The 72,089-nt window shown below is 35.1% G+C and overlaps 1 protein-coding gene and 3 long non-coding RNA genes across 5 annotated transcripts in view; 2 read left to right on the top strand and 2 right to left on the bottom strand.

Moving 5' to 3' along the window:
* The window catches only part of LOC127838950 (uncharacterized), a 4,275-nt gene extending 1,914 nt beyond the window's left edge, over positions 1-2,361 (top strand). For both annotated transcript variants that reach the window (XR_008030084.1, XR_008030083.1), the window contains exon 3: positions 2,073-2,361. This is a non-coding gene — a long non-coding RNA (uncharacterized LOC127838950). The remainder of the gene's footprint in view (positions 1-2,072) is intronic.
* A 15,159-nt stretch (positions 2,362-17,520) lies between these two features.
* On the top strand, positions 17,521-36,227 carry LOC127838775 (uncharacterized). Its single transcript, XR_008029951.1, has 2 exons — positions 17,521-18,827; positions 35,392-36,227. It is a non-coding gene; the product is annotated as an uncharacterized LOC127838775 (long non-coding RNA).
* Positions 36,228-38,653: 2,426 nt separating this feature from the next.
* On the bottom strand, positions 38,654-40,576 carry LOC127839247 (uncharacterized). The gene is made up of 3 exons (XR_008030247.1): positions 40,125-40,576; positions 39,664-39,826; positions 38,654-39,155 (listed from the first exon to the last, which is right to left on the bottom strand). It is a non-coding gene; the product is annotated as an uncharacterized LOC127839247 (long non-coding RNA).
* Positions 40,577-53,596: 13,020 nt separating this feature from the next.
* LOC127838662 (probable 28S ribosomal protein S26, mitochondrial) lies at positions 53,597-71,437 on the bottom strand. Its single transcript, XM_052366528.1, has 4 exons — positions 71,113-71,437; positions 60,822-60,956; positions 60,176-60,299; positions 53,597-54,344 (listed from the first exon to the last, which is right to left on the bottom strand). The coding sequence occupies exons 1-4, from the start codon at positions 71,337-71,339 to the stop codon at positions 54,183-54,185; spliced, it is 648 nt and encodes a 215-aa protein (XP_052222488.1). The 5' UTR covers positions 71,340-71,437; the 3' UTR covers positions 53,597-54,182.
* Positions 71,438-72,089: the final 652 nt, after the last annotated feature.

Below are 72,089 nucleotides of genomic sequence, written 5' to 3' on the forward strand. Positions count from 1 at the left end.
GCGGATGAGATGTGATGAATGTATGGGATAGGAGGATGGGATGAGAGGAATGTATGGAATATGAGGATGGGATGAGAGGAATATATGGGATAGGATGATGGGATGACAGGAATCTATGGAATATGAGGATGGGATGAGAGGAAAGTATGGGATATGAGGACGGGATGAGAGGAATGTATGGGATAGGCGGATGGGCTGAGAGGCATATATGGGATAGGAGGATGGGATGAGAGGAATGTATAGGATAGGAGGATGGGATGAGAGAAATGTATGGGATAGGAGGATGGGATGAGAGGAATGTATGGGATAGGAGGATGGAACGGGAGGAATGTATGTGATAGGAGGATGGGATGAGAGGAATGTATGGGATAGGAGGATGGGATGAGAGTAATGTTTGGACTAGGAGGATAGGATGGGAGGAATGTATGGGATATGATGATAGGATGAGAGGAATGTATGGAATATGAGGATGGGATGAGAGGAATGTATCAGATATGAGGATGAGATGAGAGGAATGTATGGGATAGGCGAATGGGATGAGAGAAATATATATGAGATAGGAGGATGAGATGAGAGAAATGTATAGAATAGGAGGATGGGGTGAGAGGAATGTATGTGATAGGAGGCTGGGATGAGAGGAATGTATGGGATAGGAGGATGCGATGAGAGGAATATACATGGAATAGGCGGATGGGATGAGAGGAATGTATGGGATAGGAGGATGGGATGAGAGGAATGTATGGAATATGAGGATGGGATGAGAGGAATGTATGAGATAGAATGATGGGATTATGGAAATGTATGGAATATGAGGATGGGATGAGAAGAATTTATGGGATATGAGGATGGGATGAAAGGAATGTATGGGATAGGCAGATGGGATGAGAGGAATATATGGGATAGGAGGATGGAATGAGAGGAGTGTATAGGATAGGAGGATGGGATGAAAGGAATGTATGGGATAGGAGGATGGGATGAGAGGAATGTATGGGATAGGAGGATGGGATGGGAGGAATGTATGAGATAGGAGGATGGGATGAGAGGAGTGTATGGGATAAGAGGATGGGATGAGAGGAATGTATGGAATAGGAGGATGGCATGGGAGAAATGTATGGGATAGAAGGATGGGATGAGAGGAATACATGGGATAGGAGGATGGGATTAGAGGAATGTATGGAATAGGAGGATGGGATGGGAGGAATGTATGGAATAAGAGGATGGGTTGAGAGGAATGTACAGGATAGGAGGATGGGATGAGAGGAATATATGGGATAGGAGGATTGGATTAGAGGAATGTTTGAGAAAGGAGGAGGGGATGAGAGGAATGTAAATGGGATAGGAGGATGGGATGAGAGGAATGTATGGAATAGGAGGATGGGATGAGAGGAATATATGGAATAGGAGGAGGGGAGGAGAGGAATATATGGGATAGGAGGGTTGGATGAGATGAATATATGGGATAGGAGGGTGGGATGAGAGGAATGTATGAGATAGGAGGAGGGGATGAGAGTAATGTATGGGATAGGAGGATGCGATGAGAGGGTAGAATGGGATAGGAGAAATGGGATTAGAGTATGACATGGGAGCATAGGATGGCCGGATGGCATGGGATCAGGGGATGTGATTGGAAGATGGGAGCGTGTGATAGCATTGGATGGGATGGGATCAGTTGATGTCTGAACACATTGATTTATGAGAAAATATTTATACCATATGGTTACAAAAAAACTTTTATACATGCACTTATGAGAATGAACAAGTCACAAGCCTACAAATTGGCAACTCTAAGATATTTTAATGAGAACAAGTCATTATGTCATTTACACAAAAACTTATGTTTTGCAACAAAAACAAGTTATGTTTCAAGTCTTAAGGGAACATTTTCACAATTTGATAAATTGACAAAATTAAATAAAAATGTTTAAGATTTTCAAATTTGAAAATGACAAACTTCAAACATTCTAAAATCTGTGAAAGGCCCTTTCAAAGCTATGTGTTAAAGTATATTCTTCGTCAATTCTTTGATGATATGTTTTTGTTGATTTTTTTAAATTTTCTTTTCCTTTTTTCAGACATTGCAAACCACAGATGATGAAAATCAAAATTGATACCTGAAATGTGTGCTGTAGTAAAACATGTGCATAAACTTTATTATTTGTTAATGTCTTCATCAAACAATAACATATTACAAGAGGGCCAAGTTTGTCATAGTTCGATCATCTGAGAGGAGTTGGTTCATTCAATCTTTGTCAAAAATATGACCTAGTGATCAAGTGTTTGAGCTAGATGAGTCAGATACGATTATTACTTCGATTTGCATCAAGAAATTCATTCTCTTAAAATAATCAAGTATTAGGTGAACAGGCTGTGTTTGTGAACCACTATGTACCCCATATATTTTACCTTTGACCTTGAAGGATGACCTGGACCTTTTACCTGTCAAAATGTGCAGCTCCGTGAGATACACATGCATGCCAAATATCAAGTTGCTATCTTCAATATTGCAAAAACGATGGTCAACGTTAACGTTTGACGCAAACCAACCAACAAATTTGACCGTGAAGGATGACCTTAATCTTTCAATACTCAAAATTTACAGCTCAATGAGATACACATGCATGCACAATATCAAGTTGCTATCTTCAATATTGCGAAATTTATGGCCAGTTTTAAAGTTTGACGCAAACGCACAATTGTATATTACCAACCAGCAAACAAACAGACAGGGACAGATGGAAAAAAGAAAGTGAAAGGCATCAATCTCGTAATGTCTCTATCTACATGCTGCCTTTTGACAGGCTTATTAAATGTAACACACCAAGAAAGGGTTTGTACACATCTTATGTAATCACAAAAAGGAGATAAGTTAAGAACACAACATGAAAACCGATCAAATTACACATTTTTATTGAAGAAAATTGACAACTTTTAAATAACAAACTTATTGAATTAAACATTATGGGCACTTGAGTGTTTACAAGTTTTTTTTAATAAGATTTGGACCTCGTGACCAAGAGTTTGGCCCCACATGACCCAATGTCAAACTTTGCCTAGAATTAATCAAGAAAAACATCCTGGTCAAGTATCATCATTATTGGACCAAAATTATGGCCTCTAGTGTGTTTACAAGGTTTTTGTAAAATTAGACCCCATGACCTAGATTTTTTTGTCCCCACATTACCAAACGTCAAACTCGACCTAGAGATATTGTCCAGACAAACATCCTGGTCAAGTTTCATCATTATTGAACCAAAACTCTGGCGTATGGAGTGTTTATGAGGTTCTTGTTAGATTTGACCTGGTGACCTTATTTTGACCCCTCATGACCAAACATCAAACTTTGCTTACAAAATTTAATATTATGACCAAGATTCATAAAATCTGAACGAAAATTGTGACCTCTAAATTGTTTACAACAATTTTGTATAATATAATGAAAATTTTGACAATCTAAGGGCAATAATTGTGGCATTTATTATGCGATTTTGCTCATTATCAAACTTGACTAAGATCTCGTGACAATATTTCTTCTCAGCAACTTTAATAACGAATGCTTGAGAGATGTGAATGCTAGAGTTTTTACAAACCCAATGTGGACGGACGGACAAAGACGGATCATAAAACCTCACCTGAGCAATCAGGTGAGCTTAAAAGTGTGGTGTTTTAACCGATCTGAGCCATTTTCCAACTTGTCCAAGATATCAATAAATGAATGTCTTAACTAAGTTTCAGCATGATTAGGCAAAAAGGTGACTTCTAGAGTGTTTACAAGGTTTCTTTATAGTCATCTAAGGAAAACTGCCCTCCCCCTTGCGGCCATGTGTTTTGACCGATCGGGGACCATTTTCGAACTCATCTGAGATATAAATAAAACCAATGTTTTCACAAAGTTTCATGATGATTGGGCAAAACAAATGTGACTTCTAGAGTGTTCACAAGCCTGTTTTACTATTTAAATATAAATGTCACCCCCCTGGCAGGTATGTTTTTCAACGGACCTAAACTATTTTCGAACCAAACTCTTGTAGCTATGAAACAAATGTTCTGACCAAATTTCATGAAAATTTGGCCAAAAATGTGACTTCTATAGTGTTCACATGTTTTCACTATATGCATATAGAGAAAACTGCCCCGCCCACTGGCGGCCATGTTTTTTTCACCGATCTGGGCCATTTTTAAACTAGTCTGCGATATCAATAAAACCAATGTTTTGATCAAGTTTCGTGATGATTTGGCAAAAAATGAGACTTCTTGACTGTTCACAAGCCTTTTTTACTATATAAATACAAGGAAAACTGCCCCGCCCCCCCCCCCCCCCGCCCTTGCAGCTATGTTTTTCAACGGACCGGAATCATTTTCGAACTTAACTCACGTATCTAAAAACAACAAATGTTCTGACCAAATTTCATGAATTTTGGACCAAACATGTGGCTTCTAGAGCGTTTACATGTTTTCACTATATTCATATAGAGAGAACTGCCCTGCTTCCTTGTGGCCACGTTTTTCACCGTTCTGGACCATTTTCAAACACGTCTGAGATATCAATAAAACCAATGTTTTCACCAAGTTTCATGAGGATTGGGCAAACATTGTGACTTCTAGAGTGTTCATAAGGTTTCTCTTTAGCCAAATGAGGAAAACTGCCCCGCCCACTGGAGGCAATGTTTTTCAATGGACAGGAACCACTTAAGAACTCAATCAACATATCATTAAGACAAACATTTTGACAAAGTTACGTGAAGATTGGGCATGAAATGTGACTTCTTCAGTGTTTACAAGGTTTTTCTTTTTTTTAGTGACCTAGTTTTGACCCAGCATGACCCAGTTTCGAACTCCATTGAGGTATAATTGGGACAATGCTTCTGACCAAGTTTTATGAAGACCGGGCAAGAAATGTGGCCTCTAGAGTGTTTACACACCCAAAGTCGATGGATGGACGACGGACGGAAGACGGACAAAGACCACACCTATAAGCTCACCTGAGCAATCAGGTGAGCTAAATAAAAGTGTACCAATCAAACTCATGTGACTCCTACATACTCCTGCTTTAAATTAACCCTTTACCACCTAGAGACGTATTTTTATGCATGTGTAGTCCCTCAGCAAATTAAATTTATTTAAAGACCTTCATAACTAGTTTCAAGTTTTAAAAGCTTCATTCTCAACTCGCAGGCTGTTCAGGTTTTATGCTGTTTGCACATAGCCATTTTCACTTTGCTTCTTAGTGGGAAAGGGTTAACAAAGAATAAGTTACTTATTCATCCAAAATAACACAAAATATGTTAATTCCAAAATGTTGATAACATGCCATCAAAACATATTCTGGTATTTTAATTAAAAAGATACAGCTTTGTAGCAAATATGACTCATCATACCGAACACTTAGTTGTCAAGGGAACAGCATCCATGTCCATTATGAATTTCAAGGGCAAATAACTCAGCAAGATGTGAATCACTGCACATGAATGTAAAGTCTTTCACATCACACCTAATGGTAAACACATTTTTTTTTTTTTTATTGCTTAAAATATGTGGACTTAGTTTTCTCCATAAACTTCAAATATGTAATGCTTCTGTCATAAAAATGGCTAAGTATAAGGACACACAACTCGGGGAACATGTGGATCACTGGGCACATAAAAAAAGTATTGCACAAACACTTCATGGTGATGACATATTTCTTGTTTAAATTTTTCAGATTGAGAAATGTTTAAGTAGTGGTGATGACATTGTTAAGTATCAAATCAAACACTTCAGGAATGTGGAAGTAGTTTGGTCCACTAAGATATAACATTTTAAAGCTTACTGACATACAAACTGACAAACCAAGCAAATCCTATCAAACTTTATGGGGTTCAATTAAATTAACATTATTTTTAACAAAAAACGTTTTAATATTTATTGGAAAATTTACAACAAAAGTCAATTTTATTTATATTTTCTCTCTGATAGGCGTTTCTTTTTTTATTTAATTATTATTAATTTAATTTTTAGCAGTCACATAAACAAAAAAGCAATGTAATACGGAATTTTAACACCCATTATTGCTGCTTCTTCCTGTATTTGCGCGATGATTATCTGAAATATTAACTTAATGACGCTATATTCTTAAATCTTTTTCTATAAAGAAGGAATGTAGATGACACTTGTTTGTAGTTTCATTTTATCGTTCGTCAAAAAGTTGTAACTCTGTTGCACTGGTATCTTCAATACCATTGAGTAATTAAATTGAATGCGTTTTAATTCCCCTTTATTATTGTTTGATTTGAGTTACAATGCTATGACGTTAAATTTTATTTACACTTAAATGTATTATGAATATTGCTGGGCCAAGTGTGAGGTTGAATGCTCTATAACCGGTTTAAACCCCAAATGCTTTGCATCGACCGTTCCAAAGCGGTGACCCCAGCTTTATTCATATTTTGTGTTTATGTTGGTTTGTATTGTGCTGTATTGTGCTGTTTTATACTGTTTGGGCAATCGGTCACTTGCCTTAAATAAAGGACCAACTAATTGTTTTTAATGAGTATTCAATACTGCTCCAGCAGCAGGAGTTTCACTTCTTTATATTATCATCCTGAAACCATTTTTCTAAGTTGATTCACCGTGACCTTGACAGCCATTGTATGAATACGTTTTTTGGCACTGTGACCTTGACCTTTGACCTAGTGACCTGATAATCAATAGGGGTCATCTGCGAGTCATGATCAATATACATATGAAGTTTCATGAACCTAGGCATACGCGTTCTTGAGTAATCATCCGGAAACCATTTTACTATTTCAGGTCATCATGACCTTGACCTTTGACCTAGTGACCTGAAATTCAATAGGGGACATCTGCAAGTCATGATCATTGTACCTATGTTGTTTCATGATCCTTAGCATAAGTGTTCTTGAGTTATCATCCAGAAACCATTTTACTATTTCGGGTCACAGTGACCTTGACCTTTGACTTAATGACCTGAAAATCAATAGGGGTCATCTTCGAGTCATGATCAATGTACCTATGAAGTTTCATGATCCTAGCCATAAGCTTTCTTGAGTTATCATCTGGAAACCATTATACTATTTCGGGTCACCATGACCTTGACCTTTGACCTAGTGACCTGAAAATCAATAAGGGTCATCTACGAGTCATGATCAATGTACCTATGAAGTTTCATGATCCTAGACCTAAGCGTTCTTGAGTTATCATCCGGAAATCATTTTTCCGGTCATCGTGACCTTGACCTTTGACCTGGTGACCTGAAAATCAATAGGGTTTATCTGCAAGTCATGATCAATGTTTCTATGAAATTTCATGATCATAGGCAAAAGCGTTTTTGAGTTATCATCCGGAAACCATTTTACTGCTTTGGGTCACCGTGACCTTGACCTTTGACCTAGTGACCTGAAACTCAATAGGGGTCATTTGCAAGTCATGATCAATGTATCTATGAAGTTTCCTGATCCTAGGCATAAGCGTTCTAGAGTTATCATCCGGAAACCATTTTACTTTTTCGGGTCATCGTGACCTTGACCTTTGACCTAGTGACCTGAAAATCAATAGGGTCATCTGCAGTGATCAATGTACCTATGAAGTTTCATGATCCTTGGCATAAGCGCTCTTGAGTCATCATCTGGTGGACGGACGGACCGACATGAGCAAAACAATATACCCCCTCTTCTTCGAAAGGGGGGGGGGAATAATGAGAAAACTGCCCCACTCCCAGCAGCCATGTTTTTCAACTGACCGGAACCATTTTTGAACTCAACTCTCGTATCAAGGAAACAAATGTTATGAGCAAATATAAATGAAAAGTGGGCTAAAAATGTGACCTCTACTGTGTTCACATGTTTTCACTATATGCATAAAGAGAAAATTGCCCCGCCCACTGGCGGCCATGATTTTTCACCGATCCCGACCATTTTCAAACTCATGGGAGATATCAATAAAACCAATATATTGACCAACTTTCATGATGATTGGGCAAAAATTGTGACTTCTAGAGTGTTTACAAGGTTTCTCTATAACCAAATAGGGAAAACTGCCACTATATACATATAGAGAAAAATGCCCCGCCCACTGGCAGCCATGTTTTTTCACCGATCTCGATCATTTTCGAACTCGTCCGAGACATCAATTGAACCAATGTTTTTACCAACATTCATGATGATTGGGCAAAAATTGTGAATTTAAAGTGTTCACAAGGTTTCTCTATAGCGAAATAAGGAAAACTGCCCTGCCCACTGGCGGCCATGTTTTTCAACGGATCGGAACCCTTTTTGAACTCAACCAAGATATCATTGAGACAAACATTTTGACAAAGTAACATGAAGATTGGGAATGAAATGTGACTTCTTCAGTGTTTACAAGGTTTTTCTTTTTTTTACCTAGTGACCTAGTTTTTGACCCGGCATAGCCCAGTTTCGAACTCGGGCGAGAATTCATTGGGACAAAGCTTCTGACCAAGTTTCATGAAGATGGGACAAGAAATGTGGCCTCTAGAGTGTTTACGAGCAAATGTTGCTATGTGTTGCTAAAACTACCCAATTTGATTCAATTTTTAAAAAAATCATTCAAACATGTGCATCCTCAACGACACCTTTTCAAGTCCTAAAAAATAACTGCTTCTGTATAAAACAATGTTATGCCCAGAGGCATAATTAATCTTTGTAAAAGACTACTACAAAATACAATATACTCAATATAAAACCTGTGACCGGAGACTTGTGCGGTCTCAGAGAAGATATATTGCTAATAGTTGGTCTTCAGAAAATTAATCACAATCTCATTGAATGTTTATGTTGAAAAAGTGACATTACTTTTATTATTTTTAATGTAAGGTGATAAATATTACACATGAACAACTTGACAGTTTCAAAAACAAGTTTGAATGTTATATGATTATGTTATATGACACATTTGACACATTTGTGTGTACCAATGGACAGACAGCCATGGTGATTACCAACTGACTACCTAACGGGGGAGGCGGGGGAATAGCTAGCATAGGACTGGGCTATAAGCAAACAAATACAAATTATAACTCAACAGATCATCTCAAGACCTGACCAGTGTCTGCGACACACCATGGAAACTGTTTTGGTATATCTGTCTAACCCTGCCTTTCACCTTAGCTGACCTTTGTAAGCGACCAATCAATATAAAATTTTCCCCCGGAAGCCCTGAAGTTTTTCGAAGTAGAAAACGTGCAATCTACAAATCGTTTTCACATTTAAATTAATACGTTATTACATCCACTGTCTATTTTTTTGGGAGTATATGGTATGAAAAGGGAAACTACTGTTCGTTAAGCAACGATTTTAACTGCGTAATCAGTAGAGCTGTAACGATTCACTATCATTCGATTCGATTTCGATACCAAATGGTCCGATTCAATTATTTTTTATTCGATTCAAATTAAACTATTTGCAGCTTATTTTGCAAACTATTTTATGTTTGGTTTGTCCAGGGAATGAATTACTATGTTTGGTATTTGTTAGTAACTTATTAATTAATTATAATAATTTAATTATAATTGTTTTATTAATAAAATTTAAAAACGCACATTGTTTTATAAGAAACAAATTTATTGAACAAAACTCCTTGTTGAGTTATTCTTAAATAACATAAAATGCACATTCTATCACATGCGTTTAACAGAAAAACAAAACAAAAACAAACATGTAAGTATATAAACAACTTCCAGTTGACTTCTACATCTACATCGTACGTCGCTGCCGTCAAACTTGACAATTATGCGAAGGGTGGTGAGGAGATAAAGTAAGAATGGGAAAATAGTAAAGTGAGACGTGTTTGATAGTTAAAAGTCAGAAGGACAGTACAGATGCGTCCTCAGCTACGTTTCAACCCTCTGCCTCATGCCTCTCCGGCTACGGTGGCCGCGGAGAGGATTGAACCTCAACCGGCACCGCCATGGGGGGTCATTGGGGTTTACTTTGTAGCTGGCGCTGACGACTTGATTAGAAACTTAAGTTTGCTAGTCCCTGCTTGAAGGATACCAAGTCAGGGGATTCTGCAACAGCGGCTGAAAGGCTGTTCCAGGTCGGTTTAATACCGGGCAAAAAGCTATGCCTGTATGATATGTCGATGTGGAGATAGGCAGGAACTTGATGTAATGGCTTGATCGGGTTCTGCTTGAGTCTGGGGAGAGGTATTTTGCTGCTGGGATGTCTAAGAGATTGTTTGATATCTTGTAGATCATCGTCAGCTGGGCCTCTGTCCTCCGTGACTCCAGGGTTTTCCAATGCAGGTGATCAAGCATGGATGTGACGCTGCTGGTGTTATGGTAGCGGTTCGTCACATACCTGGCTGCCCTACTCTGGACCATCTCCAGATCTAGAATCTGGTCCTTTTGGTATGGGTTCCAGACCGTGCTGCAGTATTCCAGGTGTGGACGAACGAGTGAAAAGAAGGCAGCACATTTTACATTCTCGTTGCCAATCCTTAGATTTTTGCGGAGGAATCCCAGCGTGCTGTTTCCTTTCCGTGTAACGTTCTGGATGTGAGGCTTCCAGGACATATCTTTCGTCAGTTCCACCCCGAGGTACTTTGATGTCTCTTCACTGGCAATTATATGGCCTTTGAGGGTGTAGTTGTGCAGTATTGGAGATCGTTTTCTGTGGCCTCGCAGGATGCTGCACTTCTCTGGGTGGAATGACATTCCCCAGAGTTTCTCCCATTGCCACAACCGATGGAGGTCTTCCTGCAGATGGTCGCAGTCGCTATCTGAGCCTATTTGTCTGTAGACTACGCAGTCGTCCGCAAAGAGTTTTGTCTTGGATGAAACTCTAAGGGGGAGGTCGTTTATAAATACCAGGAAGAGGATCGGTCCAAGCACACTCCCCTGAGGCACTCCGCTGACTACTGGGGCAGGATCTGAGGTAGCACCATCTACAACAACTCGCTGCGTTTTGTCGGTCAGGAAGGCTTTAATCCATTCCAACGTCTGGCCGCGTATACCATAGTGGAGCAGTTTTGTCAGCAGACGCTTGTGGGGGACCTTGTCGAACGCTTTACTGAAGTTCAGGATGGCTAGGTCGTGTTTTTTACCTTTGTTCAAGGACTTCAGCAGTTCATCTGACAAGGTTAGGAGTTGTGTTTCGCCGCCTTCTGAAACCATGTTGGCAGTCGGTAAGGATGTTGTTACTGTCCAGGTGTTCCATGACATGGCTGACAATGATGTGCTCCAACATCTTGCAGCATATACAAGTGAGTGACACAGGGCGGTAGTTGCTCGCTTTATACCTGTCCCCCTTCTTGAATATGGCTGAAACTGTTGCTGTCTTCCATATGTCTTGAATTGAGCCTGTTGTTAGGCATTTCTGGTATATGTAGCCCAGGTACGGAGCACATTCATTTGCCAGTTTCTTGAGGATCCTTGCTGGTAGCATGTCTGGGCCGGTTGCCTTTTGGGGGTTTAGCTTCTGTAGTAGCTTCAGCACTCCATGGGATGTGATTTCGATATTGAGCATGGTTGGTGCTGGTTCCCCGTCTGGCGTAGGGTTTGTGTCGCTCCCCTTGTCGTGGGTGAATACTGACTGGTATTGTTGGTTCAGGATGTTCGCCTTGTCTTGTGGGTCACTATAAAGCCTTCCATTTTCTTTCAAGGGGGCCACCCCGGAGTTGTCCTTCCTGACAGACTTGATAAAGTTCCAGAACCTTTTCTGTTTTGGTTGCTGGGCTTGGTTTGGTTTACCGACTTCAATCAGGTCTTCGACGTAGTGCCAGTAGGCCTGCCTCTCAAGTCGTTGGGTGGTGGCTTTGGCCTGTCGGTAGCGATGTCTGTCTTTCGGTCGCCCTGTTTCCTTTTGGCGGTTGAAGAGTTTATTCCTCCTTCTCTGGTGGGCCTTGATTTCTTTGGTTATCCAAGGTTTATTCACCTTATTCCCGGACAGCATTTTGGATGGAGTGTGCTGGTTCATCAGCTATTTGAGGAGCTGTTCAAATGTGGACCATGTATCATTAACTGACATGTCCTTGGTCTTCTCCAGGAATTCGGTATGCTGTGCTGTCAGCTTAGCGCCCATAGACTGGTAGTCTGCTTTCCTATATTGGTAGACCTTGCGTGGCGGTTTCTTCACTTTCCTAGGTCGTAGGCTGGAATCCACGAAAATGGCTTCATGGTCACCTATTCCATGAATGGTCTCACATTTGTTGATGAGAGTACTGTTGTTTGTGAAGAAAAGGTCCAGCACGCTACTAGTGTGATACGTGTAGATGACTGCACTACTTGGTCAAGGGATGCGTCCTTTATTATTAATAGGAGCTGTCTGCACTGTGTGGCATGAGTGGCTTGAGATGTCGGGCATTCATTCTCCCAGTCTATGTCGGGTAGGTTAAAATCCCCTCCCAGCCATAGGTGGGCGTTTCTCGGGATTTTAGTGAGGCAGGCGTTGAGCTGTTCCAGATAGTCCGGGTCAGTGGAGGAAGGCGTTTTGTAGCAAGAGCCAATGTAGAGGTCCTGTGCACCTTGTATTTGGACCTTGGTCCAAACTGACTGTGCGTTTTCTGACTTCAGCTCTTCTGGTTCGTCACTCTTGTATCTTTCTGAAACCAGAATGAATACTCCTCCTCCACGGGTATTGCTGCTCCGATCTTTCCGTTAGGCATTGATGTTGGCTGGGAACACCTCTGCTGATCTCACGGAGTTATCTTGCCATGATTTGGTGCCGATGACTATGTCAGCCTGTGTAGCCTCTATCATATTCTGCAGGATTGCCTTCTTGCCTGGGCTTTTGATGGACTGGCAATTAACGACCAGAGTCCTTAGTCCAGTGTCAACCGTGGTGGAAGTGGGGCTTTCACTTGCACTTTGCTGACGTCGATGGGGTGACAATGTAGCATTCAGTTGGCTGAAGCTGATTTCACTATTTGTACCAGTGATATCGCTAAGGACAGAGTAGCTATTGGTGGACTCAAACAACGTTGTGTCGAATATACCTGTTAAGAAGTTTGGCACGCCACACTGTACGCATTTCCATGTTATGTTGGGCAGTGCCTTGAAGACCGCGTCCGGCATCCCCATGCACTCTTGATAGTACCACACTTCGTATTGAACAGTATCCAGATTAAGTTTGCAAATCCAGATTATTTGCAAACTTATTTTTTTTATTTATTGAACAATTGTTATGAAATTTTGCATATTTGTAGGGGGCATTGAGTACATACATATAATTGAAAAAAAAGAGTAAAAATGTTTTTGGAAAGTAGAGTTATTTGATGATAAAGTTGCCATCCCCCGTTGGATCCCAACGGAGTTTTGGCTCCCCCGTTAAGAATTGCAATTTTCCAACGGGAGATTTTTCCAGACGGGAGAATTTTACCTATATTTTACAAAAAATGTAATTTTAATATTATGCTTTGTTTTTTGTTTCAATGTTTACAAATACACATGTTTAAGTTATAATTGTAAGAAATATGTACTTTAATAAGAAAATAAAGTGTTTGTAGATTTTCTTCTCCCGTGGGGTTTTGACGGGGGATCCCGTGAAACTCCATATCCATTAAACTCCAACGGGGTTTTCACGGGGGACCCCGGCAAACTCCAATTTAAATTAAACCCCAATGGGAGTTTGACGGGGGATCCCCGTCTAACTCCAATTTATAAAGAACTCCAATGGGAGTTTGACCAGAGAAGGGAGGGGGGATCAGACTTCAATAAACAGTTTATACCCATTGCAATATATCTATTGTATAAAGAGTAAAAGACACCAAACTTTATTAAATAATTGATGTTTTCTTTTTAAGGTGTCAAAATCAATTTATAATTTTTGAATTTTCTTAAATCGGTACGTTACGTTGAATAAAATGTCTTTTTGAAAGAGATTAGACCCACATATTGCTATTTCTGGAAAGATGAATTTAAAACGTTCCATAATTTTGAAAGACTGTATAAATAATAAAGTGACTTATCTCGAAAATATATTACATTTACCTTTTGATAATCCAAACGTTGCTTTTATCCATTTTTGTGATGATAAATACAATCCAGAAAGACAATAACATTGGAAACATACTTATTGTCATTCGGAATTGTATTATTGTGTTGTTTATTCCCGTTTAACAGTTTTTGAAGTTTTTTGCTCGAAATTTTGGGTCCGTCTATAATGCGTATATGACTCATTTTCGCGAATATGAACGAAACGAGCGAATATGATCGAATATTTGCAATATTGATGCCTTTTCTGCAATGTTTTTATCAACAAATTACAGTTTAATGTAAAATATAATTAAGACTGTTAACATAAATAGATCAATTCTCTAGCCATTATCATGTTTCGAACTCTAAAGTCATGTTCGCGAATATGAACATTGTTTTTAGGCTACACACAACCAACAATAACCACGACGACTCCACAATACAAGGTTTACAGTCAACTCGAACCTTAGTCAACTCGCACGGTAGTCAACTCGCACGTTGTTTGGTCAACTCGCACGGAAGTCAACCCGTACCTAAAAGTCAACTCGCACGGTAGTGAAACTATTGATGTGTTGATGGGTTCTGAATGAGTTATTCATGCATAAACACAAATGAGAAATACTTTCAGAGTTTAGTTCAATACTTTTTATTGCAATATTTTCACAAAATAACACATTTTTTAACAAATTGTGTTTACACCAGGTTACATTATCGGCACATTATAACAGACAGTAAAAGTACTTTTTAAAATATATTTTTTAAACTATTATTTTTATTAAAATATTTGAAACACACATTGTCAAAGCTTTATCATGTACACAAGTAGACATTCATCTATATACTTTTATTTAAATATTTATTTCAATATTTACATACAGTATCAAAGCTGTACAATATGTACACAAGTAGAAATACATCTATATACTTTTATTTTAATATTTTTTTCAATATTTACACACATTATCAAAGATTTACAATATGTACACTAATATTGTAATTTAATGAATAGGACATAAAGACTGATAGAACTATGAATTATTAAGAATTTAATATTTGTCATAAAACTATTTATGAAGATCCCGTTACCTATGGAAAACTTATTGCGCACACAATTATAAGTAAAAAACGTATAACAATAATGTTAACGTGAGTACAAATACGTATAGCTTAGTATCATATAAACCGAGTATATATGATTATCATACCTACATGTATTGAAACATTTTTGTACGCAAAGATTATTAATTTTACAATAATAATCAGTCATAATACAATTTTACAGAATCAAATGTGTATTTAATTAATAATTTAATAAAATTGCCCAGCATTATCAAAATTTGAACATGAGTTACAGTTCTACATTAATTAATTAAATATTAAATTGTAAAGCATGACAAATTAAAATATTTATTTAAGTATTCCATACTACAGCCTTATTTCTAGACAACCCCTATCAGTAATAGCCTTATCTACCCCTCGATTATCAGTACCCTCATCAGCTCTGAATGACTGACAGATTAGCTGTTTAATTGTAATTTTAGGGGTGGGAAATAGGATATGGTGTTTTCAGGTATTGTTACTTTCTTGACTGATTAGGTGACATATGGTTTATTATTACAATTCCAAATTAACAATTAAAGTGATATTATGGGCATGTTTCACTGTTGAATTGAGCTGAACATAATTAACAGGTCAAAAGAGTTAGTTTAAATGTGGTTACTGAATTATCTGCAACTCATCTTGCTGCCAGTTGTTTATAAAAAGTATATATTATAATCGATATTTTACATGACTCACCCAGTCCTCTAATCCGAAATGATCCGTAAAACAAAATAGTGTTTTTGTGTCGTATGAACGAATCTGCACTAAAACTAGATTAAGATTCACTTCGTAAATCGAATCTTGTATGTCGTCAGTTGTCAAAACGAAACTACGGTTGATATTCAAATGCATTATTTTTCTCTTTCCGGGATATTGTTGTAGTATGTTGATGCTGCATTAACAAATATAAGTGTATATGAAGTGAAAACACCAAAAATAAACAACGGTTGCGATAGACACTACATAGACATATACGCTCTTTAGTCGTACCGAGCACATATCAGTGAAAGGGGGAAAAAAATAACATATCTTTAGGGTATGGGTAACCTATGGTCTTTAAAAATCGATTAGGAATTTATAAAAGGTATTTCTTGTGTTAGGTTTAAGAAAGACTGTCTCAAAATATTGTAAAAAAAACAACATTGAAACTAGCGACAGCTCCCTTGCAAGGATATTTTGGATCTCCAAAAAGGAGATTTTTGCGAAGGTCAATATTTCACGCTACAGAAACAGAACAGAACTTTAAAGGTAAATTGTGAAAAATCTAAAGACTTGTAGTTAAATAAGCACAGCACATGGTTGAAATTAATGAGTAATGTAGCCAAAACTAGAATTGCATTCTGTTTGAATGTACTTTGCATGCCATGAAATGGGTAAAATTTCTCAATTTTTCATTAAAAAGTAGGTGGGTGGGGGAAAGGGTGTCAGATAATTCACCCCCAAGACAATTCATCCCCTGGACAATTCACTCCAGAATTTGATTTCCTTGGACAATACACCCCCAAGACAATTCACTGCCATATTTTTTATATGATATTGTATTGTCATTTGCTTTTGTCATATTTAAAAATAAGTTGTGAACAGATGTTTGGGGTTATAATTTTGACTTTGTAGCACAATTTTGATGTGAAGATAATAAATGTAGTATGTAAATGAAAGATGAAATAGTGTTTTTTGTCAAATGCAATCCAACCAATGTTATTTTTCTATAAACTGTGTTACAACATATAAAATTGAAACAAATTAAGTATTTTGTATTTATAATATTTGTGCATTGGATTTAAATAACAGTCTGCGAAATAAGCGCACGCCCGTTGGCCTGGGCGTGTAAATTATAGCTCGGGCCTATTAAAATTGCCATATTGTACGCCCGTCGGGCCAGTAGAAATTCCGTGTATCAATATTGTTTCATTTTTAAGTGTGATAAAAGTCATTATTTTGTGAGTACGTCGCGAAGATTTCCGACAGAACTTCGTTCAACTTCGCCTAAAATACGAGATTTAAACGCGTTCCGATTGGTCCATACATTCAACGGTCATTTTCGAGTCGTAACACAGGCCACGTGGTGAACAATTTAGACTGGTTATTTACTAGTGGCACACGTCATGCTGATGTGTTTTTCTGCTGAAGTAAACTTATCGACGTACGCGGCTTGCATTTCCCGAATAAACATCGTTTTACTTTGTAACCTTGTTTGTGGGTTTATTTCCAAAGTTGTAAGTCCCTACGCGCATAAGGCTGCATAATGCTTAAATACGTAGCTGGTGTGAAGCCTGGCAAGAAACTGCCCACTTCTGATCGTAAGTCAACAAATGACTATGAAAAATCACGGAAACGTGAATTTCAAGAAAAGTAGTAAAAAATCAGTGATGAAGGAGAAGCTACTTCTGTAAGACAGAGTTTAATAAGCTACGCTTAAAAACACAGCATAAGAAAAAAGTCAACATGTATGATAAAAGTATGCCATCTATGCCTTCAATTGTCAAGTAAACTTCTGGAAAATAACTATCAGGTTGCTTGTTTTACAGGATATGGTTTCTGACTAAGAGGATCTCCAGGATTGCAGTGATGATTAGATGAACGAAGAAGTTGTTTATCACATGTTAAATACTTATAATTAATAAAGGACATAATTACACTGACTTGTTATATTGTGTTGCAATTGTTTTTGCAATAGGCTTTACAGTTAACATACCCTGGATACAATTTTACTTTTAATAGATTAACTGCTATTGAAAGATGAAACCCTTTATCAGGGTGTATATTTTAACAAATTTACTTTGGGCTAGTAATTTTGCTGCTGGGCTACTTGTCTTTACCATTCCAGTAGCCCGAATGGCTAGTGGATAAAATGAACTATCGTGAAGACTGAAATAATATTATTAGGTTAACTGCTATTTTATTATTTGAGAACTTTGTCAAATATTGAAGTTGATTAATTAGTTTCATTTAATTCTTAGAATTTTACATTATGACAATTACTTATTTATTCATGTTAGATGGGATAATTAATTTAATAAAATATTATGGTTTAATTGATAAGAAAACCTTAATTAAAGAAAGGAAATTTAATCTGGTTGGAAGCGTGCTATTAATGGGTATTACAATCAAGCAACAACAACATCAACAACATAACCTTTATTAAGCTCAAATCACAAATATAGTGACACATGAGTATACAGTGACAATGCATCTTTTACAAAGAGTTATTAACAATTGTGACATGGTGTTAAACTTTACATAGAAAATAGAAAAGAGAAAGAGAAGTGGAGATGAAAAAAGATATGAGACATACATTTGAATTGAGTGGGGGAATGATGATGTTGACCTGAGAAATAAACATTTTTTATTCCTTTGGCCTGAATAACCTGTTTGTTTACATGGATTACTTATGCAGACTATAGTTATGGTTTTTCCATTCGGTTCTATTTAAAACCCGGTGAATTTGATTGGTTAATTTATTTTTGTCTGCAGCGCTTCGCTGATCTGTGTGTAAACCCTGGAATTAGGTCAGAAATGTGCGTATTGTTTGTGTTTTCACTGTTTCCTCTGTAGAATAATCGTGGAGAGTGTTTCATTTATAGATCGCATATTAACTAAACTTTCAAAAGTGACGTATAGATTTACATTTTGTAGACCGAAATTGTCTGTTAATGTAATTCTACTTGGGATTAATTGGTGTGTTTAAATTAAGTAATGATCAAATGTGAAGTGACCCATTCATGTGACATTGACCGATGTTGTGTCAGGCCAGATTAACCATGCCCATGTTTGTCCTGTGTCAGTGACCATGTGATTCGTAAGTAAAGGACTTTATGTTATTGTTTCAGCAAGTAGCTTTATATAATCATGTACTAAATTGTGTCGATTTGACCTGCAGTAGTGAGATTGCATGACAAAAAGTACTTTACTGTACATGTATTTGTGCAGTTGTGTAAGTTTACACATGGCACATGAAATCAATGGTGAAAGGCATGGATGGGTGATGGAGAGGGGGGATGAGTAGAATTGCTGCAATAAGTAATAAGTGTCAAGTGTCATTGATTAAAAAACATATTCCAGCAAGGTTAACAATTAGCTTGAGATACAAACATACATGTACATTGCATATAATTTGGCTAGTGCAAGGTTTAAAATATAAATCACAATTTGCTAACAACATTTATGAGTAAATCAGTAATTTCAAATTTGTGACATTGATATTTGTTGCCAGATTGAAAAAACATGCGTAAAAATATTTTAAACATGCGTAGTGAATGAAGTTAGGTATTCAACATGAACTATGATGTAGTAATACCAATATGTAAGATGATTAATTCATCTTATAAAATATTAATTGATTGATTGAGACGAAATGCAAAAAGTACTGCATTAGACATGATTTTGTTCTCTATATAAATAAATTTATCAACGTGTTAGCGTTTAAAGTAATATTTTTTGTGGATATGAATTAGTCTTATGAGGTTTAATTGTTGAAATACATAAAAGATAACAAACATAATTTAACATATACACCAAGTTAAACTTATCAGCGGGTTAATGTTTGAAATAATACTTTTATGAATTTACATAATTTTTTAAAATCCTTTAAGGACCTTGTTGTCAACAATTCTTTAAATTTTAGCGTATTTGTTCTACAGTAGTAGTATTTTTTATAAACTTCCTTCTATGTTCATTAAAAAAGGGACATATAAGCATGTAGTGAAATTCATCCGCCACATCTCTGCATGTACAATGAGGGCATGTTCTCTCATTTATGTCTTGATTGGTCCATCTACCTGTCTCATTTGGGAAAAAGTGATTACCAGTTCTAAGTTTAATAAATAAAGATGATTCATATTTAGTTAGTGTGATTAAATATTTCTCTAATTCAATCTTATCCTTAAATATTGAATAGTTTAAGCCTTTTGTTGAGTTTTGAAGTGAGGTATGCCAGGTTTGCTGGTATTGATTAAGTAATATGCCCTTTATAGTGTACTTTATATTTTTATTTTGGATTTGATCTTGATTTAGCCATATGTAATTTCTGCCAGTTTGTGTGAAGATATTTTTTACATAATTTATCCATTTAGATTCAAAGTTAGGAAGGTTTAACATGTATTTATATATGAGATATGCTAATTTATCCGGTTTCCCAGTTATTAATCTATTCCAGTATGCAATCATTCTGCCTTTTATAGAGAGATCTATGGGGTATCTTCCGAATTCTGCGTATATCATATAAAGTGGGGAGCTTTTTCTTAGATTGAAAATTTTTCTCAGAAATTCATTGTGTATTTTCTCTAGTAAATCAATGCTTTCATAGCCCCAAACCTCTGCTGAATATGTTAATATTGCCAGGATAGTGTTATCAAAAAGTTTTAATATCAGATATATTGGTAAATTAAGGTTATTAATTCTTGAATAGAGTAGGTGCATTGCTTTCCTTGCTTGTTGTGCAAGATGTTTCTTTGCAGTTAGGAAGCTACCAGATTTTGCTAAAAAAAACACCTAGATATTTGTATGAGTTAACAATTTCTAGAGACGTGTTGTCTATTTTAAAAGAGAAGTTTCTATTTTGCCTTGATCCGAAAATAATTACTTTTGTTTTATCCTTATTTATATTTAACTTCCATGTTTTACAGTAATCAGCAAAGTCATTCAGACAGTTTTGTAGTGTTTGGGCATTTTCAGCAATAAAGACTGTGTCGTCTGCATATAATAGTACAATTATTTTGAGAAAAGTAGCAATATCGTTTTCTGGATTTGTAAGTTCTATACCATGGTGGCCTTTAGATTCTAAGTAATTCCCAAGGTCATTTAGGAAAAGGGAAAAGAGGATGGGCGATAAATTTTCTCCCTGACGCACGCCGCAGTTACATGAGAAAAATGGGAAGTTTTGAGTTCCATTAGAGTTACATGATGGTACATGATAAGCATTCACACACCTGACAAGGCTTTATCAAAGTGTCAACACAGATAAACAAAGACTTCAGTTACACACATTGACAAATAATTATGTTGGGCTGGGCAATTCTAAGACCTGGTATTGTATTAAAAAATTCCATTGTTGTTCACCTGATATTTTGATTATTATTTTTATTTAACTGCCTATAAACAAAAGTGTTTCATTAACAAAATTATTATTTTTATTCTTATTATCCATTAAGTTGTTGGATTTTCTCTCATTGAAGGATTAGTGATAGAAGTTGTGTTTTGTAATGTTGTGTATTGAAACATATTTTAGTCTGCAATTATCAGTATTCTTTTCAAAGCCAGTATCAAATTCACACCATTTTATGTTATAATTTTTTAAAATGCTACTTATACACCAATACCTCATAATTTATTAAATCTACTATAATACCGCTAGTATGCTCCTCTTAAAAATGTTTTGAAATGTAATGTACTTTTTACAAAAATTGTACTCAATTCAAGTCCACTTCAATCATACAGTATGTTAACCATACATGCCATACGTCCCGATCTCGGCGGGACAGTCCCGCTTTTGGGCCCTTTGTCCCGCCGTCCCGCCATGAGACGATTTGTCCCGACATTCGTAAAAAACGATGTAAGGTCTATAGGTTCCCAATAAAATTCGCTATTCAAGCTCTGTTTCGCTAACACTTACCACCGCTAATCCCTTAATTGCCCCCAATTAACAATCCGATTCTACTTATCGTGTGTACCAGTGTTGTTTATGACACCTTATCAGCGATTTATCGGCTAATTATTGATTTCATCAGGCATTCACACCATGGTGGTCTTCAAGATAGTGGTCGCTTATTGCTATCGATAGTTGTTTTTTAATGAAATTAATGTGAAAATGTTTATTTTTGTATTTGTTTGAAACGGTTTACAAAACAATTGTTTTGTAAAATTAACTCTACGTCATTAATGAGTCTTTTACATTCAATGTTTAGTTCCAATATAGCGGGATAATCCGAATGTGCAATATACCAAAATCGCAACAAACAGTCCAATAAGTGATACCCATCCTGTCTTGTGTAATTGGGTGTTATTGTAATAAAAAAAACGAGGTGCTATGCATGACAGTTTGACCCTACTCCAATTAAGCTAAAAACAACGAGGTGCTATGCATGACAGTTTGACCCTACTCCAATTAAGCCGCGACAATTCACAAGTAACAAACTGCACATGGATACATGCTTAAAAAAACATCGCAACAAACAGTAGAAGTGGTACCCATCTTGTCTTGTGTTATCGTAATAAAAACAACGTGTTGTTATTCATGACATCTTGACACTACCCCAATACAGCGCCTGACAATTCACAATTCTGTTTAATCTGTGTTTATAAGAAGAAAACAAAATATGATTATTAACATTAGAGAACATTCCCGCAACTCTCTTCACTTGCGTTTGCAGCGCTGTCAATCCCGCATTCAAACGCCGATCCAGAACGCTGTTTCAGCGCAATAAAAAAATCCAGAAAGAAGAAAGAGAAAATCAGGGCCATAAAACGATTGAGGCGTTGTTGCGAGTTAAAATGAACACAAAGACGGTTTGCTTCCACCAAAACCCTACCTCGGAAATGTGTACGGCCGCGCATTCCGTGTGTAACTGATGTAACTATTCGGTAGATAGTGTACTGTAACCCGTACTTTCAGTCAACTGGATAGCCTCCCCTGCGTTAATGTTTGCCATTGAAATTAATATAATGAGTATTGTTGTCGTAATGTTCTACATTTTGTACTCTTAAACAGATGAATATTATCTTCGTTGTTTACTATTGTCTTATTTAATAAAGCTGTTATTGTTATGTTTTAGATTTCATGCTTCATATCAGATGTTTTACGTCTTGAATAAAAGTATCAAGGGTTTTTGTTAGTACTATACTGACTATAGTAAAGGTGGAAAAATAGATCGTTTTAGGTGTCCTGCTTTTTGGTCAAATGTCCCGACAATTTTTTATGGAATGTCCCGCTTTGGACCTAAAAAATTATGGCATGTATGATGTTAACTCATTCCATACTACAGCCTTATCTCTAAGCAACCCCAATCAGTAATAGCCTTATCTACCATTAGATAATCAGTACCCTCATCAGCTCTAAATGCCTGACAGATTATCTGTTTATTGATACCTTTATGGGTGTGAAAAAGGTTGTTTTTTAGGTGTTGTTACTTTGTTGACTGATTATGTGACAAATATTTTATATTATATTTCCCATTTAAAAATAAATATAGTAATTTTATAAAAATTTCGAAATCTTGCATAACTTATCAAATAAAACAATTAGATTATTTCCAAATAATGTATCCAATACCATTATTATTTATTTATACACTTTTTACAAATATAAACTGTTTTAATGAATAAAATCAATCTTAAATAAAACATAAACACATAATAAATTATTTAATGACATAAAAACAATAATAAGATATTGTTAATAATAAGATATTGTTAATAACAAAAACAAACATCAATAGATAAAAAGCACAGTTATGTTTCAATTGCAAGTAATTTTATGAAAAAAAGAAAGAAATTCTGAGAACATCTTAATATGCTTTTATTAGAACTTCATAAAAATAAAAAAGAATACAAATAACTATCCTTAGAAAAAAGATATCTGTAATTACTAAATCCTAAACAAACAGCAAAAGATAAAAAAAAATTGTCCAGGAGCAGGGGTGAATTGTCTAGGGGGTGAATTGTCTCCTCGGGGTGAATTGACATGACGCCTTATCAGTGATTGCTCCGCCCACTTAATCACGTGGCTCAGCGGGAAGAAAACCTAGACATATTAGCTTTCACCAAAATGGCTTCTTTGCCTAGAGACTGCATATAGATTTACGCGATACTCCAGATGATTTTATGGACTTGTTTAACACCATATTACACTTGTAAAGGAGTTGATGCAATTTAGTTATTCTGCAAATGCAAAAAAAATATACGATTAAAGAGAACACCAGCTATTTATAACGGGTAAATCGGTACATTAAACACGCTCCCAAACACTTGCACGCTTACCGAAATCGAACCAGTTATTACGTGTAATGGTGGAATTTGCAATAAAATAACACTTCACCGGTATTTACCCGTGTTATTAACAAAATTTTTACTGAAATATTCCCCCCTACCCGTGTATTTGACACGAAATAGCGCTTTATAACTGGGAATTTGGTGAAGTTTTTATGCGCTTTCTGACGCCAGGTGGGTACCTCAATCCCACATGTTATTGCGTATAAAAGTGTTATTAATCATATTAAACATTGCTTATGGGACATTTATCAATCAGTATAATTTAAAGCGCAAAAACAACACAGTAAGTTTGGACATTGTCTGATATAAAATTAGCGTTGTACGAAATGGAATACGGTCAGGCTATTATAAATTAATAAGGCTACCAATATCAGACGCTTGCGCAGGTACCGACTTCCCCGAAGTTACCTCATTTATTGGTTAACTAATATCAGTAATAATAACTCTTTTACAATAGCATTTATCGATACGTCTTTATTAAAATAATAACAAAATGGTTTTCACTTGTTTCTGACACACACAGAAACGCGATTTTTAACGGGGATTTCGTAGTAAAGTAACACGAATTGGGTACCAAATTCTCAATTATTTTACATGAACATGTGACATAATACATACTTAATAATGCTTAGTTATTGCTTATATGACATTTCAAGTTTGTGAAATAAATTAATGTTCTATAAAGGGGATCTCGGTAATTCTTGAAGCTTCCACTCGCTCTTGTCAAGACCGCATTGCCTCGTTGGAAATTTCCGCTTTGGAAACGAAATAAATTCAATGTCACCAACTAATCTGTCAGGATATCGATTGTCCGAGTTACATAATCCCCATTGACACCGTTTAACCATTTTTAATCGTTTTTTTAAAGAGGAAAACAAAAGAAACTCGTTGGAATAAAAGTGAACCTAAACATGTAGCTTGTCTAGAAAATGGCGGACAGGTCGTTGCTAACGAGTGCGCCCGATTAATCGATCGCTGATTGGTGGATCAATTCTAGTGGGCGGAGCGATCATAGATAAGGCGTCATGTCAATTGTCTTGGGGGTGAATTGTCTCGCTTCCAGGGGGAAGATCAAGGGCAATAGTTTCACAAGTGAAGAAGCTGGCCTTGTCTTTGGTTTTATTTTCAATGCATGTTGCCTTAGCGCTTTGTTATGACACTGACACAAATAGGCGTTCTTGTGTCACTTTCTGTTTTGATGAAATGGATTTGACTGTTTGCTGCCTTTCGGAACTTGAATTTTGGGCAAAAATATATCCCCTGCCCCCTTAACCCTTTGCAAGCTGGAAAATTTGTTGTCTGCTAAAACGTCGTCTGCTGAATTTCTAAAATTAGCATTTTCTTTGATTTTTTTCAAAGAATACTATCAGAATAGCAAACAGTTTGGATCCTGATGAGACGCCATGTTTTGCATAGGCCTTTAAAATTCGGTTCCCGCACTGAAAGGGTTAATGAATGTTATCCACTTTTATAATTGATTTTTTTGTTGTTGGTATTGAATGTATTTACTACAACAAAAATTTTGTTGGTCAAATGTTGAAAAAAATCCATTAATTGAACAATGATGAAATTATTCACATGCTTAAGTGTCGTTACAGTACTGTAGATTTCGTCTGTGTGGTTAATCAAGTGTATCTACTGTAGATTATTTTTAATTTATTGAACATCATTTTTTCACACCTGAGGATGTTTACGTCTGCTGCATCTTTTAGGCTTGAAAGCCACAGGTTGTGAACAAATGTGTGCATGTGTGCATATATTTTATTTCTTAGTTCCTTCCTCACCTGAATAATTACATGACAGTGTGTGATGATGAATATGTATTATCATGCTTATGACAATGTGTTGACCTGGAGCTCCTGCAGTTAAGACTCAAAATGTGGGAAGAATTTTCAAGAGCTTAATTCTATGCATTAATCTCTGACTCACTGAAAAACATATTTTAAAGTTGACATGGTCATGTGCCATGTGGATCAACCAGAGTACCTAATTTTAGCTCCACCTATATTGTATTGTTACCTCCGAAACAATTTACATGGACCCTGGTCCCAGAATGGAAATCAAATACTTGTTGCTGGTGTGACTGCACCAAATTGGCCTTTATTATCAGGCGATCAATTACTTGTAAATGAAAATCTACGATGGAAACTTTTTCGCATTATAATTATTATTAATATTTATTATTGTTACAGTTACATGTAAGTTGTGTCAATACCATCAGTGAATTCGTAGAAATATGGGATATTACGTAACCAAATGCATTGATGGTGTGCACATCACAATTTCAGCAAGAAAAGATTTTTCAGATACCAAATAGACAATTTTATGTGTTAAGTTTCTTTTTGATAAATGAATGCAGTTGTTTTTTGCTAACAATATAATATCACCACTATTGAATGCCCATAATCTATGAGCTGTTAGTTTGTTAGTTTCTATTTTTATTTAATGTCATTTATTAATTTAAAAAATCCAAATAGTGCCTTATGCCCTCTTAAATACATGCATCCAGTCTTATCTTATTTTGTCACCTTAGACCCCTAGAGAGCACAGTCACCCACGGTTTATTAGATTACAATCAGTAACACAGTAACTGATAAGCTGAAGGACACACTCCACACAAATATCTTATTATCTCCAGGTCAAACAATCTTGAGATTTGAGGGTTTTTTATTAATTTTAAATGAAGACGAAATAGGTTGTTTTTTTATTGAGGAAAACAAGTATTATAATAATTGTTTTAAACAATGTGTTGGCATGGTAAATCTATCAGTTGTATTTGATTTAATTATTGAGAACAATTGGCTAATGAATCTGCAGATTAATTTCACAAAGACAATATTATCAGTTTTAAATACATAGTTTTATTTGTTTTTAATACTACTGGCAATCTTCTTATTTTTTTACTACAAATCCTTACTTTTTGTTTATCCCTTTACCCCTTAGATACGTATTTTGACGCATTTGTAGTCACTTAGAAAGTTATATTTAATTCAAGACCTTTCTTACTAAATCCAAGTTTTAAAGGCTTCATTTCCAACCCTTAGATACTGATGAGCAGCAAACAGCATAAAACCTGAACAGCCTGCATTTTATTCACAGGCTGTTCTGAAGTTATGCTGTTTCCACATAGCCACTTCCACTTTGCTTTTGTGTGGGAAAGGGTTAAACAAGTGTTATATTTTTATGCTTCCCGAAATAAAATTTTGGCGGAGCATATAGTGTTTGTCCTTCCTTCCTTCCTTCTTTCCGTCACACTTTTGTTACGGTTTCTCATAGCGCCTTCAACACTTTACCGATCTCTTTCATATTTGGCATGTAGGTACCTTGCATTGACCTCTACCTTTTGATGAGGTTTGAGGTCACTGGGTTCAAGGTCAAGGTCACCGAGGCTAATAATAGATTTTCTGTCACACTTTTGTTACAGTTTCTCATAGGGCCTTCACTACTTTACGGATATCTTTCAAATTTGGCATGTCTAAGGTACCTTGCATGTACCTCTACCTTTTGATGAGGTTTGAGGTCACTGGGTTCAAGGTCAAGGTCACAGAGGCCTAATAATAGATTTTCTGTCATGCTTTTGTTACAGTTTCTTATAGGGCCTTCACTACTTTACTGATCTCTTTCATATTTGGCATGAAGGTACCTTGCATGGACCTCTACCTTTTGATGAGGTTTAAGGTCACTGGGTTCAAGGTCAAGGTCACCGAGGCTAATAATAGATTTTCCGTCACGCTTTTGTTACAGTTTCTCATAGGGCCATCCGCCTTCACTACTTTACCGATCTCTTTCATATTTGGCATGTAGGTACCTTGCATGGACCTCTACCTTTTGATGAGTTTTTAGGTCACTGGGTTAAAGGTCAAGGTTACCGAGGCTAATTATATATTTTTCCGTCACACTTTTGTTACAGTTTTTCATAGCGCCTTCAATATTTTACTGATCTCTTACATATTTGGCATGTAGGTACCTTACATATATAGACCTCTACCTTTTGATGACGCTTGATGTCATTTGGGGTCAAGGTCACCGAGGCTAATAATATATTTTTTTAGGTGGTTATTAACACATAGATTGACAAAGCGCATCATCGGGGAGCATCCATCGCTTTCAACGATACTTGTTGTTAGGAGTTTACTAAGGAGTTATAATGCTAGGGTTAAAAATGATTGAAAAAGTACCAAACAAATATTTGTGCAAATGGGGTGTCACTGGGCCAATTGTTGTTCTGCTCATTTGACACTTTACAGTAAAACTTGTTGTTCAATGTCATACGTTGGCAGTCATTTAGTCCAGCCCAAAAAAGGGACCTTTTACACAATTCAATATTCAGTATCATAATTTAAGATTCAATGTGACAGACTTTCAATTGATTTAAGGGCTTCTAAATGCTCACACCTCACATCAAAGATGATAAACAGTCTCTGGAAAAACCACAATGGGATTTCAATCAGGCAACATTCATTTTAATTTGTTCCCAGCATTTCATAAGCACTTTTTATATTGATCATTAAATTGTTCATCATAATCCATAAATAAACATTTAAAATGTATTTACAGGGCTCGAAATTAACTTGTTTTTCTACTTGCAAAACATTGCGAGCTGCTTTAATACCAACTCGCAAAATCAAAAACAGTCTCGCAAATTTTGCAGGAAACATAAAAAAGTTCGGACATTAATTTAGTTCTATTAAAACAAAATCAAAAGTTCTTAACATACACATTTTATTTCTGCAATCATACAAATATATCAGTTCCTTGGACCATAAGGGCATTGTTTTCGAATATAAGTGTGTCGTGTTCACTCAGAAAACAAAGTTTAAGTGTCAGTTTGGGATATTTTTAATGGGTTTAAAACTTTTCAAATATTGAAAAAAATCAGCTATGATATCGTGTGTTGAGTGCGACGTCACCAAAAAAACAAATCAACGGTTAACTTTACTTCATCTTTCGTATTTTTTTTCCGTCTGTATGCAAAAAGAAACTAATTATGTTTGGCTTCGACGCCATGTCTGTTCAAGTTCAATGAACAAATGTGAATAGTCAACTGTTTCACGTTCTTTGTTCCAATACTATCCTCGTATCTGTACTATAAGTATACCAGTCTACATACAAGGTGTGCGCTTCCGCATACAGGTATTCAGACGTTCTATAAATTGACCTACGCAGGGCTCGAATTTAACTTTTGTTTCTACTTGCAAAAAATTGCGAGCAGCTTTAATACCAACTCGCAAAATCAAAAACATTCTTGCAAATTTTGATGGAAACATAAAAAACCCTTGGTTTTTAGTTTAGTTCTATTTAAACAAAATAAAAGTACTTAACATGTATACACATTTTATTTCTGCAACCATACAAAGATATCAGTTCCTTGTATCACATTAGGTTGATTGACCATCTTCATCTATAACAAGTTTTAGTCTTATTTTAAGTTATTTTTTCCACTAATTCACTGTTTTCATAGAAGGGTTTAAAATCTGTTTTTTCTAACTAAACGGTTAACTTTGCTTTATCTTTTGTATTATGTATATTTTGTGTTATTTCCGTCTGTGGGAATAAAGTGACAAGTTATTTTTCGCTTCAATGAACATGTGTGAATAGTCGACTGTTTCACTTCCTTTGTACCAATACCACCCGCGTGTCTGTATATACCAGTCTACATACAAGGTGCGCGCTTACGCATAAGGGTTCTTGGGCGTTCTATAAATTGACCTAAGATTTAGTGATCATGTGTCGAGCAGCATTATACCTACTCATTTCTTTTCACTATTTACTTGCAAAAAAATACTAGTGGCTTAAAACTTGACTCGCATTCGGTATTTTTTACTCGCATTTTGCGAGTGTGCGAGTGTTAATTTCGAGCCCAGCTACGGTTTAGCGTTCATGACGTCGAGTGCATTTATATTACTAGTTTTTTTCCCACTATTTATGTACTCGCAAAAAAATACTAGTGGCTTAAAACTTAACTCCTAATCAGTATTTTTCACTGGCATTTTGCGAGTGTGCGAGTGTTAATTTCGAGCCCTGATTTACAATTTCTTTTGAACATTCTCTCCAAATGCTTTGTGACACTATTTCCAATATTCTATCAGAAATTGTGTTTTTGTTTTGGCTCTTTTTAATTCACTCTAGGGTGTGATGAAGATACAAAAAAGTATGTCAAGGGAAGCTCTGATTTTCTCATTAATTATTTTAAGATAAAAGAGTTGTACATTTCATGCAAATTAAATATGCTTCAAAACATTAAGGGTATTGCACATGCTTGATAATAGTTTCTTTGTGTCTCACATCACTGAAGCACAAGCTGCTATCTACTGTTGTGCAAATGTCAAATTATAATCTAACTTTCATTTTTACGTGAAGTATTTAGTACAAATACCATTTCATAATTATTTGATGAGTTGATAAAACTTTTTACCTGAGAAATGGGGTTATATTTTCAATAAGTTGCCAGTAGCAGACATGGGGTAATCATAATTGTTAATCTGTTATCATCATGATTATTAATTGATTACTTTTTTCATTAATCATGGATTGATCATTAATTATAGCTTTTGTATTACTTAAATAATAATTTTATAGATTACCTCTACAAGAGGTCATTACTCATTATTATTTTATGATTATGATTACTTTTGACCAAAAAGCAGATTCAATTTCAATTCATGAAGACAAATGACACATTAACAACATCAGACACTTGCCAACTTCTCATGTAGTTAATTACTAAAGTGGTGTAGATCTCTGATAGCTCTCGGTCCGAGGGGTATTTAAAGGGATTAAGTCTGAACAATAGTTCTTATTTGGAACTTGCCTACAACTGGTTTTTCCACTAATTTACATGAGGTACAAATAAAATTGACCTAGATCCACGGGATGCGTATTGTTATTCCCCCTACAGGTGAAAATGGAGGGGACTTATGGTTTTTGCTCTGTCTGTCAGTCAGTCAGTCAGTCACACTTTTCTGATCCTGTGATAACTTTAAAAGTTCTTCATATTTTTTAATGAAACTTGAAAATATGGATAGATGGCAATATGGAGATTATGCACGTCACTTCATTTTGTTCCTACATCAAGAATTATGGTTGCGATGGCAACAAATAGATTATAAATATTGCTGAAAATAGTGGATCCTGCGATAATTTTTAAAGTTCTACATATTTTTTCATGAAACTTGAAACATGGATAGAAGGCAACATGGAGATTATGCATGTCAATTCATTGTGTTCCAATGTCAATAATTCTGATTGGTACGGCAACAAATAGACTAGAAATATTGCTGAAAATGGTGGAGTTTCATCGGTATTGGACTTATATTGCTTGGAAATAGTCTTGTTCAAACTAAGTAAGTACGGTACCAGAATATTCATGTGACAGTAGGGTCATAATGGTAAAAAGTTTATTGTACCTAACGATTAGTTGAGTTCCAAATACAGTCTATTGCATTGATGATCTGCATTTATGCAAAAAATAAGTGTTGGAGCTTAATTAGGTGTGGGAACAGTTAAGTAATCAGTCAAATAATTGATTTCATGAGAATTTTAGTGAACCATGTTAACCCATGTATACAAGTTACATTTTAAAAAAGCAATTCATGCAACTTCTGCACCAGTGGAGAGACTCTGGCATTTTCTTTCCTTTCTGATAGAAGTTGAATGAGTGACCGCACTTTTCAAATGCCCATGAACATCAAATGCAATAATCGTGCAGTACCACGCATCTTTCTTTTTTGTGCAAGTTAATAGGATAAGAATTAAGGGTGTCACGGTACTCTGTGGGACGGTATATCGTAATAGTCTCCTCTCAGTACGGTGCATGATACGCCTTCGAGTGCGTATGGTACGGTACAGCATTTTTCATATGCGCCAACGCGCCAAGTAAACTTTAAATGTTTGGATGTTGTAACAATACGCGGCAAGAAAGATTTCATTGGCGCAATCAATAAAATATGTGGCACAGTAATTGGATCAATGTTAACGGAAATTCTCCCAATATCATCTCATATCACATTTTTAAATGACAAATTTTGTAATCATGAATTTAAAATAAAAAAACATTTTTTACAAATTAAAGAAATGAATGTATGTAGAGGTCTTTAAATAAAATTGAAAAAATGGTTTAAAATGGTTTGTATGTTGTTTCCATCTGACAATACGTATCCCATTACGTATTGTATCGTACACACTGTACCGCGATACGTATAGTAATGAAGGGGAGCGTATCGTGACACCCTTAATAAGAATAGGATTTTTTTTTATAGATGAACAGTGGTTGATAAAGGGTCTAGAAGCCCAAATATTATTAAATGCATGAATTAATACATTTGTAATCAATTTGATCACTTTGGTTGAGATTACCAATTGATAATATATCAATGAAAAAAAACATTAATCATGTTAAAAAATAAGTTAAAATCATTAATTTCATTGATTTTTTTTTCGAGTTATTGACCACATGTTTGCCCAGTTGCAACTGAGAGTAACATTCTTTTGTGACATAGACATTTTGCTTCACTTCATTATAAGAGCTATCACACTGCAGTTTATAAATTAACTAATAAGATAAGCTATTGGGGGACATCACCGACCCCAGTAGACAGATTATCTCCAGAGCCAATTAAATATGCAGGTTTTGTTTTTTGCTATAATTAGCACATGCTTAACAGTTACATGTATATGTTTCAATTGTACTTTCTTGTGTTTCTTTGATGACTCGGTCATTAAAGAAAACTTGTTAAATTCATTGTAAAAGGATATTGAGTATTGTACGGATACATTTTTTTAATTAAACATGTTGTTTGAGAATAATGTGTCAGTAATACATGTTATTTTATATTGTATTCTAAAGATTCACATGCTTTTTTTAAGAAATGAAAGATTCAAATGTGTCTTATTCATATTGTTTATGTGTCTTAAATGTGTCTTATTTATATGTGACTACGTGCTTATTTTTTGAAGAAATGAAAGATTCATATGTGTCATAATTGTATTTTATCCATGTCTTAAATGTGTCTTATTTAAGACTACAGGCTATACCGCCAGTGCGATGCAATAGATCTTATTTCTTAATCTCCACTTTAACACTTAGCGCTGTCTTTAATAAGGCTACCTCTATTTCAAGGACAGATTACTGAAAACTAAATAAAAAGTACAACGGTGATGTTGATCCATGTTGATGTTGATTCTAGCTAGATCATATTTAAGTAAATTATATTAGTTCGGAATTATACAATTGCGTATGCTATGCTTAGAATATATAGACATTTATTAAAATTTATTAATTGTACTGATATCCACATCAAATAATTATTTTACCTGTATTATTTGCCATTGAACGCGTATTTAAAATAATAATGGTAAATAAAACGGATGCTTGCAATAATTGTCATTAACTTTTTCAAATGGTATAAATATAAGACAATGGTAGAGCGTTTACTATTTATTGAAGTTTTTTTAAGGTACACAACAATTTAGCAATAAATGAAATCAGTTATTTTGGCAGTAAATCCAATTTTTCCAGTACAGTAGCCAGGTGCCTGTGTATTGAGCTAATAAGATAGTGATCAACACAGCAGGTTGCTAATACACAGTGTAGACTTCCCCTGACTTTTATTCGAGCACAATAAATCCCAATATTATAAAATTAACAGAACAGAACAGCGAGTTTATTTGCGACATAAGCATATACAGCTAAACATCAAACTACCATAATAATAAATACACAATACACATGCATCAAAATAACACCAAAAATATGTTTATGCATTTTGTACAAATATATGACTTGTGAGAATGTGTGATGTAAGAGAAAGCTCTTTCTGTTTTAACAAAGTTAAGTGAATTTTTAAAATCCGCAATTGATAAAGAAAAAAATACAGTTAGATGTTATGTACAAAATTTTAGTTGTGGGGGGAAAATTTAATCTCTAAAAAATCTTTATATTATCTGCTCTAAGTTTAAATGCTATAATTAGCAAGACGTATCAATACATGCCTCATTTAACAATCTATTATGTATTTATATATAAGCAAATTTCTGATTTCAATAGTTTTATGGTTTCCCATATTTATGCCCCCTTCAAAGAAGAGGGGGTAGATTTTTTGTACATGTCGGTCAGTCCGTCCGTCCACCGAATGGTGACGTATATCATTTGATGTATATCAAAGTTATAATGGCAGACACAGTATGGTGCCAGATAAGAGATTAGCCCTCCCCAATTAAATCAACTTTTTATAATAATTTAAACATTTATAATTTGACTTCATTCTCATTCAAAATCTTACTTTGTGTAAATTAGTATAAATAATGGTTTGTTTATTTTGTGTAGTTAAAATCATCGAAGAATGTGCTTAATTAAAAAAGTGCTTCAGTTTTATAAGTTAAGGAAAGTTTTAATAAATTGATCATTTAATATATGATTTAATTTATAAATTTAGTTTTGAAACAAGAGTCATTTAATAATTAAGATAAGAATTTAATTAATAATTTAATTTTAATCCATTGATCAAGGAATATTAAATCTAAGAATTTAATTTAAAACAGGTACTTGTTGATCAATTTATAATATAGGAAGATAATTTAATAAGGTGTCTTAGCTCAGGTAATATTAAATACCACACAATACCTGGAAATAAGACAGCATTTTGTCTTATTACCAGTTATTGTGTGGTGTAAATGGTGGATTGGTTGTTTATTGTCTTTCTGTGTTCATTTGCTTAAATATGACAATGAATTTATAAAAATGAAGCTCATTCTATTACAAGAAAAGGAATTTTGTATAATGGAAGAGTTTTTAAGTTACAATATTCATGTAACACACATAAATCCTATTTTAAAGGGAACTGGCCGTCAACTGCAGTAGTCTTTTGTATCTTATGGAGAAATTGCCATTATTACATTATGCAGTAACAAGTCAACTAAACAGCCTGAATGTTGTTGGGTTAAAATGGTTAAAATGCTGATAGAAAGAAAAAGAATTCACATATGAAACATTATAAATTGCATGCTTATGTGCCTTCTTTATAAATTCCATGAGGCCTTTATATTTTATGCCCCCGGTAGGGTGGCATATAGCAGTTGAACTGTCAGTATGTCAGTCTGTCCGTCCGTCCGAAAAAAAATTAACGTTGGCCATAACTTTTGCAATATTGAAGATAGCAACTTGATATTTGTCATGCATGTGTATCTCATGAATCCGCACATTTTGAGTGGTGGAAGTTCAAGGTCAAGGTCATTCTTCAAGGTCAAAGGTCAAATTGCGGCACAGTAGGGGGCATTGTGTTTCTGATGAACACATCTCTTGTTTTATCTAAATTTAGAATAGCATATAATACATTTCATATTATTTGGTGTTCATCTGATATGCTCATTTGTATTTTCAGTTTGGCCATGCCCAGGAGGGAGTGACTGAGTTATGGGGTGCAGAAGAAGCACAAGCCATCTCGACATGATGAATCATCCCCAACAGCGCTTGAGGATGGTTTCTTGTTCGATGAGGATGAATCCATAACTGAGAATTGAGGATGATACTTCTCTCAACACTGCATTGTATGAAGACAAAGCAACTCAGTGTGGTTAGTCATCGTCAACAACAGAACCAGAATCAGCTGACGTTGGAGACTGTCAAGTTGAGATCACTGTGCCTATCAGGGTTGAGTGTTACATACTGAACGAAGTGATCCAAAGCAATTTATTGTCAATACGCACGCTAGAGACCTGGACATTCGCTTTTTACATTCAGATCAAAGCATGGCAAAACATATTTAAGGATGAAAGTATGTGTTAATGAAGCAGGACACACTACTGAATATGTTCATGGTTAGGAAGTTGCCCAGAACCATTTTTTGTGGGAACAAATTTCTAGTGATTATCTTTTTGCCCTTTAGCTCACCTGAGCACAATGTGCTAATGGTGAGCTTTTTTGATCGCCTTTTGGCAGTCGTGGAGTGCGTGTTGTGTGGCGTCAACATTTGCCTTGTAAACAATCTTGAGGCCACATTAATTGTCCAAACTTCATGAAATTTGGTCAGAACATTTTTCCAAATGAAATCTTGGACAAGTTAAAAAATTGTTCCGGTTTATTGTCCGTCATCATGAAACTTGTTCAGAAGATTTGTCAAAATGATATCTTGGGCAAGTTCAAAAATGGTTCCGGTTGGTTCAAAAACATGGGCACCAGGGGGTGGGGCATTTTTCCTTATATGTCTATATATAGCTATAGAAAAACCTGGTATCCGGACAATCTCTCCTACAGACAATCGCTCCTACGCTAAATTTGATGAGCGGACGGTCGCTCCTACGATGTTTTGACAGGGCGGACAGTCGCTCCTACGATGTTTTGCAAGGGCGGACAGTCGCTCCTACGATGTTTTGACAGGGCAGACAGTCGCTCCTACATTATTTTGCCAACCCGGACAATCGCTCCTACATTATTTTGTCAACCCAGACAGTCGCTCCTACATTATTTTGACTCCACGGCAAAATGTAGTGTACGCCGATCAAAGGCTAACACCTATGATTAACCGACAATTAAAATTGCCAACTTGTGTCGAAAAATGCAAAATAAGCCAGATATTTAAATTTGAAATCGAAAATGTCTGTACATTTGAATTCGCCATTATGTTGCATTTCATGAATTTTGTATTCAATGTATAATTGATTGAAGCGATTGAATAATTTGGAAAGTTCTAGTGATGTCGTTTAAATTTGTGAAACTACGATGATATAAGGTATAAAATACGCATCTTATGTATCCTTGGCAGGATAGCTCAGTTGGCTAATGCGTTTTTTACTTCGAGTCCTGCTGCGGGCTACTTTTGTTTTCCTTTTTTAAATTTTATTTTTGATTTTTTACTGGAGCTTTTAAAATTTAATGTTTACATTTATCAATATAAAGCATTTAATGACAAACTTCGAAACATGCCAAAATCTGTGAAAAGGCCCCTTTAATGTGACGCCATTCTGTAATCTTTATGCACGGTTGGCACATCATAGGTGTCAAAGTGGTCATTATCGATTGATACTACCATTGTTGTTATAGCAATTATTGATTTAATGCGGTTTTTATGTTTATTCCATTCGCAAAATGGCACTTATTCCAATAAATGTAATATAGGAAAGAATGTCCCTGATAGGAATAATGTAGGAACCATTGTCCAAAGTGCCCTTATAACTACCTTATATTTACAGAATCGACAAACTGTAACATAGTTTGTCAGTAAGTAAATTAATTAATTAAAATCAAATTGATCGGCTCATGTTAATTAAATTGGCTTTCTGTTAACAGGTTGGCAATTATAATTGTTGATTAATTATAGGTGTAAGCCTTTGATCAGCGAATAATATGTTTTGCCTTGGAGTAAAAAATAATGTAGGAGCGATTGTCCGGGTTGACAAAATAATGTAGGAGTGATTGTCCGGGTTGGCAAAATAATGTAGGAGCGACTGTCCGCCCTGTCAAAACATCGTAGGAGCGACTTTCCGCCCTGTCAAAACATCGTAGGAGCGACTGTCCGCCCTGTCAAAACATCGTAGGAGCGACTGTCCGCCTTGTCAAATTTAGCGTAGGAGCGATTGTCCGTAGGAGCGATTGTCCGGGATTCGAAAAACCTTTTTAACACTCTATAGAGTGTCCCAATGATATCATGAAAAACATGGCCACCAAGGGGCGGGGCTTTTTCCTTACATGACTTTGGTAAAAACATGTTAACACTCTCAGTCGCATTTATAGTCCAATCTCCATGATGAAAAATTCTTATGTGATTATGAATTTTCTTCAGCAACATTAATACCCTGCCCCATACGATAATGGCTCTTATGCTTACCCCTTCCCAAATAAGTGTGTAAAACTCGAGTTAAACACGAGTTTTATCCGTGTTAAACCAAGCGGTATTGGCAGTTGGTTTTTAGTGGGTTTTGGTATGTTGGTTTTTGTGAGTTTTGGTAAGTTGGTTTTTTCTGTGTTTAAAGTGGGTATTTTTACCAACTTGGTTAAAACTGAGTTAAACACAGAAAAAACTCACTTGTTACATAAATGTGGGCTTTGGTAAGTTGGTTTTTTGTGAGTTTTGGTAAGTTGGTTTTTTGTGAGTTTCGGTATGTTGGTTTTTTGCGAGTTTTGGTAAGTTGGTTTTTTCTGTGTTTAAAGTGGGTATTTTTACCAACTTGGTTAAAACTGAGTTAAACACAGAAAAAACTCACTTGTTACATAAATGTGGGCTTTGGTAAGTTGGTTTTTTGTGAGTTTTGGTATGTTGGTTTTTTGTGAGTTTCGGTATGTTGGTTTTTTGTGAGTTTTGGTATGTTGGTTTTTTCTGTGTTTAAAGTGGGTTTTTTTACCAACTTGGTTAAAACTGAGTTAAACACAGAAAAAACTCACAAAAACCAACATACCAAAACTCACAAAAAACCAACATACCAAAACTCACAAAAAACCATTTTAAACACACTTCTGTCTACAATAGTGTGTTTAAGTTGGTTTTTGTGAGTCTTTTGTTCGCTTAAGGGATCATAAAATTTTGCTTGTTTGACCTGTAACCTTTGTAAAAAAAAATATTTACACCTTTAAATGGTAAAAAGGTTATTTGAGATAAAATCACAACAGATCATTACAAGCCCCATGTGATTATAAATAAAAGACACACACAATTTGCAAAAAACAATGTTTATATTAAAAAAACAAATAATGTGAACATTTTTACAGTGCATTTTTAACAAAACCAGGAAAACATCTACCCAAGATACATTATCACAATATGCGAGCACATTTAACATAATAAATTAAAATAAATAACATTCTCCTCTTTGGGCTACCACAGGTAAAAATGGGAGGAAGGGTATGAACCATGATTATATACAGTTTCAGTTAGTGAGGGGTGATACAGAGGATAAAATTAATAATAATTGTTTTTAACTGTGTTGGTGGTACCGGATTTATAAAATGACAACATTAAGGAATCCTTCATCCTATCTTTTCCTGGAATAGCCCTTTACACATATTTACACCTATGAACAAAGGAACATATTGCTCAGCACTAAACAGTTTATATATTCTCCCCGCAGTACATGACACGAAGCCTCCTCAAGGCCCATCTCATGTTCTCTTCCACTGTTGATATGGGCAGGGCAAACTTTTTGGAGATGACAACTGAAATGTATATGAACAATCAATGCAGGATTTTACTGTACATTACAGTATTAAAAAAACATGTAGAAGTTTATTCCACCCAAATCAAGTCTGATCTGAATGACTTGATTTTGGTGGAATAAACTTTTACATCAATATCATCAGTTCAGATATCCCATTTTAACATCATCTACATTAGAAGGATTTCAAAAGAGGTTTTTGAAACAAGGAGGCAAATTACTGTTGCTTGAATTTTTTATATCGTTCAAAATTAGAGCTTGATCGTTAACTTTATACTGAGGTTATTTTTGTCTGCCTATGTGTTAAATTCTCAAAACTTTTATACACAAACACAATTTTTAGTAACTCTTAAATTTTAGCAGTAGTATTAAATTAACGCAAGACAGATTATGTGCTGGAGTCAAATTTGAATCAATTGCATTATGTTTGTTTCAAAATGAATATGGAGGCAGTAGAACACCTATATATTTAAATCCCCTTTTTCCCTATAAAAAAGAATCATACGAACCATGGCGTAGTTATCAGCAATCAGGAGACCCTCTCGAATCTCCCCCTTAGGGGAGGTTGAACAGCACTTCATAGAGCAGTCACCAGCTGATCAGGTCTGAAAACTATACTGTCATGGCCTTTGCGAGGTGCGTCTTGTGCATGATCTCATTTGAGATCAGGTCCTGAAAGATATTTTATAATGTAAGTGATAAATATTGCTGTTATGGTATATCTTGTTACTATAAATATTATTAATTTAAATCAAAACAAGTTTGTTTGCTTGTTGTTTTTGTTTGTTTATTTTTGCAATTTAAATCCTGTGATCACATGTGACTTAACGCTTGTCATAAATAATTAAAAGAAATTACGTGTGGTAGAAAATACTGTTTGAAAATGTACCAAGATATGTGGTCTCATTTGGCTGTGTGGACTGGTCGGAAGTGTGACGCCTTTCAAATGCTAAAACCTGTATAGTTTTACCTCTCAACAAATCCAACTTTCCTTGGTCAAGGACAGGGCTCGGTTTTCCCACTCCTGATCTACTCAAGTTGGGCTGCTCGTGCAGGGTAAAATCTGGTGTCAAAATCCATACATCAGTTAGTCCCCCTTCTGCTGTCTTTTGGCAGGAATATTCCGGTCCTACTAAATACCACTAAGGACCACTAAGGACCGCTAAGGACCACTAAGGACCGCTAAGGACCACTAAGGACCACTAAGGAGGTCCAAATGACCACTAAGGACCACTAAGGAGGTCCAAATGACCAATAAGAAGACATTTATGTCATTTGTAGTGATAAGGGGGTAATTAGGATATATATTTGTGTTTCTCTTGACCAGTTATTTAAAATAAAATTAAAAATTGTTGGTGGAAAAAATGTTATATTCTGAAAAACTGTTGTGTTAATAATTAAGTTTGTATTTCCTATTGTATAATTGAAATGTGACACTTTGGCAAGGCCTGGTTGCCAAATCACTTTGTCCCATTGATAACAGTTAGTGAACACATGGAATCTAACAATGAAAGTGCCACTCCCCCAAAAAATGTAAATGATGTGAGTAGTTTTGAAGAAATAAGTGAATTCAAAACAAATGTCAACATTGAAAGTCAGTCAAATGTGGATAGTTCAAGTAATGTATCAGATGAAGGTGAATCACATCAGAATGTATCAAATGAAAGTAATGTATCAAATGAAGGTGAATCACATCAGAATATATCACATGAAAGTTATGTATCAAATGAAGGTGAATCACATCAGAATGTATCACATGAAAGTGAACCAAATCATAATGTATCAAATGAAAGTGAATTGCACAATGGACCTTTTCAGACTCTGCCCAATGGAAAGTTCATTCCAGTACATGACCTTATGAACTTAATTCATGCAGATGCTCCAACTGTGCCAAATGTTCCGCGTGGTAAGAAGAATAACGTGTTTGTGTTAGTTAATGGGGAAGAGAACATTAAGGCCAACTTGGCTGGTAAAAAGGCCAGTTATTTTGATGACTGTGGGGTATGGAATGGGGCTAAGTCAAGAACTTGCAAAACAAAATTTCTTCTTGAGGATTCTGGAAATGGCTCGACAAATATGAAATTTGTACATGTGAAAGAAAATGTAGTTAGTGTGGAAAATCAAGTTAAGGGGAAAATTGTGAAAACACATATGCAACCTCAACCTGATTTGAACAATGTAGTGACTTTACATAGGTATTATACCGTCTTGAAAGGAAATGAAGAATATAAGAAAAGAGTAAGTTGGTTCGAAAATTTGCCAGAATCACTTCAGGCTAGGCAGTACGTGTCTATAATTGAATACCAGGGAGAAAATGACACCCAAGTGAAAGCACATGGTAATTCCAAGATTAATGCTAATCCATACAAAAGGACACATCCAGAAACAATAAAACGTATCAAAGAAGCAGTGAAATATGAAAAACCAGTTGAAGCATACAATAAATTGACTAAATTAGATGATTCAGAAACATTCCCCAAAGACATAAAACAATGCCAATATTTCAAGGGAAAATCCAATCCAAATAAAAGCAAAGCAAAGAATGCAGCAGATGAAATTTTAAATGTAATCAGAGAACTGAACGGCCATCAATTTGTTAGTGAAATCATTCATTCTAGAGACAGTGAACAGCCACTCATTTTGTGTTGTAGCGAGGAACAATTAGCTGATCTAAGGTCCTTTTTGAAAAGTAATGGAGGTGTTGTGGGTATTGACAGGACTTTTCTTCTTGGGCGATGCTATGTGACATTATTAGTGTACAAAAGTTTGAAAGTTGTTCGCAAAGGAACTGGTGAGCCCCCTATAATGCTAGGACCAATGATGTTACATTGGGATGGCACGACTAAAACGTATTACCGCTTCTTTTCGTTTCTTCGGGGAATATTAGATCTTGACCTGCAAAGCATTGAAATGTTGATTGGGACAGATGATGAGAAGGCTATGACAAATGCAATAGACTCTGTCTTTCCTGAGGCTAAGCGCAGACTGTGCACTAAGCACATAAAAGATAATCTTCTAAGGCAAATGACTCACAAAATTCCCAAAGATGAGAAAGAAAGAAATGAAATTGTGAACGAAATATTTGGCCCAAATGGTGTAGCATGCGCAGATACAAGTGCAATGTTTGATGAAAGAAATGAAAAGCTAAAAACGTCATTAAGGGAGAAGGGCCATGAAGACTTTATAGCATATTATGAACGTTATGTGCAGAGCAAAATCGCGGATTATTGTGTAAATGACCAGGATCAATTGTGGACAAACAACAACACCGAGTCAATGAACAATCGACTGAAAGTGGCAACAGACTGGAAGCCGAAAAAGACTGATGAACTTGTCCAACACTTACATGACACTGTAAGGGTTCAGCACGTAGATGTCAAACGTGCGTTGTATGGTACAGGCAATTATACTCTAAGTGCCAAATACGCTAGGTTTAGGTTAGTTGAGGGGGTGTGGCGCTCTAAAAGTGATAGCGAAAAAAAGACTTACCAGATGAAATTCCTGAATGCGACATCAAACGTGGAAGTTCCATCAAAAATTGTCTCATCAGATGGCACTTACACCATTGGAAAGACTCCGGCAGTGGCCAAAAAACCAGGACAGAAGACCCGTGCTAAGGCTACAAGAACATTTACACCAAGAAAGTGAAGTGTGAATAATGACAAGATACTGAAATAAAATAGAACAATGAACGTATTTCTAGTACTCAATTAAATAAATATTTCAGATTCTTCATTTCTGTGTCATCTTATACAGTTTCAAGAATCAATCTTGGTTTTCTTTTATAGTAATACTTTTATATCCTATTGCTATTTTATTGTTTTAATTTTGTATGTGTTGATAAATATATGATGCATTGAATTTTATTATTAAAAGTGATAAATATTTCCAGTTTTGTTCATAAAATCAGGGTTCATTTTACTCCAAAGTGATGAGCTTAATAGTTGTTGCTTGTATAGCAATAGAATTAATTAGAACAATGGACTTATTTCTTTCACTTAAATAAGTACATATTTTAGATTCTGTCTGTTTATCATTCATTTCTGAATTTTATATCCTATTGCTATTGTATTGTTTTAATGTTGTTTGTGTTGATACATATATGATGCATTGAATTTTATTATTAAAAGTGATAAATATTTCCAGTTTTGTTCATAAAATCAGGGTTCATTTTATCCAAAGTGATGAGCTTAATAGTTGTTGCTTGTATAGCAATAGAATTAATTAGAACAATGGACTTATTTCTTTCACTTAAATAAGTACATATTTTAGATTCTGTCTGTTTATCATTCATTTCTGAATTTTATATCCTATTGCTATTGTATTGTTTTAATGTTGTTTGTGTTGATACATATATGATGCATTGAATTTTATTATTAAAAGTGATAAATATTTCAAGTTTTGTTAATAAAATCAGGGTTCATTTTACTCCAAAGTAATGAGCTAAATAGTTGTTGTGTTGTATACCAATATAATAAAATGGAACAATGGACTTATTTCTTCACTTAATTAAGTAATTATTTCTGACTTTTATATCCTATTGCTATTTTATTGTTTTAATTTTGTATGTGTTTATACATATATGATGCATTGAATTTTATTATTAAAAGTGATAAATATTTCCAGTTTTGTTCATAAAATCAGGGTTCATTTTACTCCAAAGTGATAAGCTAAATAGTTGTTGTGTTGTATAACATCTTTTTGCAGGCTAGAATTCTTAAATACCTCCTTAGTGGTCATTTGGACCTCCTTAGTGGTTCTTTAGAGGTCCTTAGTGGTACTTAGCGGTCCTTAGTGGTCCTTAGCGGTCCTTAGTGGTCCTTAGTGGTATTTAGTAGGACCCGGAATATTCTATCCAAAGAATCTTCCAATCAATGTAAATTTCACCTTGGGAGTTTAACCTTCAAATTTAAAATATAAAAGTTTTCATTGAATATGTGGGAAAGAAATCTGTTCATTAATGACCAGAAATAGGTATAAATAACATTTAAGATGACAATAATCATAAAATACAGCCATAATTATTCAAATGGTGTTGTTTATAATTGCATTACATTTATACTTATCCATTTACATTTCCCAGTGACAATACATAAATATGATAATGATCATAATTAATTCAATATAAAACTAAATAAAAAAGTGATGTAAAAATGAAAATACAAACCTAAAACAACTGTTCTTCAGTATTCCAAGATAACAGGCAGTTGATGAATTATGAGACCATATCACTTTAACCATCCACTTTGAATCTCCTTTGCAACAAACTAATTGTTGATTTACACATTGTAGTACATACACATTGTTTTCACCACACAATACTTCATGCTGAAAGTTATTCAAAACATTTTAAACTAGAATTATAAGTCTAATGTTACTCAATTATACCTTAAAGCTCAAAGTCAGTTGATGAAAACCCCCTTTGTTTTCAAAACATAACTTCCTGTCTCCAGCCAATCAAAGTCGCTTGTTTTCAAATAGATGGTGGCTCAGCCAATCAAAAGTCTATCAACACCCCTTTGTTAGGCCTATAGATGGAGCACTGATACTGTGATAAGAATTAATGTTTATGATTTAATTGGGGGGGGGGGGGAGGGCTAATCTCTTATGTGTGTCAGCCAATTACTAAATCTGAGAAATATCTACTGATTTCAACACCTACATATATGTATTTATTGAATAATACACAACACCCTTAGCATATTATATTTAATTGTGAATATTTAAAAAAAACATGCTGAATGGTGTTAGCAAATAATATTAATAGTATAAATATTATTTATTTTTATTGCCTTTTAAATTGTATGTTAAAGGTCAATGTGGTAGGCATTAATTGTATTGGGGTTAAATATCAGTATAAGAAAGTTAAAATAGTTATTGTTTTTATGTTGAGGAGATATAATTGATGCTGGCAAGCCCACATAAGTTTCCATATATTAATCAACACTTTCACACTGAAACTAGTTTTATTTATTATAGAAACAGTGTCACTCTCCCCCTCAAAAAATGAATAAAAAAACACACTGTAAGTCTATTGAATTCTCCAAAGAACATGAATTAAATGGAAGTATTCACATTTTTATAGATGTGTGATTGTTCTTATAATATATTTAATATTTATGTATTGATTCAAAGTGAAAGACAAACAATTTCATATTCAGGTATAAAACTAAGTTTGAACATTTTAACATTTTTATAGTATCTGTGAACCTGTGATGTTCTGAAAGAGCAATTTTTATCCAATGTTTCCTTAAAATTATGGGGAGCCCATAAATGTACAAAAGGTGCAATGGCAAACAAGCTGTAAAAAAGCCCCTTTACAATTCACCTTGATAATATATGGCTATAAACATGAAACAAAGACCTAGTTGAAGAATTATTGTTTTATTGTTGAGTTATGTTAATAAACAAAAGACCAACTTATTGATAAGTGTGTTAAAGTGAGTCTTTTAGCCTTGTTGCGGCTTTCAAATTATTTATAAAAAGACCAACTTAAACTCGCTTTAACCCACTTCTGTTTATAAAAAGACCCACTTCTGTTGTAAAAGACTCGCTTATGAAACAAAAAGACACACTTAAACACACATAAACCAACTCATAAATAAAAAGACTCACTTTTGACACATAAAAAACCAACTTCTTACAGCAAAAAAACTCGCTTTAACACACATCTACTTTAAAAAACCAACTTTAAACTCAGTTAAGCACAGTTTAGCTCACATAAAACTCGCTTTTATTAGCAAAAACCAACTTCCGCTCAGAAAAACTTAGAAAAAACACAGTTTTATGTTGGTTTAAGTGTGTTTTGGTATGAAAGTGGGTTAACTTTTTGCAAGGGACATGTTTGTTGCCTGCATAACTGCAGAATATTAGCTGTTTTCTCCCGATATGTTATTAATTTTGTAATATCAACAACTTGCTTAATACGTGTAATAAATTGCTTATTTTTTATGCCAGTTGTATTGATATATGTTTATGAATGATGAAGTTTTGATGAAATATCATTAAATTGTAAAAACTATGTTCATGCATTCTTTTATTGCACAGACTAAAATTAAACCTATCTCGCCAAAACCACTGGATGCGCGAGAGTTTGCCGATATTTGGCGAGCTGCCTATCTCTGTTATCTCTGTTATCTATGTCTCTGATAAAACTAATTACTGCTGTGTTGTTTTTTTCATCCTTTCCATTTGTCTCTTATATGTCTGTCAAATACAGGGCATATTAAGGCTCAATTGGTCATTGTCGGCTCGGGTACTACTTACATTTACCCCGGGTACTCTTAAGTATACTTACATGTACCCAGGGTACGGTAAATATACTAAAACGTACCCGGGAATTTAAAGCTTAATCGGTCGTTGTCGGCTATTTTTATGTCCCCCACTATAGTAGTGGGGGACATATTGTTTTTGCCCTGTCTGTTGGTCTGTCTGTTTGCGCCAACTTTAACATTTTGCAATAACTTTTGCTATATTGAAGATAGCAACTTCATATGCTTGTGTATCTCATGAAGCTGCACATTTTGAGTGGTGAAAGGTCAAGGTCATCCTTTAAGGTCAGATGTCAAATATATGTGGCCAAAATCGCTCATTTTATGAATACTTTTGCATTATTTAAGATAGCAACTTGATATTTAGCATGCATGTGTATCTCATGGAGCTGCACATTTTTAGTGGTGAAAGGTCAAGGTCATCCTTCAAGGTCAGAGGTCAAATATATGAGGCCCAAATCGCTTATTTTATAAATACTTTTGCAATATTGAAGATAGCAATTTTATATTTGGCATGCATGTGTATCTCATGGAGCTGCACATTTTGAGTGGTGAAAGGTCAAGTTCATCCTTCAAGGTCAGAGGTCAAATATATGTGGCCCAAATCGCTCATTTTATGAATACTTTTGCAATATTGAAGATAGCAACTTGATATTTGGCATGCATGTGTATCTCATGGAGCTGCACATTTTGAGTGGTGAAAGGTCAAGGTCATCCTTTACAAGGTCAAGGTCAACCTTCAAGGTCAAACGTCATATAGGGGGACATTGTGTTTCACGAAGATAGCAACTTGATATTTGGCATGCATGTGTATCTCATGGAGCTGCACATTTTGAGTGGTGAAAGGTCAAGGTCATCCTTCACAAGGTCAAGGTCATCCTTCAAGGTCAAACGTCATATAGGGGGACATTGTGTTTCACAAACACATCTTGTTTTTAATTAAATATATTCACATTTATGTCAATTTTCTGTAAAATGACCTCTATATTATCGAAACTCATACTCACAAAGCATGTTGAGTCAGTTTTTTTTAAAATAGAAGTTTGTTTAAGATAATCGGTAGCGCGTTTTACGACATAGGATTTTAGGCGGGAATACAACTCGAGTACAGTCTAATATCGACTGGGTACGATTTAGTATATTTACCGTACCCGGGGTACATGTAAGTATACTTAAGAGTACCTGGGGTACACGTAAGTAGTACCGGAGTCGACAATGACCAATGGAGTCCATATTAAGGGATTAATTATGTCATGCCTGGGGTCGGGCAGCTTCCAGTACTTTGTCCAGAGTATTAGTCTTTAACTATATCACCTATTCACATGAAACTTCATATATGCATATATGGATAGATCTCACTGATTAGAAGTTCAGTGCACAAGAACTATAGCTATAGCCCCTTCATTACTTTATTTATCTCACTTTTTTAGTGTCCGGGTCATAACGTAATTACAATAAGACCCATTTACATCAAACTTCGAACAAAGGTAGGTTGTGGTGTATAGAAGTGCAGCGTTCAACAATCATAAGTCGAGAACTCTGGCTTGCATATTTCACAATTCTATGCCTTTGTTGGTTTCACATTTTTTCTTGGTTTCCTGTTTTCCTGAAACTACTAGTTCATGATTGAAAATTAAGTTTTTATTACATTTAGAAAGGAAATCATACTGCTTATATGGGTTATATCAAATATTTCAGTTGTGTGTGGTATATTGTATTTTATACACAATAATGAAAAGTGATATAAGTCCTTGGTGTTATATGTCTGTTTGTTTAGAGGGAAAAAGACAGCACAGGAACTAACGTCTGGGATATCATATCCTTATCAGAAAACAAAACAGTTAATAACTGAAACTGCAAATATAACTAAAATGTATTTAAACATCATCGATTCTATTGGAGAAGTGGTGTGTCCCATAATTGAAACTAGCCAGTACAGTATGTTTCAAGAATACTCCCGCATGTCTCTGCTAATAACGCTACCAGTGCACGGTGTTGTTAAAGATAAAAAACAAACAACTGCAATAACAAAACAATGAACCTAACACACTGCCCTAATCAGGCATTTTGTGTAAAAAAAACACAACTTGTGGAATGTAACCGGTACACTAAGGTACGACATTGCACCGAAAATGTTTGCAAGGTAAATTTCTAGGAAAAAAACCTCCAAAACTGTTACACGGGAATAAACAGCAAAAGAAATACAATTCCGAATGACAATAATTATGCTTCCAATGTTATTGTCTTTCTGGATTGTATTTATCATCACAGAAATGGATAAAAGCAACGTTTGGATTATCAAAAGGTAAATGTAATATATTTTCGAGATAAGTCACTATATTATTTATACAGTCTTTCAAAATTATGGAACGTTTTAAATTCATCTTTCCAGAAATAGCAATATGTGGGGTTAATCTCTTTCAAAAAGACATTTTATTCAACGTAACGTACCGAGTTATGAAAATATAAAAATTATAAATTGATTTTGAAACCTTAAAAAGAAAACATTAATTATTTAATAAAGTTTGGTGTCTTTTACTCTTTATACAATGGAATATATTGCAATGGGTATAAACTGTTTATTGAAGTCTGATCCCCCCCCTCTCTTCTCTGGTCAAACTCCCATTGGAGTTCTTTATAAATTGGAGTTAAACGGGGATCCCCCGTCAAACACCCATTGGAGTTTAATTTAAATGGGGGATTGACGGGGTCCCCCGTGAAAACCCCGTTGGAGTTTAATGGATATGGGAGATGGACGGGATCCCCCGTCAAAACCCCACGGGAGAAGAAAATCTACAAACACTTTATTTTCTTATTAAAGTACATATTTCTTACAATTATAACTTAAACATGTGTATTTGTAAACATTGAAACAGAAAACAAAGCATAATATTTAAATTACATTTTTTGTAAAATATAGGTAAAATTCTCCCGTCTGGAAAAAACATCCGTTGGAGAATTGCAATTCTTAACGGGGGAGCCAAAACTCCGTTGGGATCCAACGGGGGATGGCAACTTTATCATCAAATAACTCTACTTTCCAAAAACATTTTAACTCTTTTTTTTCAATTATATGTATGTACTCAATGCCCCCTACAAATATGCAAAATTTCATAACAATTGTTCAATAAATAAAAAAAATAAGTTTGCAAATAATCTGGATTTGCAAACTTAATCTGGATACTGTTATTAGTCACAGCAGACGCAGGTTGTTCATTTGCATGCTTTATTGCATACAGCGCAGGGGAACTTGATCTGTCTAGGGCCAGGGTTTGGTTCTATAGACTCTGCTAATAAGAGGACGCATAAGTAAAGAAGGACCTGCTTATCTCGGCAAATTGGGTCTAGAGCCTTGCTCCTTGTATTTCTCATTGTAACTATATATTGGGACGAGAGTGACAAGGAACCTAATCTTGGACGACTGTTACCTGTAACTGAGTGTGGGATACCCCATTTGGACATCGTATCGTTAGGTTGCATCACAGGAAATAGCCTGGTGATGATAAACATTGATGTCAGGACTGAGAAAGATATTTGATGGTCAAACATCGTTAAATCTTACCATCAAAATTCGTAACCGGGAGAAAACCGGAAGTAAACAAATCAGTTTTTCTTATCAGAATGCACACAGTTAAGTAAACAAACCAACTAGCTGATTTGAACTTACGTCAACAAAACACGTTTTGCACGTTGCCTTTGCATCAGAACATTCGCGAAACCCAAAATGTTCCCATAATTTTTATTTTTACGGTGCGTCTTTCAGCGTGGTTTAAGAAGCCATTTTACCGGCTGATGTAATGCACAGCATGTTATTTATTCATTCATTGGATGCCATATTGGCCACTTACCAATCACAAGACGTATTACAAATTACAAGAAAGTTTAGACGACGGATTTGGAAAGTAAGGTTTAAAATGCGGATCAATCGAGATTGCAACGGATCGAATCAAAATTGGCCGTATTGGTATCGAAATCGAATCGGCGGCGTTGAACCGGTTTTTCGATGCATCGAACCGAATCAATACAGCTCTAGTAATCAGCATAAAACAATTTTATCTATTACGATAAGGCTTTGGAGCAGTTTTACACTCAACTCTCGACATTAATTCTGTTTGTGTGTGCCCCTTTATATTGAGATTGTTAGCGCCAGAGCGTTTTTACTTAAAGGCTGTATTCTCATAATTACTGCAATATCCCACTATGTGCACTCATAAATTTATGAGCATATACCTGATATGCACTTTTACGAAAATACTTAAAATTGTTTTCGAAATTGACCGTCAAACACATAAATGAATAAAGCTTTAAACAAGTCGTCGTTCAAGCAGTGGAATCATTACCTTTGTTTACTGCATTGCATTCAAATCCCAAAGGCATCGAGGTAAGTTACATAAATTGTTATATAAACGATATACAAAGCTTGCTATCAGAGGGCCAGATAAGATGCGTATTTGCGTAAAATACGCATGAAAAAAAAGAAAATACGCATGACTTAAAATAATGTTGGGTAAAAAAACTCCTGGCTAAATTCGGATTACGCATCGTGTGCAATTTCAATGCGTAATAGCCGTTTATACATGCATATAAATTCATGTAAACATGACTGATTCTCGTGTGTCCACACCGGTAATGTAGTGGTGATATCACTATCTATGTATAGAAAGTGGTTCCCGACCTAATTTACATCTCAGTCAGAACGGTATCATTAAATTTTGGCCAACGATAAAGGCCGATGTTGACACAACGGGCTCCCCGCTGCATTGTTGAGAATATATATACGCTTATGGTGAAAACATTTGACATCACATTCGATAAAACCCGAATCGCCCAACTTCAAGCATATAATGTTTGCTATCAGTTCATTTCTCGTGTAGCACAATGGAAAAACCTTTTTCATTCAAGCACTTTTTAAATGACAGGTGAAATACATATACAATAAACAAGTTTTACGGATGTCACCAGCTTACCATTCAGATAACGTGACTTAGAACACATGTTTAACCTGTTAGATATATTGAAATCCGGTTTGCAATCAATGAATCCACGTGAATCATAATGTAATGCGAAAAATTGCTGCTTGCTTGTTTTTCATATGACTGTCACGATCTGTGCCGTCCTGACCGGAAGATTCTGTCCCGAAAGCGCTTTCCTTTTTGTGACGTATGCCGCAGCATCTGCTTGTGTTTGTGTTTTATTGTCATGAAAACAGAGGCTTGCCAAATCAAGACGGAAAAAGAGATTAATGGCTGCTTATTAGCCAATGGGAAAAAAGAAAAACTGTTAAATAAAACAAAAGTGATTGCTTTATTGTATACAAGACTACTTGTTGTAGCGAGCTAACACTAATGTACAATTTATTATTAATTCTGATCATAAATACTCCTTCAAATTATCGGATTTTGATTTTTACTCATCAATTAAAAATTTCATGAGTGAAATACCCCTCGTCTGAAAAAATTATCTGGAGCTCTGCTTGCTATATCCAAAGTTTCAGCAAGATTGGTCAATACAAACTTAACCCATTTATGCCTAGTGGACTCTCTCATCCTGCTAAATTGGATCAATTTATTTAAAAAATTAGGGATGTCTAGTATATTTATTCGTATATTTAGAATATTGCTTACAGAAATTCCTTTTAGCAAACAGCGCAGACCCTGATGAGACGCCGCATCATGCGGCGTCTCATCTGGGTCTTCGCTGTTTGCCTAGGCCTTTTTTCTAGATGCAAGGCATAAATGGGTTAAGTTATTGACAAGAACCATCCATGCACCAGCAATCAAAAATCTGTGTCTACTTTTAGTAACACTCTGTTGACCTCCACTTGCCCCAAATGTTATCTGATGTTAGATCTACATGTAAAGTACCTAGATATAAATTTCCACAAGATTGATGCATGCAAAATGAAGTTATGGACAGGAAGCTACCACCTGCTTGCGATTCAAAACCTGTTTGAAAAAACTCACTCAAGGAAAATTTCACAAAGTTTCATGCAAAATAATTCTTTATCAAGCCTGGAACTTGTAGCCATATCACTTTCCATGAATATTTATGCTATTTACATACTATTGTAAGTACATGTATCGAGAGAATTTAAATGTTGTTCCCAACTGCATCTTTCATAGATCAGTATGTTGTTTGACTTTCATGCACTATTTGGAGGTAGTAATGTTTTCTAATATTCCATATGTAGGCCACCACAAATTGATCAGAGGTTCATGTGTTTAAAAGCACTTAAAATGTGTAAATCTCTCTTTTGCACCAGCATGGTCCAGTTAAACCAGCATTCTTTTTTTTTAATGCCGAATTCTTTTTTCCTGTTCATTTTGGTTAAACCTACAGATTTTACCAGGCTCTTTTAAAGGCTCTTTTTGTTAGTAGTACAAACTGGCAGCATAAGCTGAATGAATTTGACATAAAGTTGCAACAAATATTTACACAGGCATTTCCCCAGCCAGTTTTGGCACAATAGCCCAGCGGTGCCTGGACTTTAAAATAAACTTTGCTGCGGCCCTGGTTTTTCAGGTCATGTCACCGCAACACTTGAAAATTTCACTTGCAAGATCTTATCTGAAAGTTTTCTGCATTCGGCCTACAACAAATCAAAACACACATGCTCTTATCAGCTGTAGGTGCTTAAGGGGCTTACATTAGATGTGTGAACAATTTACGCGACATTTAACTTCACTGTGAAATCTCACCACTTTACCTTGGCTGTATTTGGAGTTGTTAAAATAGTTGTATGCACAACAATTGTGCCCCTTAATTTTTTTTAGAATTAAAGCAATATCTTGTAGTGAAGATCAGAGTTCTGTCTTTTCAAAGTTCTCCTAATAAACTTATGTTATGACTGTTCAGGTCGCAACAAACAGACCTACATACGAAAGATTGGAAGGAAATTATTAGAATTACTTACATTTATGTAATTATTTTTTGTTGTTTCTAGGCAAATACGAGTAATTGAAATTTTGGGACTTGCTTTTGGAAACAAATATACTTTTCCAATTTAGTATATAGCCTAATAACGGCTATTAAATAAGCCAAAAATACATACCTGATTAATACATTTGTAACATGATGTTTAATAAGAGGAGTCCCAGGAATGTTTTTGCCAGAACACGCTTAAAAAGGAGAACACTCAAGTCTTAGTTGAAGAAATAAGTCAATATACGTATTCACATTTGCCATGCTAATTTTTTTTCTTTCATTCAACATATTCTAAATAAAATTACAATAAACATGCATAGATACCAAGTAACAACTACCAGTTGTGTTTTTTTAAGAGAACCATGATAGTCTTTATTCCTACTAATTAAATTATTGTTGACAATGGCATCAGATGCCAACAGGTGGATATAGAGACCTTTTAACAGTTCAATAGGTAGATTTAAAAGATTTAAATTTTAAGTTTGAACATCTACAATTACATATAGACAGAGACACTTGATATTGTTACGTTTGAGGCAAATCAACCCAGCCATTAAAGATGTTTCCAGTGAACAAAGATAAATTCCAAAATTGTGTCTTTAGCACGAAGAGATGTCTTTTGGCCAATATTCCACCATATTTGGTCACAGCTAAAAATATGCACTCAAACTTACAAACAGGGAAACAAAGCTATGGGCAGACAAGTGCAATGCCTAATGCCCTCAACTTTGGACGGGCATAAAACATAATCCAGGCAATTTAATAACATTTTTTCCTTTTATTAAAAAAACTTGTTTCATCCTCAAAATCCTCATCTCCACCATATCTGTACATCACAAGCTGGATGATTGTTTCGCAGGCCTTTCATCGACACTGCTCGCCTCTTTCCTGGTACCATCCAGGTAGAGAGCATAGTCATAAGTAACTATATTGTCTAACAAACTGTCCAGCTTTGAATCCAAATTTTCTTCTGTGATGTACTCATCTAAATCCTCCTGAAATGGTCATGTGAACATTTATACACATGTTATCATGATTATGTTATGCCATATATCTCACTGGGAAACAAATTGTAATTCAAAGGGCAATAACTCCCTGAAATTCATTAGAGCTGAAACACCAGACATGTATATAATGTCCATCCTATAACATATGTATTAATCACTAAAAATTTAGGCTTGCAGTCTCACAACCTTGAAAGGGATATACATTATATTCAGTAAAGTAATTCTCAAAGACTGAATGTCAAAACTGCCATAAGGTCAATATTCATTCAAGTACTTCTTACTATTTTCATTTGGACTGGTACATTGTATTCTCAAAGATCCAAAGCGAAAGCTTGGCTAAGTTTTTTTTATTGACCAACTTAAATGATACTATGCAGTTTTTTTTTATAGATATAATAAGAAATGTTTCAGTTATAAAAATTTGAACGAAAATAGCACAGCAGTTAGGGGACATTCGAACAAACACCATTTGAAAACACAATATTTGAATGTTAAAAAAAAGACAAATAGCCATACACTTGTTGAAGCCGAAATTCCTTTCTTGTATTTATTGTAAAGATCATCTACACATTAAGGTCATTTAATTGTGAAAGTTGAAGCAAGATCAACTCAGTACTTAAAGAAGTATTGAAAACACAACATTTGTGGACTATATATTCCATAGTGGAAAAACAGATTAAGCGTCAAAAATTGATGCAGTCCAAATTCCTTTCTGAGTTTTCAGTTAAAATGCCATTCATCAGTGAAAATTTGAGTATTATTCACCCAGTAATTTAAGTGGAGTTGAAAACACAAGCTTCTGGCAGCTGTAAAAAGACTAAGGGCCATAATTATGTTAACAAGAGCACGGCATAATGGGTGCCATGCTCGGCTGCGGGTGCAGTTTTGAATAAATGAAAGCTTGTCAAAATTAATTTTTTTAGAGGTCACAGTGTCCTTGACATTTTACCTATTGACCCAAAAATGGGTGTGGCATGTAGAACTCATCAAGGTGCACTACATATTAAGTTTCAAAGTTGTAGGTTGAAGCACTTTGATTTTAGAGCCAATGTTCAAAACATTGACAAAATGTCAAGGTTTCAGCGGACGGCACGACGAGCTGGCTATGACAATACCTCGGGTTTTCTCCAAACAGCCGAGCTTAAAATCATCACAGCCTAAAATCCTTTCTTGACAATCATCATTAAGCCCATTCAGCTATAAAACTAAAAGTTTGAGCAAATTCATCCTGAAATTAGAAAGAAATTTAAAATGCTAAGTTTGGGAAATACAGAAAAACAGACACGTGTTATGCTTAATGCTCCCACACCATAATATGTTTAAGGCATATACATGAACAATGGAGACAGTAACTCACTTTCTTTAAAAGCACCTTTTCACATTTTTGTCAATTGACAAAATTGAACAAAAATGTTTCAGATTTGCACATTTACGTTGCAGTTGTGATATTTGCGAGAAAACAGTAATACTGAACATTTACCATGCTCTAAAATATTCATGATATGCATCTTTTTCCATTTTAAATCCTGAAAATGATAAAGTGTTGTAACACCTAACGAATGAAAAACTTGGTTTTGTTGATATAATTATATTTTGTGACATTACAAGAAGGATTGCTTATATAATGCATTAAATACACATTTCAATGTACAAGCACGGGTGGCCAAGTGGTTTAAGCGTTAGACTTTCACTCCAAGGGTCAGTGGTTCGAGCCAGGTTGAGGATTCTGTTTTCTTTTCTTAATTTCAGGGTTCCCACTGTTGATCGCCATTGGCGCCAATTTCGACAAAATACACAAGAGGGCCTGAAAGGCCCAAAGTTGCTCACCTAAGACAACAAGATATTACTGGGACAAATCTTCTGACCAAGTTTCACGAAGATCGAAAATACTATAGCCATATTAGGAAAAATGCCCCGCCCCCTGGCAGCCATGTTTTTCAACCAACCGGCATCATTTTTGAACTCTCCCAAGATATTATTGGGATGAATCTTCTGACCAAGTTTCATGAAGATTGGACAGTAAATGTGGTCTCTAGAGTGTCAACAAATTTTACTGTAGCCATATAAGGAAAAATGCCCCGCCCCTTGGAAGACATTTTTTCAAGCAAACATAATTATTTTCGAACTCATCCAAGATATCATTGAGACCAATCTTCTGACAAAAATTTCATGAAGATTGGACAATAAAGGTGGACTCTAGAGTGTTAACAAGGTTTTACTAAAGCCATCTATAGCCATATAAGGAAAAATGCCCTGCCCCTGGTAGCATTTTTAAAGCAACCAAAACCATTTTCGAACTCATCCAAGATATCATTGGGACAAATCTTCTGACCAAGTTTCATGATGATCGGAAAATAAATGTAACCTCTAGAGTGTTAACAAGGTTTTAATATAACCATATAAGGAAAATAGCCCCGCCCCCGTGGTGGCCATGTTTTTCAACCAACCGGCATCATTTTCGAACTCGTCCATGATATTATTGGGATGAATCTTCTGACCAAGTTTCATGAAGATTGGATGATAAATGTGGCCTCTAGAGTGTTAACAAGATTTTACTATAGCCATATAAGGAAAAATGCCCCGCCTCTTGGCAGACATGTTTTTCAAGCAAATGTTACCATTTTTTAAGTCATCCAAGATATCAGTGGAACGAATCTTTTGTGCAAGTTTCATGAAGATCGGAAAATAAATGTGGCCTCTTGAGTGTTAACAAGGTTTTACTACAGCCATATAAAGAAAAATGCCCCACCCCCTGGCGGCCATGTTTTTCAACCAACTGACATCATTTTCGAACTCGTCCAAGATATTATTGGGATGAATCTTCTGACCAAGTTTTATGAAGATCAGACAATAACTGTGGCCTCTAGAGTTTTAACAAGATTTTACTACAGCCATATTAGGAAAAATGCCCCGCCCCTTGGCAGCCATGTTTTTCAAGCAAACGTAACCATTTTCATACTCATCCAAGATATCATTGAAACCAATCTTCTGACCAAATTTCATTAAGATTGGACAATAAATGTGGCCTCTAGAGAGTTAACAAGGCAAATGTTGACGCCGCACAACAGACAACGGACAAAAAGCGATCACAAAAGCTCACCATGAGCACGTTGTGCTCAGGTGAGCTTAAAATCTGGCGAAAAAATTTCGTAAATGGCGATTTTAAAAAAAATCGGCATTTTTCTGCGTTCATATTTTCTTAAAAGGACAAAAGACGATGTGTTTACCAGCCGCTTTAGGGCAGTCGTAATACTATAGATTTCCATGATGTAAGCGATACAGTTGTAATCAATGGAGCGTGGTGCTGACTGCAGACTACCGCAAAGTGGCATGTTATGGTGATAATTGCGATTATCTGGGGTGTTGTTGCAAGTTATCTTAATTGGTCTGCAGTTTTATTGCTTCAGAGATAAGGAAATATTGAAATATACAGACTTTGCGCTTAAATGTGAAGTGTTTGTCACAGTGTTCAAAGCAGATTCAAGACCGTTAAATTGGCAACAATGACAATCAACAAGAGCTGTCAGAGAACAGCGCGCTCGACTATTTGAGTACTTGACAGTATAACGTAAGTTATCATGGGGAAATTGTTCATATTCAATAATTTATTAGACGATCTTTCAAAAATAAAAAAAGGAAAAAATAAAAAATAAAATTTTTTTTGGGGGGGGGGGGTTGAGAGGGGGTATAATGTGGGGTGTGGTAATTTATTAGACGATCTTTCAAAAATAACGAAAGGAAAAAAAAAAATTGGGGGGGGGGGGGGGGTTGAGTGGGGGTATAATGTGGGGTGTGGTACATAGTAATTTATTAGACGATCTTTCAAAAATAAAAAAAAAATAAAAATCTGTTTTGGGGAGTGGGGGGGGGTTGAGAGGGGGGTATAATGTGGGGTGGGGGTGTTGTAATTTATTAGATGATGTTTAAAAAAAAATGGGGGGGTAGGTAGGGGGTTGGGGGTGAGAGGGGGGTATAATGTGGGGTAGGAGGTTGGGGGGGGGGAAGGGATTCTGGGTAGGGGCGTGGGGTATTGTTTGGGTGGAATCCATTGTGGTATTCAGGTAAGTGTTGTTTTGTCGAAGTAATAATATAATGTGATCATAAATAAAGAAGTTATGGCAATTTAAGCAAAATGTTCAATTATCTAAGTGTAAAAGGGGCCATAATTATGTCAAAATGCTTGATACAGTGGTCTGCTCTTGTTTATAGATTGGGGTCATGTTGGTAAACAAGTATGCAACATATATAATCAATATGTCAAAGGATATAGGAACTATTCAGGGTAGTACTAGTACGCCCATTTTAACATAGATTTATCAATAATATGCATATTCTTAGTAAAAAAAGGGGCAATAATTATGACAAAATGCTTGATAGAGTTGTCTGCTCTTGTTTATAGGTTGGGGTCATGATGGTTAACAAGTTTGCAAAATATGAAAGCAATATGTCAAGGGACATTGAAAATAGTTGGGGTAGTACGCAAACTTTAACATTTGCTGCATATTCTAAGTGGAAAAGGGGCCATAATTATGACAAAATGCTTGATAGAGTTGTCTGCTATTGTTTATAGGTTGGGGTAATGTTGGTAAACAAGTATGCAAAATATGAAAGCAATATGTAAAGGGACAAAGAAAATATTTGGGGTAGTACGAAAACTATAACATTTGCACGCTAATGCTAACGCAGACGCTAATGCTAACGCCGACGCCGGGGTGAGTAGGATAGCTCCACTATATATATTTTATATAAAATAGTCCAGCTAAAAAGGTAAGTATAGATTGTTTTTAGAAAAATTGGTGTAATTATAGAAAATAGTCAAACATTTTACATGTATTGGTTCTATTTAAACAGTTACATATTTCTGTTTCACTCGTCAAAATGGCAAGTTCAGAGTGTAAAACGACTTTTAGAAAGTGAACATTAGATTCTTCCAATTTTGATACTCATTCAAAATGCATACGTTCCCCCCCCCCCCCCCCCTCCCCCCCCCCCCGCTAACATTCACCAGCTAACAAACAAAAACAAAACAAAGACAGTCAGAATTTCATTTCCTTCAATGTGATTTCCAACACACAATTTATGCTGTGTGAACTCTTTATATCCTCAACACTAATCAATTAATTCACTACCGGATGTACTGTTTTAAAAAAGGTTAACATAGTAAAGCACATGGAAATCAATTTGACATTTATTTGATATACACAAATGCTTATTTTATTTGACTGTTGTGTTTAGGGCTCTATGTAGAAGGTCATATGCTAGCACACATTTATAATATTTATATACAACACATTAAATGATTATTATTAGTATTATATTAATATTATATTTCCCTTTTTGTATTTTCATAATACCATAAAGCTTCTAAAGCACCAAAACTGTGGCAACATATTCAGGCTGCTAAGAAGGTGTCAATCAACAAGACTTACAAATGATTAAATGTGCCTTTATTTAATGAACAATGTGTAATGTGTTGTTATTATTAATACTACTGTTATTAAATCAATTCCTTTAACATTCTGTAAATGCTCAGTTGTATTATAATAACATGATCTTCATTGCCCAAATGTTGCCCCAGTGTGGCGACAACTTTTTTAATTTGGCAAAAGTAAGTGGCAACAACTTTTGAAAGCCCAGAGGGAACCCTGAATTTTATTCTTGTTTTTTACGAGAGCTATTTAGTTCAAATGTTTACATTGATCAAATTTAAAGCATTTAATGACAACTTCAATACATGCCTAAATCTGTAAATAGGTCCCTTTTAACGGCATAAAACTTTTTTTTAAACACTTAAGTTTTCTATTCTTTTAACAACTTGCCTGCACTTTCTGTACTTTCACTTTAGCTCTTTCCTTCATTTCCAGCCTCTCATATTCTTCCTGTTCCACCAGTCGCTGCATACGCTCAGACAGCATTGCTTCCTTCTGATTCCATTCTGCCTCCCTTTAGTTGGATTCAAAATAAAATTGAAGTAAAACCAAGAAATATAAAAGACTGACTGTGAGCATTTATCACTCTGACTTGTGTCTAGTTATTTCACTTAATTTGAAGAAATGAAGTGCTCCTGTCAACTTGTCAAGTAAAGAATGAGTTTCAAAATGACGTTACACTTGGAAAGTATTTACATAAACAATTATATACAGGAAAGAAGTAGTGAATGAATATGAGTATTTATTTACAACATGTAATAATTTAAGTTTTTGTCATTGTATGACCTAATAAAAACTGTGACCAATGAATGCATCGATTTTAATTTACTTATGGAAGATACACAGATGAAATCTATAAAAAAAAATCTTGATAGAATAAAGTTTCAAGTAATATTAACAAAATTAACGACAATAAAAATTCAACAATATACAGTACAATTTTTTAATTTTAACACCAGTAAAAAAATACTTCCAGTTTATTGCTAATTGTATAACCAGTTTGTGTTTACTACCTCTACATATATTCATATCTTACCGTAGAACAGCCGTTGCATTATTCCATTTGTCATTTTTGTTACAGATGGCAGCAAACCGTTCAGCAAAAGGTGCAAGCTTCGCTGCTTCCTGATTTCTTTCTTCAATTAAAAAGCAGTGCTTGCGGAAAAAGGACCTAAAATGTAGAAAAATTGATCAATATGAAAAGTGCAAACTGAAGAAAATTATTATTAAAATTATAAACAAAATACTATTATTCTACAACAATCACAATTATCAAACATCTAACTTAATAAATATTTCATATACAAAATAATTGTATTCAGTGCTTTCAACAGGCCATGTAACGGTCCCTGGCTTGGGCGCTTGAATTTCTAAATCAAAGTCTGCGGAGCCCTTTAAATTTACTAATTTAGTATTTTTTCAGTAGCTGCAAATAGCAATTCTTGAGATCAAAGCCATATTGACTTTGCCAAATATTTTGAGAGCTGATCAACGATCCTCTGTCAATAACATGCATCTCTTTATCAAACGTAATTCAGCCAAAAGGCGGAAAATGTATTAAAAATCAATTTAAGCCAATGAGAGCGCACACTTTGCATGAGTGAATGCACTTAAGGCATTCAATACCAGCAGTGAAATTATGCAGACAACAAATGACATAATTTCCATAAGTCTGTGGTTTTGTTACAGCTTGTTGTCTTTGTCACCTACCACACCAATCGGTTCTATGTTTACACCTCAAAGATGAAACCACAACAAGTTACTTAGAAGACTGATGATGGCAACTGCTGGATATATGGTTATATGGTCAAATCATTTATTCGACTAATAAAGCGTTTTAACAAATTATTGTTTAAATCATAACACACAACTATAAATGCAGCGATTTTTTTGCCCAATATTAAGGAAAAGTACCTGTACCAGCCCAATTGGGAAAATTTTGCGCGAAAAACCCTGAAATTGGGAAAATTTGCATTGAGAAGTCTTCATTTTGGGATGTTGATGTTTTTGAGTTTTTGCTCCCAATTACTTTAAAATTGATAAGTAAATGTTGTCAAGTTGTCAATATTATAATTTATATTTCTATGGTTCAAGCCATAGCGCTGCGGAGGGAAACTTAATTTTTTTATTTTTTTTTTGGAAACCTTCAATTGGGATTTTTTTACAGCAATGCGGAAATTTTTAGTTTTTTCCTAATTGGGAAATTGCTGTTTTCCAGTACTTTATAAAGAAGGAAAAAAATTGCTGGTCAATAACGAATTTCAAAAGATACCTCAGGTGTGTATTCTATTTCAATCATCCGGCAACTTTTTGATGTTTGTCTATTCAAGATCTTATAAAGTTAACTTAAGCACTGCTCACAATGAAACTTCACAACAATAATCATTGGTACAAAATCACATTATTGTCATTTTTAGCCAAACTTGCGGTAATGAAAGTTACACTAGCAATTGAACATTGACAAGTATTTACAAATCAAGTATCACAAACTGTACATTTCAGGGCTTCTGTATTTGATTTGATAAAAAACTTATCGATTATACATTTAATAAAATACCTCCATGCCTCGCTTAATGAAAAAAAATTATGCAGACAAATTAATTTTAATCAATCAACAATAAGATTAGTCTTATTTATAAGACGCACAAAGAATTTAGAGAGCTAAATTCTTTGGAACGTCTCATCGGTGAAGGACCCAAAAAGTGTTGGACATCAGACAGTTTAAATTTTCATCAATTTGCCTCAAATTGCAAAATAACATTACCAACTCATTCAGTTTTAGTTCAGACGTCCATTATTACATCAAATATCGTTGAATTGAAGTTAGAAAGGCATAAATTCTTCAGTTAAACTTCTGCTTAAATCACAACAATATCACTGACCTCTTGCCATATTATGAAACAGATTTAAATATCAACCAATCAAAAGAAGGCATTACGGTGTAACGTGTACAGGTAATTTTATTTAACATGAGCTTTTAGCACTGACTTTTACCTACTGTCTTTATCCTTATAAACGCGCCCGGGCGCGATACAAATCACAAAGGGGGCGCATTTATTTCACCCCCCTTGAGATATAATATGAGCCAACACCTAAAATGTGTTTACCGGTATTTGCAAAAAGTTCGAAGTTCATTAAGCAATCGTAAACATATCATAATTAGTTTCACCAGAATACTACACCCTATTATCATGCGAAATGAAAGGGCCATTGCGGATATGACCATAGTGAGAACTGTAACAGTATCCGTGGCCGATCAGATAGCAACAGTGAAGGTTTATGGTTACGTCAGATACCTTATAAACCAGACCAAAACATTTTCTGGTTGAATTGGGTCCAGCAATAAAATAAATCAGGAGAAGATATGCAGATAATAAGGATTGTGTTCACACATATGCAGGGCTCGAAATTAACACTCGCACACTCGCAAAATGCGAGTGAAAAATATTGATTGCGAGTTAAGTTTAAAGCCACTAGTATTTTTTTGCGAGTAATGAAATAGTGGAAAAAAAACTAGTAATATAAATGCACTTGACGTCATGAACGCTAAACCGTAGGTCAATTTATAGAACGTCTGAATACCTGTATGCGGAAGCGCGCACCTTCCCCTGGTATACTTATAGTACAGATACGCGGATAGTATTGGAACAAAGAACGTGAAACAGTTGACTATTCACATTTGCTCATTGAACTTGAACAGACATGGCATCGAAGCCAAACATAATTAGTTTCTATTTGCCTGCAGACGGAAATAAAAATACGAAAGATAAAGTAAAGTTAACCGTTGATTTGTATTTTGGTGACGTCGCACTCAACACACGATATCATAGCTGATTTTTTTCAATATTTGAAAACCCATTACAAATATGCCGAACTGACACTTACACTTTGTTTTCTGACTGAACACGACACACTTATATTTGAAAACAATACCCTTATGGTCCAAGGAACTGATATATTTGTATGATTGCAGAAATAAAATGTGTATGTTAAGTACTTTTTATTTTGTTTTAATAGTACTAAATTATTGTCCAAACGTTTGTATGTTTCCTGCAAAATTTGCGAGAATGTTTTTGATTTTGCGAGTTGGTATTAAAGCAGCTCGCAATGTTTTGCAAGTAGAAAAAAACGTTAATTTCGAGCCCTGATATGACGCACATCCAGGGGCGTAGCTACTATTTGAACTAAGGAGCGGCAGAGGAATGTCCCCAATGTCAACAACTATAGCAACACAATTAATAGATCCTAAATTAAATTTTTACTAAGTTAAGCCCTGCATTGTGTCTAAAAGAAATGACAAAGCAATTTACCCAGTATGTATAAAATGTAAGCCCTGTGCTTCGGCCCAGCGTATGGCATATTGAACAACCTGGGTAGATCCGTATCTTAAACGTGCATTGTAAAAAAATATTGTAACATAAATTTGACATTTATAACTGTAAACACTGATACAATAATAAAATCGCCTGCCATATTGGAGTTTAATCCTAACATAAATATGTTCCAAATACATATGTTATCATTATTATTATTATTTTTATTATAGTTTTATTTCTATAAGGTTCTTGCAAATTACCTTGTTGATAAAAAAGAATTTTTTGTCAATAAAATGCAATTACTTTAACCCTAAGCAGCCGAGCAATGGGGGCGCTATTATTTTGATCACTCCTTCATTTTATTGTACGATTGGGGCGCGTTTATTAGGGCGGGAGCGTTTATTAGGATAAAGACGGTAACTAGATCTAGTATGCTCATCTTTGTCGATTTAATAAGCATATATGTTCAAAACAGATATGGTGCAGTTTCCATTCACTCTTCTAAGTTTCAGCAACTTTTTATGCATGTATTTTTTGCACCTCTGTCAGTGTTGTTTTATGTACCTACATTCTACGTTACATAGGGTGGTATACTGTACGATCGGTATCAATATTATTTATGTACAGTATAAAAATAAAAGTAGTAATTTATTTCAGAACTGTTTAATTGTCGCTTTAGAAAAAAAAATGCGTAATTAATCCAGAAAAGTATAATCAGGGCTCGAATTTAACTTTTTTTTCTTCTAGCAAAAAATTGCGAGCGGCTTTAATACTAACTCGCAAAATCAAAAACATTCCCGCAAATTTTGCTGGAAACATAAATAAAAGCAAGTTTGGACATCAGGGGTCTAGCTAGGTTCAAAATTTAGGGAGAAGTCACTTCTCCCTAAGGCAAAAATAGGGAGAAGTGGCAACTTTTTGGGGAGAAATGGTACATTTGCATCCAGGGGCTAGCTTGGCTCAAAATTTAGGAAGATGTCACTTCTGTACAGTTGCGTAATAGATCTTAATTTTACATGTATTTTGCGGCAACTTTACGGAGAAGTGGTTTCCGTTTAGCTTTCAATCAACTCTTTACTTGTCTTATACCCCTCATTACACCATGCCAATTATCATTAATCAGAAACAACTCTCATTTCACACTTAGGGGGACAACATTTACAAATACAGTCACACACTTAAGTGTTCATGTTTTGTTATTGATGCATTTAACTGAATTTAAGTAATATTATTTAACATTTAACATGCTATTTATGTAATAACTGATGAGCCTCACTACTGCTAAATTAATTTTAATAATAGAGGCTGAAATGGGTGGTGGATTTCAAAAGGCTGCATTTCATTTATAATAAGAGATGTTAAGTGTATAAAACCTACATTGTTCTTATCTGTCATTGATTGTAAATTATGCTGGTACTTTTAATTATTTTTTTCCAGTACAGGTGTATCAAATAAAACTTCAATTGTAACACAACCAGTAATGTTCATAATCTTTTACTTCCTTGTAATTTTTAAGCAATTCAACATTAAATCAAATTTATATTGTGTTACAATTTTTTTTAAATTAAAAATTCATTTAAAATCTCATTTTACAGCAGAGATTCCAAATCTGACCTGTAAATGAGCTCCATATGTATTGACAGTGCTAGGTAACCTCTTCCCAATTGATCATTCCTTTGTATTGTTTTAATGGGCCATTTAACTTTGCTGAAGTATAGTTATTGGTAGCCAGCACAAGGCAATTAATCAAGGCATCACCTATGAACAATTTCAAGAACTAATAGCTCCCGACTGTTCATTTGAATGTTCAACTTTGCATGACCTGTAAATGGGGCAACTTATGGCTGAGAATTCTCCTATGTCCAATTGTCCACATCAAATTGATTTTAATCGGTCAATGTGTGGCACAAACAAATCATTAAAAGGTTGAGAAGTTATGTGGCCTTCATGAAATTAATTAGCGAAGTTAATATTCCATGGGCGAGAAAATCACTCACTTCGCCCATTCGCAAGACCCCTGGGACATTAATTTAGTACTATTAAAACAAAATAAAATATGACATCAACAACAAGTTTTAGTGTTAAATATTAAGTTCTTTTTCCCACTTTTCACTGTTTTTGTAGAAGGATTTAAATTTCCCTTTTTTTACCTTACTCAACTGTTAACTTTGCTTTATATTTCGTATTGTTATTTCCATCAGTGGGCAAAAAAAGAAACTAGTTATTTTTCGCTTCAACGCCATGACTGTTTAAGTTTTATGTCTCTTATAATGAACATGTGTGGATAATCGACTGTTTCACGTTCTTCGTACCAATACCATCCGCATATATGTGCTAAAAGTATACCAGTCTACATACAAGGTGCGAGCTTCCGCATACGGGTATTCGGACGTTCTATAAATTGACCTGCGGTTAAGCGTTCACAATGTCGAGCGCATTTAGCAATATTACTCTTTTTTCACTATTTCTTTACTTCGAGTGGCTTAAATCTTAACTCGCAATTGGTATTTTTCACTCGCATTTTGCGAGTGTTAATTTCGAGCCCTGGTATAATAACATCGGTTAACTATGTAACGCTCTGCACCACAACAGACGAACGCAAACTGAATTTTACGCCGTTTATCTTCCACATTTTAACCAGATGCTTTACATCTAGGCATACATGCCAGACGTCCCGATCTCGGCAGGACAGTCCAACGTTTGGACTCTGTCCCAGCATCCCGATATGAGATGATTTGTCCCGACATTCGTTAAAAACAATATAAGGTCTTTAAGTTCCCAATAAAATTCGCTTTTCGAGCTCTTTCTGGCTAAAACTTATCATCGCTTATCCCTTTATTGCCCCAATTAACAACCCACTTCTACTACTCGAGTGCACCAGTGTTGTTTTTGACACCTTATCAGCGATTTTATCGACAACTTATTGATTTAATCAGCATTCACACCATGGTGTTTTTATGATAGGGGTCGCAAATTGCTATCGAAAGATGTATTGTACAGAAATTAACGCCACCTGCGTTTGTATTTCATGGCCCAATCAAGTCCAACTATACTTTTATCCTGTGTATTATACAACCTAAGGTTATAAATCCTGTCAAAACACAGATTTTGTACATCAAACAAATTGAATGATGACCAATATACAGTACACTCCACGCGTTTTCCCCAAAAAACGCGCTCCCTCCGCGGGTTTTTTCTGCTAGCGAGTGTTCACGCGGCGTTGGAAGAGCGAGGTGAACTCGATAAAACGCTCGGCGTTACGCCGCGTTCGCTAATTCCCGCGGCGTGTATTACTTTAGGCTAGTCGGTAAATGCAGACACTTTCCGTTCTTATCAGTGATCGCCGCGCAACGCCGCGTTAGCAGTGTGCTACTGGGCATGCCAAAAAATAAAAACATTGTTATAATAAATTGTTTAAATACTGTAGTACATGTATAAAAAAGATAATTGTATAGAAAATTAATACGTATAAAAATTATGTTTTTTAATTCACAGGTACGTCTACGATATGAATTAGTCTAATATAATACATTTGACAAATTAATATTTAAATCATAACACATATGACACAAGAATAAATGTTCCGTAAAATTTCCAAATGAGAATAATAATTCGTAATCCGAAACACACTACGATTTTTAATTGTTAACACGACGTTTACAAATGCTTCCAATATACAGTCATGTATATTTCCCGACAAAAGCGCGCGAAAATTATGCTGCAATGTACATGGTCAAGGTACAATGTATACTCCTGCAAAGCGTGCGTGTATTGATTTTTTTATACAAACTTTGTAGCGCAGAGAACATTGAATTTTGTTGATTTCGGTTAAAAGTTTCTTTGGTATTTATTAACGAAATTATATCGCGAAAAAGTTGATATTTCCTCTAAAATAATTTCAAATCGAACACGCCGAATCTTTATCGTTACGGTATTTTAGTAGAGTAATTATTTTAACACTAATTGTATAGTAAACTGATTAAAGAAGACATCTGGGCGGAACTGGATTTTAAGTGTTTGACGTTATGAAAACACGCAAAGCTTGTCTACTGACCTATTGTGTAGACTGCTGTCTGCGGTGTTTTGACAAAAGGGATTAACATGTGTGAATGTCACTCTGCCGATTTGGTCCATAATTACTGGTAAACATTGTTTAGAATGTCGACGCAACAAGAATACAAATGTGAATATTAAATGCAATTATCAACTCAATAGTTACCACCTTTTAGCAATCAATGGAATAACCTACAAACAAAGAGAAAATCAATGCATTAGCGAGCAGAGAATTGACTTTATTCCGACAATTAAAACCATTCCTTATGCATTCGTTGAACGTGTTTACTTGAGTAAGTTATGCCTGTAGACAGGAAGCGGCTTTTCTTTGATTACGTCAAACTGTCAATTCACACAGATTTGCGAGATTTTTAGGGTCCTTGGTCATTTGTATACATGTTCAGTATAGAAAATCACCTGCTAACATGAAAACTTTGGATTAAATTATCAAAATAAAAACAATGTTGCAAACTGTGTTTATACTAATTGGTAAGTATTAGTTAAAAGACGACGTTTTGTGTGTCGTAAATCAACGAGTTTTCTATACAACAACAACTACTTCTACAACCACGTCGGGATCGATCTATCTTGGTTGGTTTTTTTTATTGTAAATCTTATACTACATGTACATGTAATAAATGTAATTTTATTTGAAAATCAGGAAGTCAAACAAAATTAAATTGATCGTTATCTCGTAAAACGCGGAGTTTCCCCCGCGTTGCCAACGCCGAGGGCCGCCGCGTTGGCTTATCAGTTTTGCCGATCGTTAACCGCCGCGTCCAAAATCATGCAAACGCCGCGTATAGCGGGATTTTCTTAATCTCCCTCCAGGTCGAAACCCGCGGAGTATGGAGGGAAATTGGGGGAAAACGCGTGGAGTGTACTGTATATTGATGTTTCTCACAAATTACCTTTCGTTTGCAATTGATTTTCAGAAAATAGTTTGTACATATTGCATCAATCTAAATTTAGAGTCAATTTACGATTGGTTGAATAAGAACAGTGCTCGATGCACTCACATCGTGTCACGTGTTTTACATATGTTCAAGGGGGTATCCCTGTAACAATTGGATGTCAAATCGAGGCATACGGGGATACCCGTCGATTTAATTTATGGAGTGTGTTTACTTCCGGAAAATGGAGAGCATCTGTGTTCACGTAATTCTGAACACATTTATCGTCAAGATTGGGCCAGTCATTGAAATTTAGATGTAAATCTACAAGCAAGTGGGGCTAGTAATATGGGAATTTGAACTAGCCCGAGTCAGATTTTACTAGCCCAAACATTTTTGTTAAAAATGCAGATAAACATAACATAAAACATCCAAAGAAGCATTTATTTATTCAATCTTTAGAACACAATACAACTCTCTTATTAATTTCATCCTCGTCCAAGTCAGCTTCCTCTTCATCTGAGCCAGCCTCTTTCGGATCCTGAAATAAGAAGAAATTAATTTCACACACGGATTTCAATTTAATCACAATTATAAATATATACATTAAGTTTAGGTAAAAAATTAGCAGAAATGTATCCCATATATCCATGTGAAAGAGAGAGCAAACCTGAACCACCAGAAAATATATAAGCAATTTAGTGCTAGGTTATTCTACAAAAAGCCAGTTGACAAATGCGTCAATCACACTAACCTCAGATTTGCATTCCTCAACGACGTACTTCAATGACAACTGTTCGGCCATTACTCTCTGTGTCCCGAACGAAACGCAAAAGATTTATTTTACATAATAATAATCCGGGAACCACAAAACCATGCGCTTTATGCGCAGTAATCCAATTATCGGCTGATTGCCCAGCACCTGCGCGCAGTGTGTTAAAACAAAAGCAGCTGTTGATTTAAGCGGCTCAAAACTTCGTTTACAAATATTGAAAATGAAATTCAACTTGTTTTGTTAAATGAATTGTACAAGCACGTCGGGCTTGTAATATTGGATTTCCTACAAGCCCGAATTTAAAAAAACTAGTTTTTTGCTGTCGGACTAGTGCGAATTTCGACGACTGTTGGGCAGAACTTTAGAGTTTTTGTAAGTAATATACTGACTGTTGAGTATATATAACAGGTGGAATAATTGATCGTTTTAGGTGTCCTGCTTTTTGGTAAAATGTTCCGACAATTTTTTATGGAAAGTCCCGATTTGGACCTGAAAAATTCTGGCATGTATGCATCTAGGCCGTGTTATCGATTTATATCTACACAGCGAGCGAATCGAGAGATATTGAAAATTTGAATAGTGGTTGGATTTAAATTGTTCAGGCGTGCAAAATTCAAAGTGTAATTACATAATTTTTACGGAACATTATTGAGAAATGATTTATCTACATAGGTATGTAAATATTATTGCAATCCGTTGAAATTAAGTGTCAGATATCGGGGCATGAAAGTTGCGCACAAAATCCTTGCCCAACAATATAGACAAAGAAGGAACAAATTCCATCATTAATTGAATGGTTCCACCGTTGTACGCTCCAAATATTACCAATATAAAAAGTAGCTTAATATTTGAGAGTGTCAACAGGTTGGACTACAATAAGATATATACGAAAATAATTTTGGGCAAGTAGTATTTCTGCTAGGACGAGTTGTCCAATAAACATGGGGCAAGCTGACATTAGTTTTGGGGCTTATATTATAGTCCTGGACAGAGTTGTCTTACACCCAAACAAACAACACCAATCTCCCAATTTTAGTCGAAACCAAGCAATTTTTCCCAAGACCTAGTCAAGCCCCATTCATAAATTTGGAAAAAAATATCCTATGCACTTACATCTCAATTATGTGGTTATTATTAAATTTGATGACCATTTTTATAAAATCACTATGCTTTTGGCTAAAGTTAAGCCAAACGTGGTCCAAAAGGATAAATCAAGGTCATACTATGAACATTGTTCATCAAATAAAATCATTTACAAATTAAATCCAAACAACAATAATTAATACTTACATTATAGATTTCATTTCAGTATTGTAATGCGTCTGCCATGTTTTCAATTGTTTATATTCAACTGGGTCTATAGGTGTTGGCTTTCTTACTTTGAAAATTTTGGTTTTTGCTTTTGGAACAAATCGTGGTTTTCTAAACCGTACAAATTGCAAATTTAATCCATCACGTATTCTAAGAAAATTTATAGCCGTCGATCTGCAATTCCCTGTAAGTTTTATGGATGACATTGTTATATACGTTTAAAATATTAAATAAATAAATAAATCATGATGCACATTGGTTCTAACTCGCCATCTTGTTTACAGCGCCCAAATTACTTACTATTGCACCATTTAATTGGTCAACTAATGTGCAAGCGACCAATCAGTGTGATGCTTGTATCAAACTTGAGAAAGGCTACACTACACATGGCTTAATTTCGGCTTCTTTTCATAATTTTTTAGTTTACACTAAATAATATGATTATAGGTGCTACCTAATTTACGGGCAAAAGCTTTTTTGATAACCATGTATTTTTAATAAATATATGGACATGATTGTGTTCAAAATATTATAATTGTTGCAATAATTAAGTAATGCATCCAAAAAAATCAATCTTAAAACGAGTTACATGTTCCAAGCTTAAAGATCTAGCATCTTATTTTATTTATTTTTTTCTAACCACAGGAATTTATAGCTGGTTCGGTGTCTGTGGTATAGTGGATGGAGTGTCTGCTAACTGGCTTAGTCACTGGGAGGTCTCTGTATTGATCCCTTGGGTAATTTATACCAAATTATGCGACTATCGACCGCTAACTCATATTGTGCGTATTTGGTATAAATTATAATAATAATAATGTTTAATAAATACGCACAATATCTATGAGTTAGCGGTCGATAGTCGCATAATTCGGTAAAAATAATAATAATAATAATGTTCAATGTCAAATATCTCTAAAAGCAACAGACGTAAGGTGTCTTCTGATTGGCTAACACTC

This window comes from Dreissena polymorpha, chromosome 7 (assembly GCF_020536995.1).
Source record: "Dreissena polymorpha isolate Duluth1 chromosome 7, UMN_Dpol_1.0, whole genome shotgun sequence".
Classification (NCBI taxonomy): domain Eukaryota; kingdom Metazoa; phylum Mollusca; class Bivalvia; order Myida; family Dreissenidae; genus Dreissena; species Dreissena polymorpha.

Bases quoted from the DNA above. Each gene is read 5' to 3' on its own strand.
- LOC127838662 (XM_052366528.1), bottom strand. From the start codon at position 71,339: ATGTCATCCATAAAACTTACAGGGAATTGCAGATCGACGGCTATAAAT. The intron at 60,957-71,112 runs GTAAGTATTAAT...TCTACATTTTAG, and splicing joins ACTGAAATGAAATCTATAAT to GTCCTTTTTCCGCAAGCACT. The intron at 54,345-60,175 runs GCAAGTTGTTAA...TGACCATTTCAG, and splicing joins TGAAAGTACAGAAAGTGCAG to GAGGATTTAGATGAGTACAT.